Source organism: Aegilops tauschii, chromosome 2, assembly GCF_002575655.3.
Source record: "Aegilops tauschii subsp. strangulata cultivar AL8/78 chromosome 2, Aet v6.0, whole genome shotgun sequence".
Classification (NCBI taxonomy): Eukaryota; Viridiplantae; Streptophyta; class Magnoliopsida; order Poales; family Poaceae; genus Aegilops; species Aegilops tauschii.
In genome coordinates, this window is record NC_053036.3 from 68,651,394 (window position 1) to 68,723,482 (window position 72,089).

Genomic DNA, 72,089 nt, shown 5'->3' on the forward strand with positions numbered 1-72,089 from the left:
GCCTATTCTCTCTTATTTTACAAGGTTTACATGAAGAGGGAGAATGCCGGCAGCTGGAATTCTGGGCTGGAAAAGGAGCAAATACTAGAGACCTATTCTGCACAACTCCAAAAGTCCTGAAACTCCACGGAAGTTATTTTTGGAAATAATAAAAAATACTGGACGAAGAAAATACCAGAGGGGCGCCACACCCTGGCCACGAGGGTGGAGGCGCGCCCTACCCCCCTGGGCGTGCCCCCCTGCCTCGTGGGCCCCCTGGTGGCCCTCCGGTGCCCATCTCCTGCTATATGAAGTCTTTCGTCCGAGAAAAAATCATAAGCAAGCTTACGGGACGAAACTCCGCCGCCACGAGGCGGAACCTTGGCGGAACCAATCTAGGGCTCCGGCAGAGCTGTTCTGCCGGGGAAACTTCCCTCCGGGAGGGGGAAATCATTGCCATCATCATCACCAATGCTCCTATCATCGGGAGAGGGCCTATCTCCATCAACATCTTCACCAGCACCATCTCCTCTAAAACCCTAGTTCATCTCTTGTATCCAATCTTTGTCCCAAAGCCTCAGATTGGTACCTGTGGGTTGCTAGTAGTGTTGATTACTCCTTGTAGTTGATGCTAGTTGGTTTATTCAGTGGAAGATCATATGTTCAGATCCTTTATGCATATTAATACCCCTCTGATTATGAACATGAATATGATTTGTGAGTAGTTACATTTGTTCCTGAGGACATGGGAGAAGTCTTGCTATTAGTAGTCATGTGAATTTGGTATTCGTTCGATATTTTGATGAGATGTATGTTCTCTCTCCTCTAGTGGTGTTATGTGAACGTCGACTACATGACACTTCACCATTGTTTGCGCCTAGAGGAAGGCATTGGGAAGTAATAAGTAGATGATGGGTTGCTAGAGTGACAGAAGCTTAAACCCTAGTTTATGCGTTGCTGCGTAAGGGGCTGATTTGGATCCATATGTTTTATGCTATGGTTAGGTTTACCTTAATACTTCTTTTGTAGTTGTGGATGCATGCAATAGGGGTTAATCATAAGTGGGATGCTTGTCCAAGTAAGGGCAGCACCCAAGCATCGGTCCACCCACATACCAAATTATCAAAGTACCGAACGCGAATCATATGAGCGTGATGAAAACTAGCTTGACGATAATTCCCATGTGTCCTCGGGAGCGCTTTTCTCTATATAAGAGTTTGTCCAGGCTTGTCCTTTGCTACAAAAAGGATTGGGCCATCTTTCTGCACTTTATTTACACTTGTTACTTGTTGCCCGTTACAAATTACCTTATCACAAAACTATCTGTTACCTATAATTTCAGTGCTTGCAGAAAATACCTTGCTGAAAACCGCTTGTCATTTCCTTCTGCTCCTCGTTGGGTTCGACACTCTTACTTATCGAAAGGACTACGATTGATCCCCTATACTTGTGGGTCATCAAGACTCTTTTCTGGCGCTGTTGCCGGGGACTGAAGCGCCTTTGGTAGGTGGAATTTTGTAAGGAAAAATTTATATAGTGTGCTGAAATTTACTGTCACTTATTACTATGGAAAGTAATCCTTTGAGGGGCTTGTTCGGGGTATCTTCACCCCCGACCAGTAGAGCAAATAGTTGCTCCTCAACCTACTGAAAATGTTTACTTTGAAATTCCTTCGGGTATGATAGAGAAACTGCTAGCTACTCCTTTTGCATGAGATGGAACATTGCATCCCGATTTACACCTAATCTATGTGGATGAAGTTCGTGGATTATTTAAGCTTGCAGGTATGCCCGATGATGTTATCAAGAAGAAGGTCTTCCCTTTATCTTTGAAGGGAGATGCATTGACATGGTATAGGCTATGTGATGATATGGGATCATGGGACTACAAGCGATTGAAATTGGAATTTCATCAGAAGTTTTATCCTATGCATCTTGTTCATCGTGATCGTAATTATATATATAATTTTTGGCCTCGCGAAGGAGAAAGCATCGCTCAAGCTTGGGGGAGGCTTAATTCAATGTTATATTCATGCCCCAATCATGAGCTCTCAAGAGAAATGATTATTCAAAAATTTTATGCTCGGCTTTCTGACAACAATCGCTCCATGCTCGATACTTCTTGTACTGGTTCCTTTATGATGAAGACTATTGAATTCAAATGGAATTTATTGGAGAGAATTAAACGCAACTCTGAAGATTGGGATCTCGACGAAGGTAAGGAGTCAGGTATAACACCTAAGTTTGATTGTGTTAAATCTTTTATGGATACCGATGTTTTCCGTAAATTTAGCACTAAATATGGACTTGACTCTGAGATAGTAGCTTTCTTTTGTGAATCTTTTTCTGCTCACGTTGACCTCCCTAAGGAGAAGTGGTTTAAATATCATCCTCCCATAGAAGTAAAAGTAGTTGAACCTATTAAAGTTGAAGAAAAGACTATCACTTATAATGATCCTATTGTTCCTACTGCTTATGTTGAGAAACCACCTTTCCCTGTTAGTATAAAGGATCATGCTAAAGCTTCAACTGTGGTTCGTAAAAGTAATATTAGAACTTATACACCTCCTGAGCAAGTTAAAGTTGAACCTAATATTGCTATTGTTAAAGATCTCTTGGCTGATAATATTGATGGGCATGTTATTTATCTCTATGAGGAAATGCTAGGATTGCTAAACCTGGTGCTAAAGATAAACATAGACCTGTGGTAGGCATGCCTATTATTTCTGTTAAAATAGGAGATCATTGTTATCATGGCTTGTGTGATATGGGTGCTAGTGCTAGTGCAATACCTATTTCCTTATACAAAAATTATGCATGATATTGCACCCGCTGAGTTAGAAGATATCGATGTTACCATTAAGCTTGCCAATAGAGATGCTATTTCACCAATTGGGATTGTTAGAGATGTTGAAGTCTTGTGTGGGAAAGTTAAATATCCTGCTGATTTTCTTGTTCTTAGTTCCCCACAAGATAGTTTTTGTCCCATTATATTTGGTAGACCCTTCTTGAACACTGTTAATGCTAAGATAGACTGTGAAAAGGATGTTGTTACTATTGGTTTGGATGATATGTCTCATAAGTTTAATTTTTCTAAATTTTGTAGACAACCCCATGATGAGGAATTACCTAGTAAGGATGAAATTATTGGTCTTGCTTCTATTGTCGTGCCTCCTAGTGATCCTTTAGAACAATATTTGCTAGACCATGAGAATGATATGTTTATGAATGAAACAAGGGAAATAGATGAAGTATTCTTTAAAAAAGGACCCATTCTGAAACACAACTTGCCTGTTGAAATCCTAGGGGATCCTCCTCCACCCAAGGGTGATCCCGTGTTTGAGCTTAAACCATTGCCTGATACTCTCAAATATGCTTATCTTGATGAAAAGAAGATATATCCTGTTATTATTAGTGCTAACCTTTCAGAGAAGGAGGTGGAGAAATTGTTGAAAACCCTGAAGAAGCACTGTTCTGCTTATTGATATACTCTTGATGATCTTAAGGGCATTAGTCCCACTCTATGTCAACATAAAATAAATTTGGTGGAAGATGCCAAACCAGTTCGTGATCATCAACGACGGCTGAATCCTAAGATGAAGGAAGTGGTAAGAAAAGAAATACTAAAGCTTCTAGAGGCAGGTATAATTTATCCCGTTGCTGATAGTCAGTGGGTAAGTCCTGTCCATTGTGTCCCTAAGAAGGGAGGTATTACTGTCATTCCAAATGATAAAGATGAATTGATTCCGCAATGAATTATTACAGGTTATAGGATGGTAATTGACTTCCGCAAATTAAATATGGCTACTAAAAAGATCATTACCCCTTGCCTTTTATCAATCAAATGCTAGAAAGATTATCCAAACATACACATTTTTGCTTCCTAGATGGTTATTCTGGTTTCTCTCAAATACCTGTGTCAGCCAAAGATCAATCAAAGACTACTTTTACTTGCCCTTTTTGTACTTTTGCTTATAGACGTATGCCTTTTGGTTTATGTAATGCACCTGCTACCTTTCAAAGATGCATGATGGCTATATTCTCTGACTTTTGTGAAAAGATTTGTGAGGTTTTCATGGACGATTTTTCCGTCTATGGATCCTCTTTTGATGATTGCTTAAGAAACCTTGACCGAGTTTTGCAGAGATGTGAAGAAACTAATCTTGTCCTGAATTGGGAAAAGTGCCACTTTATGGTTAATGAAGGTATTGTCTTGGGGCATAAAGTTTCTGAAAGAGGTATTGAGGTTGATAAAGCCAAGGTTGATGCTATTGAAAAGATGCCATGTCCCAAGGACATCAGAGGTATCAGAAGTTTCCTTGGTCATGCCGGTTTTTATAGGAGGTTCATTAAGGACTTCTCAAAAATTTCTCGGCCTTTGACTAATTTATTACAAAAAGATATACCATTTGTCTTTGATGATGATTGTGTTGAAGCATTTGAAATACTTAAGAAAGCATTGATTTCTGCACCTATTGTTCAGCCACCTGATTGGAATTTACCCTTTGAAATTATGTGTGATGCTAGTGATTATGTTGTAGGTGTTGTTCTAGGGCAAAGAGTTGATAAGAAATTAAATGTTATCCAATATGCTAGCAAAACTCTAGACAATGCTCAAAGAAATTATGCTACTACTCAAAAAGAATTTTTAGCAGTCGTATTTGCTTGTGATAAGTTCTGACCTTATAATGTTGATTCTAAAGTAACTATTCACACTGATCATGCTGCTATTAAATATCTTATGGAAAAGAAAGATGCTAAACATAGACTTATTAGATGGGTTCTCCTGCTACAAGAATTTGATTTGCATATTGTTGATAGAAAGGGACCTGAGAACCCCGTTGCAGACAACTTGTCTAGGTTAGAAAATGTTCTTGATGACCCACTACCTATTGATGATAGCTTTCCTGATGAGCAATTAAATGTCATAAATGCTTCTCGTACTCCTCCGTGGTATGCTGATTATGCTAATTATATTGTTGCTAAATTTATACCACCTAGTTTCACATACCAACAAAAGAAAAAGTTCTTCTATGATTTGAGACATTACTTTTGGGATGACCCACATCTTTATAAAGAAGGAGTAGATGGTGTTATTAGACGTTGTGTACCTGAGCATGAACAGGAACAGATCCTACGCAAGTGTCACTCCGAGGCTTATGGAGGACACCACGCTGGAGACAGAGTTGCACATAAGGTATTGCAATCCAGTTTTTATTGGCCTACTCTCTTCAAGGATGCCCGTAAGTTTGTCTTGTCTTGTGATGAATGTCAAAGAATTGGTAACATTAGTAGAAGTCAAGAAATGCCTATGAATTATTCACTTGTTATTGAACCATTTGACGTTTGGGGCTTTGATTATATGGGACCTTTTCCTGCCTCTAATGGTTACACACATATTTTAGTTGCTGTTGATTACGTTACTAAGTGGGTAGAAGCTATTCCAACTAGTAGTGCTGATCATAACACTTCTATTAAAATGCTTAAATAAGTTATTTTCCGAGGTTTCGAGTCCCTAGATATTTAATGACTGATGGTGGTTCACATTTTATTCATGGTGCTTTTCGTAAAATGCTTGCTAAATATGATGTTAATCATAGAATTGCATCTCCTTATCACCCGCAGTCTAGTGGTCAAGTAGAATTGAGTAATAGAGAGCTCAAATTAATTTTGCAAAAGACTGTTAATAGATCTAGAAAGAATTGGTCCAAGAAACTTGATGATGCATTATGGGCATATAGAACTGCATATAAAAATCCTATGGGTATGTCTCCGTATAAAATGGTCTATGGAAAAGCATGTCACTTACCTCTCGAACTAGAACATAAGGCTTATTGGGCTATTAAAGAGCTCAATTATGATTTCAAACTTGCCGGTGAGAAGAGGTTATTTGACATCAGCTCACTTGATGAATGGAGAACCCAAGCTTATGAGAATGCTAAGTTGTTTAAAGAAAAAGTAAAAGATGGCATGACAAAAGGATACAAAAGCGTGAGTTTAATGTAGGTGATTATGTATTGCTATACAACTCTCGTTTAAGATTTTTTTGCAGGAAAACTTCTCTCTAAATGGGAAGGCCCTTACGTCATCGAAGAGGTCTATCGTTCCGGTGCCATAAAAATCAACAACTTCGAAGACACAAATCCGAAGGTGGTGAACGGTCAAAGAATCAAACATTATATCTCAGGTAATCCTATAAATGTTGAAACCAATGTTATTGAAACCGTAACCCCGGAGGAATACATAAGGGACACTTTCCGAAACGTTTCAGACTCTGAAAAGGAATAGGTATGTGGTACGGTAAGTAAACCGACTCCAAAACAGTTATAAAGGCAATATTTCTCCGTTTTGGAATATTTAGAAAAATAGAAAAATAAGAAGCAGTCCGGGAAGGACACAAGGGCTCCACGAGGGTGGAGGGCGCGCCCTACCCTACAGGGCGGGCGCGCCCCCCTACCTCGTGGGCACCTCGTGTGCTCTCCGGACTACGTTTTCTTGCATGATGCGTATTTTGGTCGGTAAAAATTCATTATATAATCTCCCGAAGGTTTTGACTCCCGTATCACGCAATTGTCTTCTGTTCTTGTTTTGAGTTGTTGCTGCTGCAGATTAGAGCAAGATGTCTTCTCAAGAGTCAGTCGGGGAGAGCCGGGTGTCTCATCCGGCATCGGGACCAAGGACAAACAGCGATGCTGACCACTTTGGGCCAGCAACGGAGGAAGAGATGGAGGCTGATTTGATGAGACTAGATGCCATGGAAGAGGATCAAGAAGTCACCTCTCGCCTCCGGGCTGGATTCACGATGGGGGAACTACAGAGCTCAGCTATTCCAAACTCGGTTATCCCTTCCACTGTTAGATTTCTTTCTTATGAAAATATGAAGAAGAGTGTCACATGTTCTCCCGCAGCTATGCAACACCCTTGGGTGCAAGGAGCTTTAGCCGTTACAGGGAAGCTTCGTAAGGAGATAATGGATCTCAAGCAGCAACTCAATAAGCTCGAGGAGGAGAATCGTATCCTGAGGGGCATTATCGCCAAGAATATCACATCACCATCCTCGAAGAAGGAGACATAATCACATGGGTATGGGCACTCCCCTTGGAAACTGCCTATCTTTACCGTTTTTCTTAGTTCGATCCTTTTAGTAGTATCTTGATCTAGTAGAATAAAGTTTTGGTATGATCTAGTGTTGAATTTTGCTTTATGATCCCTTTATGTAATCGAGTCCGTGAGCTATATAATAAATATTAGTGTTGAGTCAAGGGCTTGATTATCTTGCTATGATCTTGAGTAAAAGAAAAAGAATAAAAATAAATAAAGAGATCATACTGATCTTATTGAGAGTAATGACTTCACATAGAAAGAGTATGATGATTAAAAATTGTTGAGAGTTGACAAACATAGCTTTGGTCATCATTGCAATTAATAGGAAGTAATAAAGAAAGAGAGGTTTCACATATAAATATATTATCATGGACATCTTTTATGATTGGGAGCACTCATTAAAATATGACATGCTAAAGAGTTGATGTTGGACAAGGAAGACAACGTAATGGGTTATGTTTTCTTATATCTGAGATAAAGTATATTGTCATGGATCTTCCAACATGTTGAGCTTGCCTTTCCCCCTCATGCTAGCCAAATTCTATGCACCAAGTAGAGATACTACTTGTGCTTCCAAAAACCCTTAAACCAGTTTTGCCATGAGAGTCCACCATATCTACCTATGGATTGAGTAAGATCCTTCAAGTAAGTTGTCATCGGTGCAAGCAATAAAAATTGCTCTCTAAATATGTATGATTGATTGGTGTGGAGGAAATAAGCTTTATACGATCTTGTGATGTGGAAGAAATAAAAGCGACGGACTGCATAATAAAGGTTCATATCACAAGTGGCAATATAAAGTGACGTTCTTTCGCATTAAGATTTTGTGCATCCAACCTTGAAAGCGCATGGCAACCTCTGCTTCCCTCTGTGAAGGGCCTATCTTTTATTATTATCTTCTACCTTATGCAAGAGTCATGGTGATCTAGGTGTCAAAAAAAAGAGTCATGGTGATCTTCACCTTTCCTTTTTACATTTTATCCTTTGGCAAGCACAGGATGTTGGAAAGATCCTGATATATATATCGAATTGGATGTAAGTTAGCATGAGTTATTATTGTTGACATTACCCTTGAGGTAAAAGGTTGGGTGGCGAAGCCATAAGCCCATATCTTTCTCTGTGTCCGGTTAAAACTCCGTAACCACAGTATTGCGTGAGTGTTAGCAATCATGAAAGGCTAAATGATAGTTGAGTATGTGGACTTGCTAGAAAGCTCTGACATAGACTCTTTCTGATGTTATGATAAATTGCAATTGCTTCAATGACTGAGATTATAGTTTGTTAGTTCTCAATAAAGTTTCTGATTCATACTTTGCATTGTGAATAGATTATTACTTGAGCATAAGAAATCATATGACAATATCCATATATGTTGTTGTTATGAGAATAATCATGATGCCCTCATGCCCGTATTTTATTTTATCGACACCTCTACCTCTAAACATGTGGACATATTTATCGTTATCGGCTTTCGCTTGAGGACAAGCGAGGTCTAAGCTTGGGGGAGTTGATACGTCCATTTTGCATCATGCTTTTATATCGATATTTATTGCATTATGGGTTGTTATTACACATTATGTCACAATACTTATGCCTATTCTCTCTTATTTTACAAGGTTTACATAAGGAGGGAGAATGCCGGCAGCTGGAATTCTGGGCTGGAAAAGGAGCAAATATTAGAGACCTATTCTGCACAACTCCAAAAGTCCTGAAACTCCACGAAAGTTATTTTTGGAAATAATAAAAAATATTGAGCGGAAGAAATATGTCAGGGGGGCCCACCTGGCCACGAGGGTGGGGGCGCGCCCTACCCCCCTGGGCGTGCCCCCTGCCTCGTGGGCCCCCTGTTGGCCCTCCGGTGGCCATCTTCTGCTATATGAGGTCTTCCGTCCGAAGAAAAATCATAAGGCGGAACCTTGGCGGAACCAATCTAGGGCCCCAGCAGAGCTGTTCTGCCGGGGACACTTCCCTCCGGGAGGGGGAAATCATCGCCATCGTCATCACCAACGCTCCTCTCATCGGGAGAGGGCAATCTCCATCAACATCTTCACCAGCACCATCTCATCTCAAACCCTAGTTCATCTCTTGTATCCAATTCTTGTCTCTAAGTCCAGGATTGGTACCTGTAGGTTGCTAGTAGTGTTGATTACTTTTTGTAGTTGATGCTAGTTGGTTTATTTGGTGGAAGATCATATGTTTAAATCCTTTATGCATATTAATACTGCTCTGATTATGAACATGAATATGCTTTGTGAGTAGTTACGTTTGTTCCTGAGGACATGGGAGAAGTCTTGCTATTAGTAGTCATGTGAATTTGGCATTCGTTCGATATTTTGATGAGATGTATGTTGCCTATCCTCTAGTGGTGTTATGTGAACGTCGACTACATAACACTTCACCATTATTTGGGCCTAGACGAAGGCATTGGGAAGTAATAAGTAGATGATGGGTTGCTAGAGTGACAGAAGCTTAAACCCTAGTTTATGCGTTGCTTCGTAAGGGGCTGATTTGGATCCATATGTTTCATGCTATGGTTAGGTTTACCTTAATACTTTTGTTGTAGTTGCGGATGCTTGCAATAGAGGTTAATCATAAGTGGGATGCTTGTCCAAGTAAGGACAGCACCCAAGCACCGGTCCACCCACATATCAAATTATCAAAGTACCGAACGTGAATCATATGAACGTGATGAAAACTAGCTTGACGATAATTCCCATGTGTCCTCGGGAGCGCTTTTCTCTATATAAGAGTTTGTCCAGGCTTGTCCTTTGCTACAAAAAGGATTGGGCCACCTTGTTGCACTTTATTTACTTTTGTTACTTGTTGCTCGTTACAAATTATCCTATCACAAAACTATCTGTTACCTATTATTTCAGTGCTTGCAGTGAATACCTTGCTGAAAACCGCTTATCATTTCCTTCTGCTCCTCGTTGGGTTCGACACTCTTACTTATCGAAAGGACTACGATAGATCCCCTATACTTGTGGGTCATCAGATCCGCACCAGAGTGGCATGGTAATCCTATTCTGGAGGTCATGTTACTTGACCATGACGAACCTACGAACTATGAGGAAGCAATGATCAGCCCATATTCCGCGAAATGGCTTGAGGCCATGAAATCTGAGATGGGATCCATATATGATAACAAAGTGTGGACTTTGGTTGACTTGCCCGATGATCGGCAAGCCATCGAGAATAAATGGATCTTCAAGAAGAAGACTGACGCTGACGATAATGTTATTGTCTACAAAGCTCGACTTGTTGCGAAAGGTTTTCGAGAAGTTCAAGGAGTTAACTATGATGAGACTTTCTCACCCGTAGCGATGCTTAAGTCCGTCTGAATCATGTTAGCAATTGCCGCATTTTATGATTATGAAATTTGGCAAATGGATGTAAAGACTGCATTCCTGAATGGATTTCTGGAAGAAGAGTTGTATATGATGCAACCTGAAGGTTTTATCGATCCAAAGGATGCTAACAAAGTGTGCAAGCTCTAGCGATCCATCTATGGACTGGTGCAAGCATCTCGGAGTTGGAATAAACGTTTTGATAGTGTGATCAAAGCATATGGTTTTATACAGACTTTTGGAGAAGCTTGTATTTACAAGAAAGTGAGTGGGAGCTCTGTGGCATTTCTAATATTATATGTGGATGACATATTGTTGATTGGAAATGATATAGAATTTCTGGATAGCATAAAAGGATACTTGAATAAGAGTTTTTCAATGAAAGACCTCGGTGAAGCTGCTTATATATTGGGCATCAAGATTTGTAGAGATAGGTCAAGGCGCTTAATTGGACTTTCACAAAGCACATACCTTGTTAAAGTTTTGAGAAGTTCAAAATGGATCAAGCAAAGAAAGGGTTCTTGCCTGTGTTACAAGGTGTGAAGTTGAGTCAGACTCAATGCCCGACCACTGCAGAAGATAGAGAGAAAATGAAAGATGTTCCCTATGCTTCAGCCATAGGCTCTATCATGTATGCAATGCTGTGTACCAGACCTGATGTGTGCCTTGCTATTAGTTTAGCAGGGAGGTACAAAAGTAACCAAGGAGTGGATCACTAGACAGCGGTCAAGAACATCCTGAAATACCTGAAAAGGGCTAAGGATATGTTTCTTGTTTATGGAGGTGACAAAGAGCTCATCGTAAATGGTTACGTCGATGCAAGCTTTGACACTGATCCGGATGACTCTAAGTCACAAACCGGATACGTGTTTATATTGAACGGTGGAGCTGTCAGTTGGTGCAATTCTAAGCAAAGCGTCGTGGCGGGATCTACGTGTGAAGCGGAGTACATAGCTGCTTCGGAAGCAACAAATGAAGGAGTCTGGATGAAGGAGTTCATATCCGATCTAGGTGTCATACCTAGTGCATCGGGTCCAATGAAAATCTTTTGTGACAATACTGGTGCAATTGCCTTGGCAAAGGAATCCATATTTCACAAAAGAACCAAGCACATCAAAAGACGCTTCAATTCCATCTGCGACCAAGTCAAGGAGGGAGACATAGAGATTTGCAAGATACATACGGATCTGAATGTTGCAGACCCGTTGACTAAGCCTCTCTCACGAGCAAAACATGATCAGCACCAAGACTCCATGGGTGTTAGAATCATTACTGTGTATCTAGATTATTGACTCTAGTGCAAGTGGGAGACTGAAGGAAATATGCCCTAGAGGCAATAATAAAGTTGTTATTTATATGTCCTTATATCATGATAAATGTTTATTATTCATGCTAGAATTGTATTAACCGGAAACTTAGTACATGTGTGAATACATAGACAAACAGAGTGTCACTGGTATGCCTCTACTTGACTAACTCGTTTATCAAAGATGGTTAAGTTTCCTAACCATAGAAATGAGTTGTCATTTGATTAACGGGATCACATCATTAGAGAATGATGTGATTGACTTGACCCATTCCGTTAGCTTAGCACTTGATCGTTTAGTATATTGTTATTGCTTTCTTCATGACTTATACATGTTCCTATGACTATGAGATTATGCAACTCCCGAATACCGGAGGAACACTTTGTGTGCTACCAAACGTCACAACATAACTGGGTGATTATAAAGGTGCTCTCCAGGTGTCTCCGATGGTACTTGTTGAGTTGGCATAGATCAAGATTAGGATTTGTCACTCCGATTGTCCGAGAGGTATCTCTGGGCCCTCTCGGTAATGCACATCACTATAAGCCTTGCAAGCAATGTGACTAATGAGTTAGTTGCGGGATGATGCATTACGGAACGAGTAAAGAGACTTGCCGGTAACAAGATTGAACTAGGTATTAAGATACCGACGATCGAATCTCGGGCAAGTAACATACCAATGACAAAGGGAACAACGTATGTTGTTATGCGGTTTGACCGATAAAGATCTTTGTAGAATATGTAGGAGCCAATATGAGCATCCAAGTTCCGCTATTGGTTATTGACCGGAGACGTGTCTCGGTCATGTCTACATAGTTCTCGAACTCGTAGGGTCCGCACGCTTAACGTTCGGTGACGATCAGTATTATGAGTTTATGTGTTTTGATGTACCGAAGGTAGTTTGGAGTCCCGGATATGATCACGTGCATGACGAGGAGTCTCGAAATGGTCGAGACATAAAGATCGATATATTGGAAGGCTATATTTGGTCATCGGAAAGGTTCCGAATGATATCGGGCAAATACCGGAGTACCGGGGGGTTACCGGAACCCCCCGGGGAGTTAATGGGCCTTAATGGGCCTTAGTGGAAAGGAGGAGGAGGCGGCCAAGGTGGGGCGCACCCCCCCCAAGCCCAATCCGAATTGGGTGGGGGGGACGGCCCCTGATACGTCCATTTTGCATCATGCTTTTATAGTGATATTTATTGCATTATGGGCTGTTATTACACATTATGTCACAATACTTATGCCTGTTCTCTCTTATTTTACAAGGTTTACATGAAGAGGGAGAATGCCGGCAACTGGAATTCTGGGCTGGAAAAGGAGCAAATACTAGAGACCTATTCTGCACAACTCCAAAAGTACTGAAACTCCACGGAAGTTATTTTTGGAAATAATAAAAAATACTGGACGAAGAAAATACCAGAGGGGGGCCACACCCTGGCCACGAGGGTGGGAGGCGCGCCCTACCCCCCTCGGCGCGCCCCCTGCCTCGTGGGCCCCCTAGTGGCCCTCCGGTGCCCATCTCCTGCTATATGAAGTCTTTCGTCCGAGAAAAAGTCATAAGCAAGCTTACGAGACGAAACTCCGCCGCCACGAGGCGGAACCAATCTAGGGCTCCGGCAGAGCTGTTCTGCCGAGGAAACTTCCCTTCGGGAGGGGGAAATCATCGCCATCATCATCACCAACGCTCCTCTCATCAGGAGGGGGCCAATCTCCATCAACATCTTCACCAGCACCATCTCCTCTAAAACCCTAGTTCATCTCTTGTATCCAATCTTTGTCCCAAAGCCTCAGATTGGTACCTGTGGGTTGCTAGTAGTGTTGATTACTCCTTGTAGTTGATGCTAGTTGGTTTATTCGGTGGAAGATCATATGTTCAGATCCTTTATGCATATTAATACCCTCTGATTATGAACATGAATATGATTTGTGAGTAGTTACGTTTGTTCCTGAGGACATGGGAGAAGTCTTGTTATTAGTAGTCATGTGAATTTGGTATTCGTTCGATATTTTGATGAGATGTATGTTACCTCTCCTCTAGTGGTGTTATGTGAACGTCGACTACATGACACTTCACCATTGATTGGGCCTAGAGGAAGGCATTGGGAAGTAATAAGTAGATGATGGGTTGCTAGAGTGACAGAAGCTTAAACCCTAGTTTATGCGTTGCTTCGTAAGGGGCTGATTTGGATCCATATGTTTCATGCTATGGTTAGGTTTACCTTAATACTTCTTCTTAGTTGCGGATGCTTGCAATAGGGGTTAATCATAAGTGGGATGCTTGTCCAAGTAAGGGCAGCACCCACGCACCGGTCCACCCACATACCAAATTATCAAAGTACCGAACGCGAATCATATGAGCGTGATGAAAACTAGCTTGACGATAATTCCCATGTGTCCTCGGGAACGCTTTTATCTATATAAGAGTTTGTCCAGGCTTGTCCTTTGCTACAAAAAGGATTGGGCCATCTTTCTGCACTTTATTTACACTTGTTACTTGTTGCCCGTTACAAATTACCTTATCACAAAACTATCTGTTACCTATAATTTCAGTGCTTGCAGAAAATACCTTGCTGAAAACCGCTTGTCATTTCCTTCTGCTCCTCGTTGGGTTCGACACTCTTACTTATCGAAAGGACTACGATAGATCCCCTATACTTGTGGGTCATCAAGACACTTTTCTGGCGCCATTGCCGGGGAGTGAAGCGCCTTTGGTAGGTGGAATTTGGTAAGGAAAAATTTATATAGTGTGCTGAAATTTACTGTCAGTTGTTACTATGGAAAGTAATCCTTTGAGGGGCTTGTTCGGGGTATCTTCACCCCGACCAGTAGAGCAAATAGTTGCTCCTCAACCTACTGAACCTACTGAAAATGTTTACTTTGAAATTCCTTCGGGTATGATAGAGAAACTGCTAGCTAATCCTTTTGCATGAGATGGAACATTGCATCTCGATTTACACCTAATCTATGTGGATGAAGTTTGTGGTTAAGCTTGCAGGTATGCCCGATGATGTTATCAAGAAGAAGGTCTTCCCTTTATCTTTGAAGGGAGATGCATTGACATGGTATAGGCTATGTGATGATATGGGATCATGGGACTACAAGCGATTGAAATTGGAATTTCATCAGAAGTTTTATCCTATGCATCTTGTTCATCGTGATCGTAATTATATATATAATTTTTGGCCTCGCGAAGGAGAAAGCATCGCTCAAGCTTGGGGGAGGCTTAAGTCAATGTTATATTCATGCCCCAATCATGAGCTCTCAAGAGATATGATTATTCAAAAAATTTGTGCTCGGCTTTCTGACAACAATCGCTCCATGCTCGATACTTCTTGTATTGGTTCCTTTATGATGAAGACTATTGATTTCAAATGGAATTTATTGGAGAGAATTAAACGCAACTCTGAAGATTGGGATCTCGACGAAGGTAAGGAGTCAGGTATAACACCTAAGTTTGATTGTGTTAAATCTTTTATGGATACCGATGTTTTCCGTAAATTTAGCACTAAATATGGACTTGACTCTAATATAGTAGCTTCCTTTTGTGAATCTTTTTCTGCTCATGTTGACCTCCCTAAGGAGAAGTGGTTTAAATATCATCCTCCCATAGAAGTAAAAGTAGTTGAACCTATTAAAGTTGAAGAAAAGACTACCACTTATAATGATCCTATTGTTCCTACTGCTTATGTTGAGAAACCACCTTTCCCTGTTAGTATAAAGGATCATGCTAAAGCTTCAACTGTGGTTCGTAAAAGTAATATTAGAACTTATACACCTCCTGAGCAAGTTAAAGTTGAACCTAATATTGCTATTGTTAAAGATCTCTTGGCTGATAATATTGATGGGCATGTTATTTATCTCTGTGAGGAAATGCTAGAATTGCTAAACCTGGTGCTAAAGATAAACATAGACCTGTGGTAGGCATGCCTGTTATTTCTGTTAAAATAGGAGATCATTGTTATCATGGCTTGTGTGATATGGGTGCTAGTGCTAGTGCAATACCTATTTCCTTATACAAAGAAATTATGCATGATATTGCACCCGCTGAGTTAGAAGATATCGACGTTACCATTAAGCTTTCCAATAGAGATACTATTTCACCAATTGGGATTGTTAGAGATGTTGATGTCTTGTGTGGGAAGTTAAATATCCTGCTGATTTTCTTGTTCTTGGTTCCCCACAAGATAGTTTTTGTCCCATTATATTTGGTAGACCCTTCTTGAACACTGTTAATGCTAAGATAGACTGCGAAAAGGATGTTGTTACTATTGGTTTGGATGATATGTCTCATAAGTTTAATTTTTCTGAATTTCGTAGACAACCCCGTGATGAGGAATTGCCTAGTAAGGATGAAATTATTGGTCTTGCTTCTATTGACGTGCCTCCTAGTGATCCTTTAGAACAATATTTGCTAGACCATGAGAATGATATGTTTATGAATGAAAGAAGGGAAATAGATGAAGTATTCTTTAAACAAGGACCCATTCTGAAACACAACTTGCCTATTGAAATCCTAGGGGATCCTCCTCCACCCAAGGGTGATCCCGTATTTGAGCTTAAACCATTGCCTGATACTCTCAAATATGCTTATCTTGATGAAAAGAAGATATATCCTGTTATTATTAGTGCTAACCTTTCGGAGAAGGAGGAGGAGAAATTGTTGAAAACCCTGAAGAAGCACCGTTCTGCTTATTGATATACTCTTGATGATCTTAAGGGCATTAGTCCCACTCTATGTCAACACAAAATAAATTTGGAGAAAGACGCCAAACCAGTTATTGATCACCAATGAAGGCTAAATCCTAAGATGAAAGAAGTGGTAAGAAAGGAAATATTAAAGCTCCTTGAGGCAGGTATAATTTATCCCGTTGCTGATAGTCAGTGGGTAAGTCCTGTCCATTGTGTCCCTAAGAAGGGAGGTATTACTTTCGTTCCTAATGATAGAGATGAATTGATTCCGCAAAGAATTATTATAGGTTATAGGATGGTAATTGATTTCCGTAAATTAAATAAAGCTACTAAAAAAGATCATTACCCCTTGCCATTCATTGATCAAATGCTAGAAAGATTATCCAAACATACACATTTTTGCTTTCTAGATGGTTACTCTGGTTTCTCTCAAATACCTGTGTCAGCTGATGATCAAGAAAAGACCACTTTTACTTGTCCTTTCGGTACTTTTGCTTATAGACATATGCCTTTTGGTTTATGTAATGCACCTGCTACCTTTCAAAGATGCATGATGGCTATATTCTCTGACTTTTGTGAAAAGATTTGTGAGGTTTTCATGGATGATTTCTCCGTTTATGTATCCTCTTTTAATGATTGCTTGAGCAACCTTGATCGAGTTTTGCAGGGATGTGAAGAAACTAACCTTGTCTTGAATTGGGAGAAGTGCCACTTTATGGTTAATGAAGGCATTGTCTTGGGGCATAAAATTTCTGAAAGAGGTATTGAAGTTGATAAAGCTAAAGTTGATGCTATTGAAAAGATGCCGTGTCCCAAGGACATCAAAGGTATAAGAAGTTTCCTTGGTCATGCCGGTTTTTAGAGGAGGTTCATTAAGGACTTCTCAAAAATTTCTCAGCCTCTGACTAATCTATTACAAAAAGATATACCTTTTGTCTTTGATGATGATTGTGTAGAAGCATTTGAAATACTTAAGAAAGCATTAATCTCTGCACCTATCGTTCAGCCACCTGACTCGAATTTACCCTTCAAAATTATGTGTGATGCTAACGATTATGCTGTAGGTGTTGTTCTAGGGCAAAGAGTTGATAAGAAATTAAATGTTATCCAATATGCTAGTAAAACTCTAGACAGTTCCCAGAGAAATTATGCTACTACTGAAAAAGAATTCTTAGCGGTTGTATTTGCTTGTGATAAGTTCAGACCTTATATTGTTGACTCTAAAGTAACTATTCACACTGATCGTGCTGCTATTAAATATCTTATGGAAAAGAAAGATGTTAAACCTAGACTTATTAGATGGGTTCTCTTGCTACAAGAATTTGATTTGCATATTATTGATAGAAAGGGAGCTGAGAACCCCGTTGCAGACAACTTGTCTAGGTTAGAGAATGTTCTTGATGACCCACTACCTATTGATGATAGCTTTCCTGATGAACAATTAAATGTCGTAAATGCTTCTCGTACTGCTCCATGGTATGTTGATTATGCTAATTACATTGTTGCTAAATATATACCACCTAGTTTCACATACCCGCAAAAGAAAAAGTTTTTCTATGATTTGAGACATTACTTTTGGGATGACCCACATCTTTATAAAGGAGTAGATGGTGTTATTAGACGTTGTGCACCTGAGCATGAATAGGAACAAATCCTACGCAAGTGTCACTCCGAGGCTTATGGAGGGCACCACGCTGGAGATAGAACTGCACACAAGGTATTGCAATCTGGTTTTTATTGGCCTACTCTCTTCAAGGATGCTCGTAAGTTTGTCTTGTCTTGTGATGAATGTCAAAGAATTGGTAATATTAGTAGACGTCAAGAAATGCCTATGAATTATGCACTTGTTATTGAACCATTTGATGTTTGGGGCTTTGATTATATGGGACTGTTTCCTTCCTCTAATGGGTATACTCATATTTTAGTTGTTGTTGATTACGTTACTAAGTGGGTAGAATCTATTCCAACTAGTAGTGCTGATCATAACACCTCTATTAAGATGCTTAAAGAAGTTATTTTTCCGAGGTTTGGAGTCCCTAGATATTTAATGACTGATGGTGGTTCACATTTCATTCATGGTGCCTTTCGTAAAATGCTTGCCAAGTATGATGTTAATCATAGAATTGCGTCTCCCTATCACCCACAGTCTAGTGGTCAAGTAGAATTGAGTAATAGAGAGCTCAAATTAATTTTGCAAAAGACTGTTAATAGATCTAGAAAGAATTGGTCCAAGAAACTTGATGATGCATTATGGGCATATAGAACTGCATATAAAAATCCTATGGGTATGTCTCCGTATAAAATGGTTTATGGAAAAGCATGTCACTTACCTCTCGAACTAGAACCCAAGGCATATTGGGCCGTTAAAGAGCTCAATTATGATTTCAAACTTGCCGGTGAGAAGAGGCTTTTTGACATTAGCTCACTTGATGAATGGAGAACCCAAGCCTATGAGAATGCCAAGTTGTTTAAAGAAAAAGTTAAAAGATGGCATGACAAAAGGATACAAAAGCGTGAGTTTAATGTAGGTGATTATGTTTTGTTGTTCAACTCTCGTTTAAGATTTTTTGCAGGAAAATTTCTCTCTAAATGGGAAAGTCCTTACGTTATCGAGGAGGTCTATCGTTCTAGTGCCATAAAAATCAACAACTTCGAAGGCACAAATCCGAAGGTGGTGAACGGTCAAAGAATCAAACATTATATCTCAGGTAATCCTATAAATGTTGAAACTAATGTTATTGAAACCGTAACACCGGAGGAATACATAAGAGACACTTTCCAGAACGTTTCAGACTCCGAAAAGGAATAGGTATGTGGTACGGTAAGTAAACCGACTCCAAAACAGTTCTAGTGGCAATTTTTCTCCGTTTTGGAATATTTAAGAAAATTGGAAAATAAGAAGCAGTCCGGGAAGGACATGAGGCTTCCACGAGGGTGGGAGGCGCGCCCTACCCCCCTGGGCGCGCCCCCTGCCTCGTGGGCACCACGTGCGCTCTCCGGATTCCGTTTTCTTGTACGATACTTCTTTTGGTCGGTAAAAATTCATTACATAATCTCTCGAAGGTTTTGACCACCATATCACGCGAATATCCTCTGTCTTTGTTTCATGCTGTCTCTGTCGCAGATTAGAGCAAGATGTCATCTCAGGATTCCGACGGAGAGAGCTATGTCTCACACCTCATTGCTGACCCAAAGACCTATGGGGATCTATCTCCTTGTGGTCGAACTACGGATGAGGAGGAGGATGCTCATTTGATGAGGATCAATGATTCAAGTTCGGAGGAGGAGGATGTCCCTCTACCTCAACCTGGGGATATGCACATGAAGTTCAAGAAATCTAGTCTCCCTAAGAGAGCTAAACTATCTAACAATCGATCTATCCCGTCTCGTTTTCGGCAGAAAAGCAAAGGAGATTTATGTGACAAGATCTTGAAGCTGGAGTCGGAGGTCGATGATTTAAAAGAGGAAATTGCTCTTCTCAATTATAATATGAAGAAGTTGAAGGCACAATTATCCCCATCACCACCTCCGAAGAAGGAAACATAATCATATGGGTATGGGCACTCCCCTTGGCAACTGCCAAGCTTGGGGGAGGTGCCCCGGTATCGTATCACCATCACACTCCTATCTTTACCATTTTTCTTAGTTCAATCCTTTTAGTAATATCTTGATCTAGTAGAATAAAGTTTTTGGTATGATTTAGTTTTGAGTTTTGCTTTATGATCCCTCTATGTAATCGAGTCCGTGAGCTATATATAATAAAGATTAGTGTTGAGTCATGGGCTTGATTATTTTGCCATGATCTTGAGGGAATAAAAGAAAATAGAAAGAATAAAAAGAAATAAAGAGATCATATTGATCTTATGGAGAGTAATGACTTCACATAGAAAGAGTATGATGATTAAAAGTTGTTGAGAGTTGACAAACATAGCTTTGGTCATCGTTGCAATTAATAGGAAGTAATAAGGAAAGAGAGGTTTCACATATAAATATACTATCTTGGACATCTTTTATGATTGTGAGCACTCATTAAAGTATGACATGCTAAAGAGTTGATGTTGGACTAGGAAGACAACATAATGGGTTATGTTTTCTTATATCCGAAATAAAGTATATTGTCCTGGATCATCCAACATGTTGAGTTTGCCTTTCTCCCTCATGCTAGCCAAATTCTTTGCACCAAGTAGAGATACTACTTGTGCTTCCAAACACCCTTAAACCCAGTTTTGCCATGAGAGTCCACCATATCTACCTATGGATTGAGTAAGATCCTTCAAGTAAGTTGTCATCGGTGCAAGCAATAAAAATTGCTCTCTAAATATGTATGATTTATTAGTGTGGAGAAAATAAGCTTTATATGATCTTGTGATGTGGAAGAAATAAAAGCGACGGACTGCATAATAAAGGTCCATATCACAAGTGGCAATATAAAGTGACGTTCTTTTGCATTAAGATTTCGTGCATCCAACCATGAAAGCGCATGACAACCTCTGCCTCCCTCTGCGAAGGGCCTATCTTTTACTTTTATCTCTTACCCTTATGCAAGAGTCATGGTTTTTTTTCTTCACCTTTCCTTTTTACATTTTATCCTTTGGCAAGCACATTGTGTTGGAAAGATCCTGATATATATATCCAATTGGATGTAAGTTTGCATGAACTATTATTGTTGACATTACCCTTGAGGTAAAAGGTTGGGAGGCAACACTATAAGCCCCTATCTTTCTCTGTGTCCGATTAAAACTCCATAACCACAAGTATTGCGTGAGTGTTAGCAATTGTGAAAGACTAAATGATAGTTGAGTATGTGGACTTGCTGAAAAGCTCTTACATAGACTCTTTCCGATGTTATGATAAATTGCAATTGCTTCATTGACTGAGATTATAGTTTGCTGGTTCTCAATGAAGTTTCTGATTCATACTTGACATTGTGAATAGATTATTACTTGAGCATAAGAAATCATATGACAATATCCCTATATATTGCTGTTATAAGAATGATCATGATGCCATCATGTCCGTATTTTATTTTATCGACACCTCTACATCTAAACATGTGGACATATTTATCGTTATCGGCTTGCGCTTGAGGACAAGCGAGGTCTAAGCTTGGGGGAGTTGATACGTCCATTTTGCATCATGCTTTTATAGTGATATTTATTGCATTATGGGCTGTTATTACACATTATGTCACAATACTTATGCCTATTCTCTCTTATTTTACAAGGTTTACATGAAGAGGGAGAATGCCGGCAGCTGGAATTCTGGGCTGGAAAAGGAGCAAATACTAGAGACCTATTATGCACAACTCCAAAAGTCCTGAAACTCCACGGAAGTTATTTTTGGAAATAATAAAAAATACTGGACGAAGAAAATACTAGAGGGGGGCCACACCCTGGCCACGAGGGTGGGAGGCGCGTCCCCCTGCCTCGTGGGCCCCCTGGTGGCCCTCCGGTGCCCATCTTCTGCTATATGAAGTCTTTCGTCCGAGAAAAAATCATAAGCAAGCTTACGGGACGAAACTCCGCCGCCACGAGGCGGAACCAATCTAGGGCTCCGACAGAGCTGTTCTGCCGGGGAAACTTCCCTCCGGGAGGGGGAAATCATCGCCATCGTCATCACCAACGCTCCTCTCGTCGGGAGGGGGCCAATCTCCATCAACATCTTCACCAGCACCATCTCCTCTAAAACCCTAGTTCACCTCTTATATCCAATATTTGTCCCAAAGCCTCAGATTGGTACCCGTGGGTTGCTAGTAGTGTTGATTACTCCTTGTAGTTGATGCTAGTTGGTTTATTCGGTGGAAGATCATATGTTCAGATCCTTTATGCATATTAATACCCCTCTGATTATGAACATGAATATGATTTGTGAGTATTTACGTTTGTTCCTGAGGACATGGGAGAAGTCTTGCTATTAGTAGTCATGTGAATTTGGTATTCGTTCGATATTTTGATGAGATGTATGTTATCTCTCCTCTAGTGGTGTTATGTGAACGTCGACTACATGACACTTCACTATTGTTTGGGCCTAGAGGAAGGCATTGAGAAGTAATAAGTAGATGATGGGTTGCTAGAGTGACAGAAGCTTAAACCCTAGTTTATGCGTTGCTTCGTAAGGGGCTGATTTGGATCCATATGTTTCATGCTATGGTTAGGTTTACCTTAATACTTCTTTTGTAGTTGCGGATGCTTGCAATAGGGGTTAATCATAAGTGGGATGCTTGTCCAAGTAAGGGCAGCACCCAAGCACCGGTCCACCCACATACCAAATTATCAAAGTACCGAATGCGAATCATATGAGCGTGATGAAAACTAGCTTGACGATAATTCCCATGTGTCCTCGGGAGCGTTTTCCTTCATATAAGAAATTGTCCAGGCTTGTCCTTTGCTACAAAAAGGATTGGGCCATCTTGCTGCACTTTATTTACACTTGTTACATGTTACCCGTTACAAATTACCTTATCACAAAACTATCTGTTACCGATAATTTCAGTGCTTGCAGAGAATACCTTGCTGAAAACCGCTTATCATTTCCTTCTGCTCCTCGTTGGGTTCGACACTCTTACTTATCGAAAGGACTACGATAGATCCCCTATACTTGTGGGTCATCAGCCCCCCTTTCCTTCCCCTCTCCTTCCCCTTCCTTCCTCTCCTACTCCTACTTGGAAAAGGGGGAATCCTACTCCCGGTGGGAGTAGGACTCCCCTATGGCGCGCCCTAGAGAGGGCCGGCCCTCCCCCTCCTCCACTCCTTTATATACGGGGGAGGGGGGCACCCTATAGACACACAAGTTGATCATTGATCTCTCTTAGCCGTGTGCGGTGCCCCCCTCTACCATAATCCACCTCGGTCATATCGTAGCGGTGCTTAGGCGAAGCCCTTCGTCGGTAACTTCATCATCACCGTCATCACGCCGTCGTGCTGATGAAGCTCTCCCTCGAAGCTCTACTGGATCGTGAGTTCGTGGGACGTCACCGAGCTGAACGTGTGCAGTCCGCGGAGGTGCCGTAACTTCGGTGGTAGGATCGGCCGATCGTGAAGACGTACGACTACATCAACCGCGTTGTCATAACGCTTCCGCTTACGGTCTACGAGGGTACGTAGACAACACTCTCCCCTCTCGTTGCTATGCATCACCATGATCTTGCGTGTGCGTAGGATTTTTTTTGAAATTACTACGTTCCCAACAGATCCAACGATGCGGAGCCGTCCTTGTGATCCAACGGCACGGAGCCTGCACACAGCCAGCCCACCTAGTTCCTTCTAGAAGGCCAGATCTGAGGGCTATTGCTTGGCGCGAGGGTATGATCGGATGGCTGACGTTGGGAGCTAGGGTTAGGCGAAACCCCGCGGGGTTTAGAGGGGTTTTGAGCTATTCAACGGGGTTTCGAAGGCTTTGACTGAGCATAACTAATTTTAAAAAATCAAAAAAATTATGAAACCTTCATCGTTCGTCGTTTTATAAGACAAACTAACGAGGAAAAATACTAAACTTGGTCTATGGTCATTTTCATGAAAAAAAACCTAGCTGGCACGATCGAGGTCAAATGAGCACCATTAATTTTAAAAAAAATCAAAAATATAAAACCTGCTCACAATGTTGTCTTATGTGACATGTTACCAACCAAAAATCATAAACTTGCTCTATGGTCATTTTCATGAGAAAACCTTCACACATATGAGCTATCATGTACATGATTTCATAGAGTTCAAGGAGAGGAGGTGGTGTTGCTTTTGAAAAATTAAAAAAATTAAAAAAAATCACTAAAGCTTTATTTTAAAGTGAATAAGAAGGATCTGAAGTTAGTTTTCCATTTTCATATTTCAAAACGTGTTTTGAATAGTTTTTATATTAAAGCATATGTTTTTAAAAGAAAATGTAAAAATATGAAGATTAATTCAAAAATAATAAACTTGGCATAAAGTTTTATATTAATGTTGTCTTATGTGACATGTTACCAACCAAAAATCATAAACTTGTCCTATGGTCATTTTCATGAGAAAACCTTCACGCATATGAGCTATCACGTACAAGATTTCATAGAGTTCAAATTTCTTTGACCTCCTCTAAATCATGTTAAATTTTGCACACATGATCTCCTACACAAACATTGATAGTTGATAATACATCTTCATTAAAATGTTGTTTTTTACTTTGTTATTGGAATATTTGATAAAAGGGAACCCTTGATAAAATGATGGATTGCAGCATATTTGCAGCATATGTGTGATCATTGCATCACCTGAACTTTCAAAACACTGAAACAAATCATAGCAGATAAATTTAAAAACACAAAAATACCCAACATAGATAGCCACATTTAGATACATTAAAACTGAGCGCCATCCCAGCCCTCTCAGGCCATCAGCATTTCTAATCGTTGGATCGCTACTTTTAGTCATTTTTGGCCGTCAGATCCGTTGTTAGTCCCACCTGCGTATAGGCTAACTCGCGCGTCATGCTGCGCTCGCCTTCTCGGGCCGCTGCTCCGGCGGTTTTTTCGGGCACCTGGGATTAAATTGGGCCTAGAGGGCCTGTTACAGCTTCCGTCCGTGCAACCCAAAAGAACATGACGCTCGCACCCTGGCTTTCGTTCCCAAGATCTGGCTCCTAGCCTTCGCGTGGCGGCGCCTCCGAGGAGATCGATCCCTTCGTCCTCTCTGAAATCTCGACCGACCAAACAGCGCAGCGACCAATCGATCCCCTCGTCCTCTCTTTCTACCGCCGCATCGTGATGCAGTAGCTCAGTTTAGGGTCAGAGAGGTAACGGGCGGAGAGGCCAGACGACCGAGGTGATGCAGGCTGTCGCATCATCCCAATCTGGGACCAACTCCATGTGGTAAAGTTTGTTCGTGCGGTATCCTTTTTCGTGAGTTTGTTCGGGTTTCCGGACTGCAGCCGATGCAGGCCGAGGCCAATCGTCGTTTTGCTGTTCAGTAGTTCGTCGTGCGAAACTGTTCAGCTGTGGTTTGAAGGAATCAATCACTCTTCAGGTTTTGGAGGCATTCATGGCGGATGATGTGCTCCCCTTGCTGGCGGTGATTAATGGATTTATCCCTATATGTTTTACCACTCTTCTGCTGCTTCAGTTCACGCGCGTGTATATATGTTTCCTCACCTAGACCTCTTCGATCACTGCTCTATCTTTATTTTTATCATGTACGATTTCTTCTTCCACCAAAAGATGACATTGTGCTAATCTCCTCCCAATCCCAATTTTGTACAGGGGTATTCATAATGGCTCTGGTTAGTTGGTTAGGTCAGTTCTCGGAGACTGGTTCTCACCTTTTAATGTATTTGTGAATGCTTCAGTTCATAATCTACAATGGCTTCTATACAGGTAATTACATGAATTAGGCCGCCAGACATTCTACTTTCATGTTTTACTTCCTTAGATTACATGTAGTTTCTGAGTGATTCATACATGGTGTTTTTTGCTGCTCTATGCAACATCTTACTTGGAATAATATAGTAAAATGCACAAAAACGTAACACTGCTGTTCTAGAGAGGGCGAACCAACATCTACTGCTTCTATCCACAAAGGAGCAAAGCCCAATAATTTTGTGGATACTTTGGTTTATAAATACACGGTGTGACATGCAAAGGATAATTGTTTAACCCATATTAGTTACAGAAAATAGGAAAGATTGATGTCGTTGTTGGCATTCTTCATCGGAACGGAGGTATAAGGCGAGCATACACAACAAGGGAACAGAAAAGTTGCAGAGTAACACGTGTGTTTAACACGATTTCCCCATTATTCATGTTGAGGTAATCCAGTGAACTTAAATATGATTACCTTCTGTTGGTTGCTATTCTCCTAGGTATCAAAGAAATTGAATGGTGAGTTTCTCTACTGCAGTTTGTTAGCAACTACCATTCTTCAATAATTTCTAAAATAAAATATAAACAATTACCAAGTAATGGATATCCTTTCCATGGTTCACAGTGTGTTAGTCACTTGAACATTGTACCTTTCCTATTTGATTTACTCCTTGAATATTTTTAATGTATCGGATATAAACAACAATGGACTTAGATGTTAATTTTCAATTTTGTTGATTTGATTTTGCATGGAAGATAGCTTATAAAATGTGACGCCTACAATGCATTTTATCTATGATGGGATTGGATGAATGTCGATCTGCTGTTTCATAGGTCACATGTTATTTAGATTTTACATGGGAGATAGCTTATACAATGTGACTCTACAATACGGGTTATCTTTAATGGGATGGGATGAATGTCAATCTGTTGTTTCATTGGTCACAGGTTATTTAGATTTTGCATGGAAGATAGCTTATAAAAATGTGACTCTATGATACGTTTTATATTTGATGGGATGGGATGAATACCAGTCTGTTGTTTCATGGTCACATGTAAGGCATTATTCTACTATGGTAGGTTCTTCTATTTTTACACAAAACTATATGTGTACTTTTTCTTGAAAATAAACTATCCATATACTTGAATGAAAACAAATTCAAAACTTTTGTAGCATACTCGCACATCCATATCTAATACGGATGATATCCATGGGGCCTATAGACTATATAGTACTTCGTCCGTTCTGAAATAACTGTCGCTCAAAAGGATGTATCTAAACGTATTTCAGTACTTGATACATCGTTTGAGCGACAGTTATTTCCGGACGGAGGGAGTACATGATTGATAATGAGTATTGACTGCAAAGAGAGGGCCAACACAATGTGAGATGAATATATAGCTAGACTACAGTGAACGCTTGCTAATATATGTGGTATTATAGCTTAGGTAGTGCAGTTATTATTATTGTCAGAAACCCATTTCCTTTCCTGAATATCCAGGTTGGAGAAGAGATGTTTTGGTATTTTAAAGCTCATCTTCAGGTTCATTACATGTGCCAGACGCATGGTTGCAATAATTTTCATTTCGAACAGCGTTGGTGTTTCTCTGCTCTCGAAGTAGATGATATCTTTCTATAGGGCTATATACTTTAAACGTTGTGATTTGTTTTGTATTGTTCAAATTATGCTATGAGGTTTCATATTTGTGCTATAGATAGCTTCAGGGCATGACCATATTCTCCTATAAGAAAATTTGCACCTGTTAGAAATAGCAATGCCCTTACTGCTCTATATGAGATAAATCCTTCCCACATTTTGAAAGTTGTCATGTAAGAATTGATTCGAATATTAGATTATCTCCTCTCTTTATATGAACATATCTAAACCATGAAAGAATGTACAACTTTTGGTGAACTCTAATCCATTCACAACTTCTCATGTATTTCTACTGTATGTTCATCAATGTAGAAGAGTATGGCAACAAGCGGCAATTCATTCCTACTACCACATTACTTTCACTACAAATCAATTAAATTTCCCAATTTGACAACTTACAAATATAAGAGTTGGTTTATGTAAATTTAGCTTTCGTGTTTTGTATCACCATATGTTATGAAAATGCATACCAATCTACTGCCAAAATAGACGGGCGCGGCAACGCGCGCCATCAATGTTCTAGTGCATATAAAATGCATCCAACCACCAAAAGATAACCCACATCCTGTTCACAAACATAGTTCACCCACATAGTTCAGTAAACAACCTAAAGTACTTAAAACACATCATAACATCAGGGAAGGGGGGGAGACAGGACTTTGGCTAGGGCAGCATGCTGCCCCATGATCTTGTAGTCCTCGTCGTGGATGGCCACATCTTCTGCATGAGCTAGAAGGTGAACGAAGCGGCCGGGCTTTGGCTTGGTGGTGCAGTAGGGGCAGCGCCAAGTTTTGGTCTTGCTCTTGTAGTAGTAATCCACGCCCTTGATCCTGATCTTCTCCTCTTCCTTCTCGTTGAAGGAGGCGAAGTTGCCGCGGTCCACATCCACATCTTCCCCAGAGACATACTGCACACACGAATAAATTACATTAGTACATTATAGATTCATGGGAATACACCATGCCAAACGAACTAAATTAACAATCTAAATTTCAAGTAGGCTTACCTCATACTCTTCGTCATCACCATACGCTGGATCGACGGGTCGTCGAAAGTATAGTCTATCTTCCTCCTCTTCCCCCTACCATCATCCTCCTGAATATACAATTACATCCATCACTAGTAAATACATAAGCCAATTAAAAATTTAGATATGCACAGATGATACATTGATCATAGGGCTAATATACTATGATCCTATTTGCATTTTCCATTGTCATGCACACACATTGAACAAAAGAACTAATATAACTACATATTGAAATTTCGATATGCACACTTGATCATAGGGCTAATATACTATGATCCTATTTGCATTTTCCATTGTCATACACACACATTGAACAACAGAGCTAATATAAATACATATTGTGGACATATTGTGAACAACAGAGCTAATATAACTTGAAGCAAATAACTTGAGTAGCATTAAAAAAACCCAATCTATGAGCACTAAAAACAAATCTAATAAGCATCATAGCATTAAAAACCCCAATCTGTTCACAACATCTAGCATTTTTGCAACGAATTAAACCCCAATCATTGCACCTAAAATCATAGTTCACAACATCTAGCTAGCATTTTTGCAACCAATTTATCCAACAAACCCTAGTCCAAAAACCCCCATCCCCCAACCCATACAAAAAACCCCGGCCCATCCGTCAAACCAACTACTCTAACCATCTGAACTACTATATGAATCACAATCGAACTAACTCTACAAGCTAAGCAAGTTGAAATGGGTGCCCAGTGCAAATACCTGCTCCTCCACGGCAGGCGGCGCAACGGGGGCATCGGGATGGACTGCGCCGCTTGACGCCGTCACCTTCTGCAGCGATAAGGCGGAGCCCGCCACATCCGCAGCGGTTGCGAGTTTCCCCGCACCGCCGTGGACGCCGTCGACATCCGCAGTCACCGTGCCCTGACCCTGCAGCTCCACCACATCTCCGGCCGCTGCGCCGGCGTCGCCACGAGCGTCGGCCATCTGACAGATGGAGGCGATGAAGGTGAGGAAGAGGATGCGGTGGGGGAGAGCGAGACGATGCGGTGGAGGCAGTGGAGGAGAGCGAGACGACAACGGCGTGCAGAGGAAGACGATGCGGCAGCGAGTGGATTTGGGGGAAAATGATAGGGGCGATGGAGGTGGTTGCCCTCTTTATATGATGGGACGCTTCGGGCATGTCCATGGACACGTGCTACCCCACGACCGCGGTCTTGCATGCGCCCACGTATACGTGGCCCCACTCGTCAGCTAACGGTCAAAGGCATTCACCCGACAGCAACATACGTTATAACCAGTTATGAGGGTTTCAGGCAAGGGAGTGGGGAAACGTGAGCGAAAGTTAACAGAATAGGGATGAATGAGTAGAACTAAGGAACCAGGGGCACAGAAATAAAAACCCCTTTTATTAAACATCCAGCTGATGCTCTTTACAAAATGATCACATTCATACAGCTATGGAGGCCAAGACCGCCGGAAGCCACTGTGATTGAGACTCTGTGTGACAAGCTTCGGGAACTCGCAAGACTCTGTGTGATCGAGCAGCAACACCCAGAATGGATAACCAAGTCCGGAAGTCTCGTCCTCAATGGCTACTGTTATTTTCTGAGCATTTGCATTCCGGCCGCCGTGCTGATGGCCCTATGGGGTTGTATCGTACTTATTTTTATTTCCATTCTAGAACTTTGTTTGTACTGTACGCTAAGGGCTTTACTATGGAGTAGTTCGCTAAAGCCGGGTAAGCGCCTTCTTTCTAAAAAAAGTTGTTTAGGGCACGTCGAAATGTGATAAATACTAATTTTTAAGGAATTTTTTAGATGGGGTGTACACCGTTCTTTTTTTCTTGGTTGTACCTTATTTCTTTAGCTGAGGCGTACCAGGGTTTTTGTTTATAAAAAACACAAAAAACAGTGTGTGTTGTTGTTAGTGTAATAATTTGTCTCCTTGTGTTTTAGAAATTACTGTCATAAATAATAAGGACTAATGTGTTTGCTAGTGTATACAGAGATTATAGGTCCCTGGAGTCATGTGGAGTTTGGACCAAACTCCGAAGATAATCTTCATGTGGATAGGGAAAATACATGGTATTTTCTTTCATAGTTCATTTTATTTTTCTCGAGTCATAGGACCATCGTACTATTCAGAGGGGTATAGTGTTCAAAATTTATGTTTCTCTGATGCTAAGCCAAAACCTATGTGATTTTTGAGAGATCTCTTTGTGTTCCGAAACAATACTTGCCAGCAAGAGACGTGGTTCTTCTTCGCTGCGAGAGATTTTTTTTTTTTTTTGAGAATGACTACCCAAATAGTTACACAAAGGTGTTACATTCAGATAGCATAAGGCTGCGAGAGATTTGATTCTGACCGAGAAGTCAGCTTACTTATCTCTCCAGTAAAGTTGTCGGGTGCTTTTGAAATCTGACTGTTGGCAACGTGTCGCTTGGGCATTGGCTAGCTATCATAACCAAAATGGCCTTTTCCCCTTGGGAAGACCACAACTATAAATAGACACCCCTTCTAAGTGAATCATTGGTTGCTCTGTGTGATTATGACATGTTGTCTGAGCACCCCTCTTCAAAAGATTTGAGTTTAAAATCCAGCGAGAGAAAAACCCCAGAGCCGAAAAAATAGATAGTGGTTTAGCATCATTAGAATCTAAAAAAAATCTTCCATTCACCCGCCTCTAGTAGACATAATTCTTGGTATCAGAGCAAGTTACTCCTTGTCTCTGCTTATTAAGATCTAACAACCTTGGGTTTAAGTATATCTTCATTGAACTACAAGTTGAATTTGAAGATCCCTATATTCGATGGGACAAACTACCCTTTCTAGAAGGAAAGGATGAAAATTCGTCTCAAGGCTATCAATGAAAATTGTGTTTGGGTTAGGAAAGTAATAAATTGGGGTTGTATAATTCTTTGTTTGGATAGGGATTAGCCTACGTCACACGTGACGTTCTCCTGCTTTCCTCGCTCGATCGCCATTGAGAACCTTCCAAGCTCCTGCCAAGATTCCTCCACCTCTGTTGTGTCCCCTCAACGATTCCATGCACGGCCGCCGATGGTGCTTCCACTGGTCCTCGAGGTCATCATACCCTACATAGAATCTGCCCGGAGCTGCATGCTCCCCACCTTTCATCTGGCCAACACGGCTGCACGTGCAGCCGTCGGTAGGGCGTTTCACCTGATCGCGGATGTCGTTATCCCCACACAGATCTAGCCGGGATGTTGTACATCGATACCGCGATAGTACTCCGTCGTCATGGTGTCGTGTGTACCCATTGCATTCGACGGTGGCCATTCCGGGGACAGACAACGAGCGGCGGGATGTCACGCTCCAGTTTCTTGAGGGAAACCGAAATCACTAATTAAGGAGCACTCGTTGCAAAGAACACTCCACCTTCCCAGGTCGTGACAAGTGGCGCACATGCAGCACGCCACTTATCGCAACTTGGGAGGTTTCTTTTTTTTCGTAGATCCGTTTATTCAAAACATTTTATCTCTTAAACCGTGCGTCCAAATCTCGAAGCGTTTTCACCGTTGGATTCCTCGCGTCGAGATCTTCAAAACTAGATCCCATGTTGATAAGTTTTGACAAACTTTTTTTTCACGAGAAAACCGGACGAAAAAACCGAACCGGGAGCACGGGTTTTTCCCTTTCCGAAAGAGGCACGCCCGTGCCTCTCACGAAATGACAACTGTGCCTCTCGTGGAAGCAAACCCGTGACTCTCGTGGAAGAAAAAAAACAAAAAACGCGTTTTCTTTTTCGTTTCCAAGAGGCACGGCCGTGACTCTCGCGAAAGCACAACCGTGACTCTCGCGGAAGCAAAACCGTGACTCTCACGAAAGAAAAAAAAAAAAACGTGTATTTTTCCCTTTCCGAGAGGCACGGCCGTGACTCTCGCGAAAGCACAACAGTGCATCTCGCGGAAGCAAAACCGTGACTCTCGCGAAAGAAAAAAAAAACAGAAAACACGTATTTTTTTCCCTTTCTGAGAGGCACGGCCGTGACTCCCGCGAAAGCACAACCGTGCCTTTCGCGGAAGCAAAACCGTGACTCTCACGAAAAAAAAAAACAGAAAACACGTTTTGTTTTTCCCTTTCCGAGAGGCATGGCTGTGACTCTCGCGAAAGCACAACCGTGCCTCTCGCGGAAGCATAACCGTGACACTCGCGAAAAAAAAAACAGAAAACGCATTTTTTTTTCCGTTTCCGAAAGGCACGGCCGTGACTCTCGCTAAAAGCACAACCGCGCCTCTCGCGAAAGAAAAATCGTGACTCTCGCGAAAGAAAGAAAAAAGGAAACACGTTTTTTCGCGTAAATTTTTTTGATCAAAAAACTAAGGAAGACCGGGGGAAAACCAAAACGTGGAAAAAACCCAGAAAAAACCGTTTAAAAAGCCAAAAACGCGTGCGGAAAAATAAAAAAAAATCCGGAGGGAGCTTTCAGAGCGCGACACGTGGCGAATGGCTGAGAGCGCGCCAAGTGGCGCTGATCGCTGCGAGACTTCCGAAGGAGCGCTCGTTAACTAGTTGCTCTCACAACAAACAACCCCTGTATATCTTTTTAACAAAGGCCTTTAGTAGCCCGTGAGAACGTGAGATTCTCGTTGTTAGCAGCCCGTTAGGCCCAACCTTTCTTTTTTTGAGAACTGCCCGTTAGGCCCAATCGTGAGGCAACTCCGAGCTCGACTAGACTCCGGCCCGCACCCGTTACGCCTCATGCCGGACCCACATCAGCGGGACCCACATGCATAGAGACGCGGACCGACCAAACCCGCACGCTGCTTGTTCTATAGCTCGGCCGCTCGGGAGGTCAAGCCGCCCGCCCGTAAACCCTATCTTCTCCTGTTCCCCTTCGTCCCCGGCCGGCGACGACGCCGCGCGCGCCGCGAACCCAGCCCCTCCTCCGGTACGCCCCCCCTCCCCGCCCCTCCGTCAACCCCCCACGCCGATTGCCGTGTTCCTCTGCTGAATTCGTCGGCGGTTTTTACTCGGGGGCGTGCTCTGTTCGTCTAGGGTTTGGTGCGGGCGCGCGGATCTGCGGCCGCGCCTCCGCCCTCTCGCGGTTTTGATTTCCTCTGGAGAATCTCGGCGTTCTAGGGTTTGTGGGCGCGGTTGCGGCAGGACGGCGGGGATCTCTCGCGCCTTGAACGCCCCCTTGGGGGTTGAAAGCTTAGGCTACTTTTCTCGGGGAAATCTCAACCTAAAATTTTTTCGTGCTTTTACCGGCCTGAAGTAGGCCAGCGATTTTGGAGTGTGCTTGTTCGTCGTGTAAATTTGTTCGTGGTTTTGTTGGCTATTTTGTTTGCTGTATCTGAATTCAGATATTCCTGTCAGTCTTCTTTCTAGTAGTAATAACTGTGCTCTTCTGGGCGATAGGTTGCAGTAAGCAAGGAAGGATGAGTAGGCGCTGGAGCCGGACCATTTACGTTGGGAACCTCCCAGGGGATATCAGGGAGCGGGAGGTGGAGGATCTCTTCTACAAGGTTGGTATTCCCACTTCCATTACTATATGTCTTAAATTTATATATCGAAGGTGATGAAACAATGACAGGTGTATTTAGTATATTTTTCCTGGAACATACGAATATATTGTTTAGTTTTGCTGTAATAGTACTTCAGTTAATTCCCGTCTTTTAATTTGAGTGGTATAAGATAGCATTATGGCTGTGCCACTCACTTTTAAGAAAATAAGGCGCAGTTACTAATTTGATCTGTTGATTGGAGTTCTATACTTGGATTCTGTGTGAAGATCTGATGTTAAAAATATTTCTTGCAGTATGGACGGATAGTTGAAATTGACTTGAAGGTCCCCCCAAGGCCTCCTGGCTTTGCTTTTGTTGAGGTAACTTGTTGAATATGTTTTATATTTGCTTCTCGGTTGATTACTGTTAGATTTGTTGGAGGTCACGAAAGCTACTTTCTGTGTGTAGTTTGAAGATCCCCGTGATGCTGAAGATGCGATTCATGGCCGAGATGGCTACAACTTTGATGGGAATCGGCTTAGGGTAGGTGCAATGTTTTCTTTGTAGCTTGCTCTTCTCAGTTCACATTTCTAATCCCTACTATTCACAGGTTGAACTTGCACATGGCGGGAGGGCCAACTCTTCATCCCTTCCGAACAGCTATGGTGGTGGGGGACGCCGTGGTGGTGTCTCTAGGCATACGGAGTATCGTGGTACGCAAAATATATGTCTACACAGAATATTGATTGCTCAAATTCTTTGTCTATAAACTGAACTCGTGTGCCTGCCATTTGACAGTTCTGGTTACTGGACTACCTTCTTCTGCATCATGGCAAGATCTGAAGGTCTGTAGAAAGAGTACAATACCATATATTCTGTCAACTTTTCTGTTTTTCGCCTTATCATGTTTTCACTCTTCACTCTCTGAAGCTTCATAAATGTTTTTAACAGGACCATATGAGAAAGGCTGGTGATGTTTGTTTCTCTGAGGTGTACCGTGAGGGTGGTGGTGAGTTAGTTTGGGTCCCTGCTGCAGTTCTCTTCTTCAATCATATTCACCAGAGATTGTCAAAAGTTGCTTATGCATTATTAGAGAAATCACTTCACTTACTTTATTTCCTGATTTATATTTAATTGTAGTTCTGGTATTAAATTATTTTTTTGTAAATGCTGATATACTGATGTCTTTATCCAGATCACATTACAAAGATTTAAAATGTATTCATTACACTGGATACTCTAGCATTTTAGGCTCATGCTGTGCACTATGCCTTTAATATGCCCAGCATGCACATTGACGAGCTTAGTACAAAAGAGGACTCATTGTTAGAACATTTAATCTAGCCTTTTTGTGTTGTCAATTGCACTGACAATTTTTTCTACACTGTTTCTATTAAATTAATAAGCTGTTGTAACAATGGTTCTTTCTGTAAAGTCATGTATGCTATGTTGCTGCTACTTTTTTTGACCTACATCATTGTTTGCTATAGGTACTATTGGAATTGTTGATTATACAAACTATGATGATATGAAGTATGCTGTAAGTTCTGCTTCTCCTTTTCGGTGTCACTTCTGGTGCCTTGCTAATTTTCATTACATGGAATGCTTATTTTTCGTCACACCTGTATAATCTAGTTGAACATATGGTTTTTGAGCTGTCATCACTTTTTCATAAAGGTGGAGAAATAATTTTCTGGAATTAACCTTTTGCAGATAAGGAAGCTTGATGATACTGAATTTAAAAATGCCTTCTCTCGAGCGCCTATAAGGGTACACCGAGACGTCTATTTGTAGTTCAGTTTTGGGCATTGACTTGTTTTGAAATTAACAAATGCACCACCTTGTTGTTTTCTGAAGGTAAAGGAGTATGCTGGAAAAAGCAGCCGCTCCTATTCACGCAGCCGTAGCAGAAGCCGAAGTGGCAGCTACAGCAGGAGTCCAAGGTCAGTCTTTGATTAATTCTGTTGGTCCTGTATAATGTAACTGACCACTGACCAAATTTGGATATGCTTTCAGTCCAAAGAAAAAACCATCACGTCGTTCAGCGTCAAGATCTCGGTCGAGATCAGTTTCTTCCCATTCAAGGTCACCGTCAAAGGAACGCTCTCCATCAAGGTAACTGAGCTCCTATGGCCTGTGTACCTCCTCCTGCCCCAAGAAAAAGAAAAAGAAAGATGGAACAAGTAGACATCACTGCAATTATTTTTATAATCAAATGTTGCTTGATATGTTGGCACATCTATAACAAAAGAAGTATGTTCTGGTTGAAACTTGACAATAATAGTCTGGAAAATCCTAAATATTGTTTCTCATTGATGCAATCTTTATCAACAAAAGATGCATCAATCCATCTGACATCCTAAATGTCCATGTTGCCAGGTGGCAATACACCATAACCCTCATGCATTGGCATAGTAGGTTTATGTATGATATTCTAGTTAAACCTGCTGATTTTTCCTAATGTTAAATGGAAAACTAGTGGCATTATTATTATCTATCTGGTTGCTTGGAAACTGTCACTAGTTTTATCACACTCTGGTGTCACATGTTTCTTGTCTAACTGAACTGGCTAGTGTCTGGTGTTTCTTAAAGCCTCGAATCATTTCTTCCTTAGATGAGGGATTGTGCGGCGATCTAGGGATTGCGTATTAGGAAATTGAGGATGGGGATTTGGTCAGTTTGCACCAGCTCCATTGGTTGACCGAGGTATGGTAATAAACTGGGAGCTGAACTGGAAGCTAAAAATCATCTATTGTTTTTTCTTACCTAATGGACTGTAACTGATTACATCAGAGCTTGGGCATAGAGGATTGTTTTGGAACTCTGGAAGTAGAGCATTAAGGATTTGACGGTTTGGACTATGACGGCACAATGGCATTTGCTCAGATTTGAGTACATGAGGACTGGCTCCTTCACAGGCTTCAAATTGGAGGGCTGTTCTAGTGTATATGCTCACGTAACATTGACACAAAACGCTTTCAGTACTGCATGTTTTTTGACATAAGGAACTGATTGATTTTAATTTCCATGAGCCCTTTTTACTTGCATTTGGCGATTGGAATGCTGGGGAGGATGGAGGTTCTTGGAAGCAAGCTATTAAAGCTCCATTCTGGATATTGATTTCTCTTGTTTTCTGGAACTTTTTGCAGATCACCAGCAAAATCCCAATCCCCTGTCGCTGCATCTGTAAGTATTCTCAATCATGCTTTTGCAATATATCTGTTTATGAAACTTACCTTTGTTGTTTTTGCTCAGCCCGTCGTCAATGGTGAAGCAGCAAGCCCCAAGAGGGACCCAAGCAAGAGCCCATCACGTTCCCGGTCTCCTGATGTAATATAACTCTTATACTTGTGTTGACTTATTGTTGATTGGTATGTGTTCATTGCTCTTATACTAAGAGTATCCAATTGCATTTTCAGGCCAAATCAGAGTAAAACTGATGCGAGGTTAGGGGCGGTGAGAGGCGGAGCCATGGGCTTCAAATTCTTCATATTTTGTCTTCGCCGACTTCTGCATCCGCTGTTATAGTACTATCTGTGTTCGGTTATTCTAGGTTCCTTGATGTTTCTGTAAAACTTGTTTGGATGGATTTTTGAGATTTATGTACTCTCTTCATTGTCAGCATTTTTACTTGGATTATTATCTATGGTCGTTGGCTCGGAAGATATTTGAATACAGTAACATTGCCGTTTGTAATGCTGGAAATATAACCTGGATTTGAGGTATTGGTTCAGTTTTCGCGACACTGTTTAGATATATCTGTTTGACATCACTTGCACGCACACAGGACTCAGGATTTTACAAAGAGATACAACAGGCTCGGCGCCTTAATGACGCGGTCATTTCTTGGACTTGGGCTGCTTGACTATCATGACGGAGCAGTGCGCGTGATGGGCGCAGTAGTCGCTCACGCTCCCGAGAAATGCCCTGCAAGAAGCGTCCATGTTCAGATAAAACCCACGGCCATTAGCCAGCAGCTTGCGGAACAGATCATCAATTACCTCTTGATGGCGCCGTAGCCATGGCTGCCGACGACGAGCAGATCGGCGTGGTGCTTGTCGACGGCGTCGCAGAGCACGTACCTCGCCTCTCCTTCCATCACCTCTATCAGACCATGCACCTGCGATTTATTTGGCATGTTACAGAAATGTCTCTGTGATCGAGCAATGCGGCGAGCAGGGGTCGTGGCTGTTACCGAGTTGGCGACGCATAGGCGGCGCGCCCTGTCGACGACGTCCTCGGCCCTCTTGCGCAGGTCCACGTCCACGACCCTCACCACGTCCCCGGCGGCGGCTGGAAATTCCGAAGCAGAGTAAGCTCCAGTTCACCACGAGTATTCCGAACCGAATCAAAGCTGGAAATTAATGATGGGGTTGGCGACCGGCACCGGGGCTGCCGAAGGTGACGACGGAGGACGCGGGGGGCTTGGCGTGGACGACGACGAGCTCGGCAGCCACGCCGGCCGTCGCCACGTGACGCACGGCCCACTCCAGCGCGCGGTAGCTGTGGTCGCTGTCGTCCACGGCGACCAGCACCACCGTCTTCCTCCTACCGCTGCCCTCGGCCTCCTTCACCATCGCAGGTGCAGCCTTGGCCTCCGCCATTGCCAGAAGACAGTGCAAGGAACGAAACTGATGTAAGAGGTTCTTGGTCGGCAGGTCTGCTATGTATGAGCTGATGAGCAGCGCGATCGAGGGGCGTATATATTGGGCACGCCGGCAGAGCGAGAGAGAAGGGCCAAAACCGGAGGGGGTGGAGGCAGCGCGGTTGCGGCGGGCCAAGGGCGGATGATGATGGATCGGATGGATACTGGTGGCGGCACGGCAGGGTGCCGGACCGGACCCCGGTTTTGGCTGTTGGTTTTAGCTCCAGCATTGCAACTAACGTCCTGCGGCTGCTGGATAGCGACCCGCTATAGTACAGCAACAGCCCAGCCACTCAGCCAACCAGTGCGTGCTGACCGTGACCGTTATAGTTTTTCAGTTTCTGCTCCCGAAGACTGTGATTAGCCACAACCGTAGTAAGATAATTGCTGGTCAGCACACACACGCTTTACTTTTAAGTTGTACACGGAAGAAGATTACATAGTCTCGTATAGCGCGGAAGTGCTCTTTTGATCCCGAGCTCACATGCTGCCGCCTTTTTTTTTCCAGTAACACCGCTTCCGATTTTATAGCAGCGGTCAGTAATAACACGGTTGCAGAAACGAAGGTTACAAGCAGCTTCTCAATGTTAATAGCTGCACAGTACCTTTCTTGTCCAGATGTTTCTCTTGTTTAAAGTTGTTTCAGCTATATATTACTCCTCCGTTTCTAAATATAGGTCTTTCTAGAGATTTCAATAAGTGACTACATACGGAGCAAAATGAGTGAATCTGCATTCTAAAATTTGTCTATATACATCCGTATGTGATAGTCCATTTGAAATCTCTAAAATGACGTATATTTAGGAACGGAGGGAGTAGATGCAAAACTTATTGCCTATGCATGGGTCAGCATGCATTAGCACGGCAAACATGCAGGCGTACATGCCAAACATAAAAATCTTAGAAACTACTAATCCTACAAAATTTCTACAGAATTCATGTGATTTTTAAAAGCGGAGGAAGACACCCTCCTGGCCTTACAAGGACACTGTTAAGGTCGGGCAAAAACTCGCAAAGGTAACGCAACTTCAAGTTGTACCTACAAAGACTGATACAAGTAGCGGTCAACATATATGGGAAATATGGACGTGGCAATTACGTCCAGGATTCATGTATAAGAAGCACATTTCATAAAGGCATCACATTGTCTCCCATAAACCATGAGACGTATTGTGGCCTCCATGGATTGGCAGATAAACTGTAGAGAGATCCATTAATGCATATACTTTAACTCCACGCATACTGTGTTTCAATGCCCATGTTTTCATCGTAAGTTGCCTTATCTTTCTTACATATACTCTTTTTCATTATTCCTTAAGGATACATCTAACTCAAGGTTTTTCAATGGATAAGATACGCTAGAGAAGTGCAAATGACCAGGTTAGTCCAAGACAAGCAGACTTAGTATATAATCTCAGTGAAGTCAAATTACAGGGTCTTAATGACTGAAAGCATCTTATAGATATATCAGGACCAAACCAAAGCAAAAGCAAAAACTGCAGACGGAAAAAGAAAAGTCATTAGAGAGCTATACCAAAGCTGTAGCTCTATGGTTTAGCTGCGATAACTGAAGGTCCAACAGTTGTAAAAGACTCCATATAATCGTCGGTAACAACTGTCAGCCTCCACCCTGGAGTCATGCTTCCACTCTTGGTCTGCCAATGCGTGAAAAACATGGAACATAGGGAAGATATGGAGGAAATGTGTCGTACGAGTGATATTTTAGACTGCAGATAACACAAACTTTACCACGGTCCATGTCATAGGACAGTAGCACATCCTCGCACCTCCAAACAAAGAATATCAAATTGCACTCAGGATGGATTGCGATCAAAGCATAGTCCCTTTGGAACAAGAGATCAGCATAGTCCCGTTGTAACATGTGATCCTTCTCCCCAAAAAGCTCCCCAAAAAGTTGTGAAGTGCTGATGTTGTACTTAAAGATCCATTCATTACCATTATAGTCCTCAAGAATCCAGACTGATAATTTGGAGCTATCATTGTCTCTCATATTTATAAAATACAATCGCCCTTGAGATTGACCAATAAAAGCTAGAGGACCTAAACAAATGTTTCCAACACACATGGTTTCAAGCAAAGAAATGGTCCTCCATGTCTTGCCTTCCGTGTCAACTGCTAGTATCTTAAACTCACATGTGAGCAAGTGCATCATTCCATTGAAAAAGACACCTCTCATCTCAACTATCTGAATCTCATTGTCGCCCCAACCATTTTCCTTGTAACTCCAGGCTCCTGTCTCTGATGAGTAGATATTAACACCTGAGATATATCCATAGTCCTCATCACCCTCTAGGATCTGGAACACATGGAAGTGGGGTGACATGGCTCCATCGAAACCCAAACGGTACGCCAATGCATCGCTTTTATGGCCAGCATCAGGCAGGACTACCCATTCCTCAGTGGCAGGATTACATACCACATAATCAGCTTCGTCTATTGGGGAGTCCTTCCAGCAGAGGCAGAAAATAAGGCCATTGCAGCAGTCCTTTGGCAAAATCTGCCTGTATCCCGTCAAGAAGGGCAACGAGGAATCAGGGAATAGCTGCTCTTGGTCCCTCGAAATACCATCAAAAGTGGGAAATCCTATCAAACCATCCTCATTGTTGTATCTGTGCTTGGGGTAGAAGAAGCCGGAGATGGTCTGGGGCAGCTTTTTGCGGTGCTGGGAGATGAGGAGGTACCAGAGCCGGGAGACACACTTGAATCGGCACACTGACTTGACGGGCAGCAGGGACAGAATCTCGATGATAAGGTCATCTGTCAGGTCAGCAGCGGAGGTTGTCCCGTTCTTGGAGCAGTTCATCTGTGTGCAAGCCATTCTGACAAGTAGAGATGGAACACTAAAATAGTCAGATCAAATATCAGTGCATGACAGAATGAAAGGAAGAGCACGGAGGAAGAACAGGCATACCAGTCTACTGAAGCAAGGAGCGGCAACGATGGAAGTGGCTATCAATGGCGGTTCTGCGGCTGACGGCTGGGAACAGTAGTTACAGTGGCTCAGATAGTTGAATTAAATGCCAAACAACAAAGAATAAATCAAAATAGTACAAGCTACTGATAGCGGCGTGCAACAAGTTCGCTAATACTATTTGAAACTTACTGGTTGCAAACAATGCCTGAGGACAAAACGTCAAGACTTAAAGACACTTTGTGAAAGCTAAAATGTAAAGTTCGTTTTCACCGGTTCCTTCGTTCTCACCAACGACTGTCTGGAGGATGGAGCGCCAGACACGGTGGGCTGCAAGTCGGACACCTGAGCCTGACGGACGTGCCTGAGTGAAGCTACGTCTCTTTCATCAGTTATCCTTTCCAAAATAAATACTCCCTCCGTCCCAAAATTCTTGTCTTAGATTTGTCTAAATACGGATGTATCTAGTTACGTTTTAGTGTTAGATACATCCGTATCTAGACAAATCTAAGACAAGAATTTTGGGATGGAGGGAGTACTAGCTAGGGTTTCCAATTTTGCTCGCAATGTATCCATAAATGAGACATTTGTTCAAGGAGGAACCCTTCCGGGAATGCAATTACGAATAAATGGCCTATTTCCAAATTAGCGACATCTCAGTGTGGCAACCAAACACGAATCGTTGAGGCTCAAGCAAATCGCTCCAGCGCAGCAACCAAACTAGCCCAACATGCGTTAACATTGTGACATCTTTGTTCTACAACTGCTCCATTAAGTACAAGTTCAAAAACGAAGTCCAGCCAACTAATAACTATTAATATGGATCGGAGGGAGTACTGAAATTTCTTTCGGATAGGTGTATACGGTGTTAGAATTTTACAGGCTCCTTTTACACCTTTTTTTTTTGGTTTTTGACGAGAATCCTTTCAGAATTTTTATTGAGTCACTTGACTTGCATTTCTGTGAATGTGACTATACATCTGTAACCTCCACACAGAACCTAAATAGTTTTAGCTACGAATAAATGAGACTACCCATAGCAGTTAACCTAAATAGTTTTGATGTCGTACCTAGTAATTCAGACGCCGCTGCTCAACCTCCTGTTGTCCTGTCCTGCCGGCGAGCTTCCGGGCCGCCGCCGTTTCGCCCCGGTTCGCCGCCGCTGCCCGCCAAATCCGGGATCGACAGGATCTCAAGCCATGCTGCCGCATAGCCAATCCATGGACCGATTTAGGGATCAGGTCTCCAGATTTGAGAGTGGGCTGGAGGATTTGGGGATTAGGGTTCTTGTTCGGCCTGTGTGTGTGAAGGCTTTTTTTTCAGGGGAGTGTGAACTGTGAAGGCCGTTCGTGATTTTGTGGGGAGTGCGTCACGCAAGGAGAAGACGCTCTACAGGCTTCGGCCCAAATTAGACCGGCCCGCAGAAAACTCGGCCCTAAAATCTTGTCACTGACATAATAAAGCTTAGCGAGATTGTCTAAAAAAAACTGTAGTAAATGTTGTGAAATCACTGGTCAAGGATACTCTTTGCAAAGGCCATCCTCACATCTTTTTGTGATGACAAATGGTGTATTACATGTACAACACTTGTCACAACCTAGGATTTTTTTGTATATTTGTTTTTCCTAAACTTTTTATCTATTAAATTGTACGCCCAAATCATGAACCGTTATTATCATCGCGTTTCTCGCATTGACAACTGCAAAACTAGATCTCATGTTAATAGGTTCAAACAAACTTTTTTCTCGAAAAAGGCAGAAAATAAAAAAAAATCAGAAACTAATTTTTTTGGAAAAATGGAAATAAAAAATCGGAAAGAAAAAATATATTGAAAAACACAAAAAGCAAAAGGATGGATTTTTTTTGTTGAGAAAACCTATGAAATATCAAATAAAATCTGAAACCCCAAAAAAATGCCTGGAGACAAAAAAATTGTGCTCCCACGTATGCGCCAAAGCGCGACACGTGGTGGCGGTTGGCCGCGCCACACGGTTCGCGCATGCATGCCCGCTGTGAGCTCCTCGGGGGGGGGGGGGGGGGGGGGGGGGGTACCGCTGGTTAGTTGACCCCATTCTTAAGAGCTCTTATTTAGCACCCGCAAGCTTGGCTAAGAGCAAGAGTAGGTCGGCGGCACAGTTTGCCCGTGAGCGATTTAAAAAAATTATCTTCAGTCTTTTACGTTGTTTCTCACCCCCCGGAAAAATGGTTGTTATTTTTTAGGACCTACATATTTGAAAACCTATTTATCTTAATAATATTCTTTAGAAAATTGTTCGGTATGTTTTCATAGAAAAGATTGTTGTATATTAAAAGAAGTTCATCGTATATTAAAAAAAGTTCAGTAGGAATAAATGAATATGGCATGTAGGACCACATAGTAAGTGAGAGAAGTGAGTGATCCTGGTTTAATTTCGACCACACATACAATTTCTTTTTTGAGGGGTAAACCAAACATACAACTTCCAGGTGTAAAATAGACTTTACTCAACCCACTTCATTACATGTGATCTTTAAAAACGGAGGCATACACGCTCCTGGCCTCACAAAGACACCATTAAGGTCAGGCAAAAACTCGCAAAGGTAACACAACTTCAAGTTGTCCCTACCAAGATAGGTATAAGTAGCGGTCAATGTATATGGGAAATATGGACATGGCAATTCCGTCCAGGATTCAGGATTCATGTATAAGAAGCACATTTCATAAAGGCATCACACTGTCTCCCATAAACCACGAATCACATTGTGGCCTCCATGGGTTGCGGATAAATTGTGGAGAGATCCATTAACGCATATATACTTTAACTCGACGCATACCGTGCTACAATGTCAGTATATTCCATTGTAAGTTGGAATATCTCTATTAGCATGAGAAAGCAACGATTTGTTCTTACATATGTATATTATTTTTTCATTATTCCTTGAGGATACATCCAACCCGAGGTTTTTCAATGGATAAGATATGCTGGAGAAGGAGAGATGAGCAGCCAAGAAACCAATGACTAGCACATATAATCAGGCTAGTCCAAAACAAGCAGACTTGGTGAATAATCAAAGTCAAGTCAACTTACAGGATCTAATGACTGAAAGTATTTAATAGATATATCAGGACTAAATCAAAGAAAAAGCAAAACCTGCAGAGGGAAAAAAAAGAGGAGTCATTGGAGAGCTATAGCAAAGCTGTAGCCCTATGGTTTAGTTGTGATAACTGAAGGTCCAACACTTGTAAAAGATTCCATATAATTGTCGGTAACAACTGTCAGCCTCCACCCTGGAGTCAGGCTTCCACTCTTGTCTGCCAATGCGTGAGAAAGATGGAACATAGGGAAGATATGGAGGAAATGTGTGATACGAGTGCTCTTTTAGACTGCAGATAACACGAGCTTTACCACGGTCCATGTCATATGACAGTAACACATCCTCGCACCTCCAAACAAAGAATATCAAATTGCACTCAGGATGGATTGCGATCAAAGCATAGTCCCTTTGCAACAAGAGATCAGCATAGTCCTGTTGTAACGTGACATCCTTCTCCCCAAAAAGCTCCCCGAAAAGTTGTGAAGTGCTGATGTTGTACTTAAAGATCCATTCATTACCATTATAGTCCTCAAGAATCCAGACTGATAATTTGGAGCTATCATTGTCTCTCATATTTATATAATACAGTCGCCCTTGAGATTGACCAATAAAAGCAAGATGACCTAAATAAATGTTTTCATCACACATAGTTTCCAGCAAAGAAATGGTCCTCCATGTCTTACCCTCAGTGTCAACTGCTAGTATCTTAAACTCACGTGTGAGCAAGTGCATCATTCCATTGAAAAAGACGCCTCTCATCTCAACTATCTGAATCTCATTGTCGCCCCAACCATTTTCCTTGTAACTCCAGGCTCCTGTCTCTGATGAGTAGATATTAACACCTGAGATATATCCATAGTCCTCATCATCCTCTAGGATCTAGAACACATGGAAGTGGAGTGACATGGCTCCATCGAAACCCAAACGGTATGCTATTGCATCACTTTTATGGCCAGCATCAGGCAGGACTACCCATTCCTCGGTGGCAGGATTGCATACCACATAATCGGCTTCGTCTATTGGGGAGTCCTTCCAGCAGAGGCAGAAAATAAGGCCATTGCAGCAGTCCTTTGGCAAAATATGCCTGTATCCCGTCAAGAAGGGCAACGAGGAATCAGGGAATAGCTGCTCTTGATCCCTTGAAATACCATCAAAAGTGGGAAATGTTATCACATCATACTCATCATTGAGTCTGTGCTTGGGGTAGAAGAAGCCGGAGATGGTCTGGGGAAGCCTTTTGCGGTGTTCAGGGTGGGAGATGAGGCTGTACCAGAGCCGGGAGACACACTTGAATCGGCACACTGACTTGACTGGCAGCAGGGACAGAATCTCGATGATAAGGTCATCTGTAAGGTCAGCAACGGAGGTTGCCCCGTTCTTGGAGCGGTTCATCTGTGTGCAAGCCAATCTGACAAGTTGAGAATGAAAACAAAAATAACCAGATCAAACATCAGTGCAGGACAGAATGAAAGGACGGAAGAAAGAGCACGGAGGCAGAACAGGCATACCAGTCTACTGAAGCAGGGAGCGGCCACAATGGAAGTGGCTATCAACGGCGGTTCTGCGGCTGATGGCTGGGAACAATAGTTACAGTGGCTCAGATAGTTGAATTAAATGCCAATCAACAAAGAATAAATCAAAATAGTACAAGCTATTGATAGCGGCGTGTAACAAGTTCGCTAATACTATTTGAAACTTACTGGTTGCAAACAATGTCTGAGGACAAAACGTCAAGACTTAAATACACTTTGTGAAAGCTAAAATGTAAAGTTCGTTTTCACCGGTTCCTTCGTTCTCACCAACGACTGTCTGGAGGATGGAGCGCCAGACACGGTGGGCTGCAAGTCGGACGCCTGAGCCTGACGGATGTGCCTGAGTGAAGCTACGTCTCTTTGATCAGTTATCCTTTCGAAAATAAATACTAGCTAGGGTTTCCAATTTTGCTCCCAATGTGTCCATAAATGAGACATTTGTTCAAGGAGGAACCCTTCCGGGAATGCAATTACGAATAAATGGCCTATTTCCAAATTAGCGACATCTCAGTGTGGCAACCAAACACGAATCGTAGAGTCTCAAGCAAATCACTCCAGCACAGCAACCGAACCAGGCCAACATGCCCTAACATTGTGACATCTTTGTTCTACAACCGCTCCATAAAGTACAAGTTCAAAAACGAAGTACAGCCAACTAACTATTAATATGGCCCCGCAAAAAAAATCCCTCTGTAAAAAAAATATAAGAGCGTATAGATCACTACTGAAATTTCTTTACGGAGGGAGTATCTATTAATATGGATGGGAGGGAGTACTGAAATTTCTTTCGGATAGGTGTATACCGTGTTAGAATTTTACAGGCTCCTTTTACAACTTTTTTTTTCGACGAGAGTCCTTTTAGAATTTTTATTACCGACACACTTGACTTGCATTTCTGTGACAGTGACTATACATCTGTAACTTCCACATAGATCCTAAGGCTAGAGGAAACCTACTGCAAACAAGAAATGAGACCACCCGTAGCACACTAAATAGTTTTGATGTCGTACCTAGTAAGTCAGACGCCGCTGCTCTTTTCCTGTCCTGCCGGCGAGCTTCCAGACGGCCGCCGCTTCGTCGCCGCTGCCCGCCACATCCGGGATCGACAGGATCTCAAGCCATGCTTCCGCATAGTCGATCCATGGTCCGATTTAGGGATCAGGTCCCAAGATCTGAGAGTGGGCTGGAGGATTTGGGGATTAGGGTTCTTGTTCGTCCTGTGTGAAGAGAAGGAAGAGCCAGGCCCAGCACACTAAATGAACTTTTTTTTAGGATCTGCGGGGGAGGTTATATGCTGATATACTCCAGTGATGTGCATATATGGGCCAGGCCCAGCGCGAAGGAAGAGCAAAACGCTCCGGCTTTGGATGGGGAAAATTGTATAGTAGCAAAAATGCCGTGTGCTGCAATGAAAGAAATATGTATATATTATGCATTCTAATCCTATAATACACAAACCAAATGAAGCATCTGGTTAGTATATTACTAGTATATATACATTTGAAATTGTAGCGGTTCAACACCAATCGTCTAGTATGTTAGTATTATTAAAAACATGTAATGTTTGGTTTTATCCTCGATAAGAAGTACTCATTGGATGTACAAATTAAATATCCTAAGAAAATTATTTAGAAGTAGCATATGAGATTTTCCTTATAGGAAAGACAGAGCACACAATAAACTTGAAAGTGCTTAATAGCATTACATATGTTAGAATTAATCCAAGTCCATCATATAATCAAATACTCCTCCTTTAATTAAGACGAGGGATCATCATGCATGTGCAGTGTAGGGCTGCGTTGTCGGTCTCACTCGATGCAGGTTCACTGATTTAATCAGGTTTTTGCCCACATATGTCCTCTTTTAATTATAAGGAGGGGTCATCTCATCGATTTAAATAGCTCTTCATCGAGTCTTCGCCCACATACGTCCTCCTCTAATCAAGGAGGGATCATCATGCATGCAACCAGTGTAAGGCTGAGTTGCTGGTCTCTCTCGATGCAACCAGCGTAAGACCAAGAGTGGGAGTCATTATCACCAATAATGTGGGTTGTGGAGGAAGGTGCAACAACACTGAAATTAGAGCTAGAAGTACTAACAAATTCTTCACAGGTGATATCAATATCAGGTGGCCTTAGTGGCCTTGATTATATCCATTTCTGACTAACCTCGGCAATGAATTCACCTAATTTTGCGGGATTTGGATTAGTTTTTAGACAATCAATTTTCATTGACTTGTTAATTTTTTTAGATGACGTTGACTTTTTTGTTTGAGAAAATGTTGACTTGTTAAATAGGAAAGCCTATTCGAACAGTGCCTGGCCCAGTAAACTCAGATTCCGGCCCACTCAGTTTCTAGGCGCAAGGCCTGTTAAAGCGCCCCGAATCGATACGCTCGCCGCGACCGTTAGATCGTCCGAAAATCTGACGGCCAGCAGTAGCGCACGTCCCTCCTCTGTCCCGCTGTCGCTGACACCCAGACCCCACGCGTCATCCCCATCCTCCCCTCCGACTCCAGACCGAATCACCTCCGCCGCGTCCGATCCTAACATCTCCGCGATTCTTTCCCAAAGAAACATCTCCGCGACTCGGCAGGATTAAGGACCCTCGGGTAAGATTGCTCCCCTATAAATACAGATCCAGGGAGTTCATCATCGAGCCAGGGAGCACTCGCCGGAGCTCACCATCGCTGCCGCACCTCCAGTCGAGCACCGCGACGCTCGTCCGCCTCTTAATCGAGACAAGAGATCAACAGAGCGCCGACCCAAGCAAACCCTCGCGCGCTCCGATCTACAACCACAGCATCATGTCGTGGGAGCGACAGTCGCCGACCCTTTCGCCCCATGACCAAGGCCAAGGCCAAGACCAAGACAGTGCTAGCGACGGCAGCGAATCGCCCGCGGCATGCGACCGGTGCCGCGATCCGGGCCACGGAACCGAGGATTGCCCCAGCCTACCCTGCCACAACTGCGGGGGAACCCGTCACACGCGAAGCACTTGCTTCAGCCGGAGCCCTGTCTTCCGCAGAGGAGCAAGGTGCCCGACGTGCGGTGGCTTTGGGCACGGGGTACCCGACTGCCCGTCCAAAGGCAAGTTCCAGATCCCTATGTGCTTGGTGTGCAACGAGGAGCATCGCCCCAGAGACTGCCCCTTTCGTCCGGTCCAGTACTCGGGGTGGATGGGCTATGGAAAATGCACGCAGTGTGGTGATCCCGCTCATGTTTTTCGCGACTGTCCTAATAAGTACTGATTTCTTGGTGTCTTGATAGTATTGTAGTTCGTGAGTTTCTTGAGTACTTTTCAGGACTATATTAGCTAGTGGATTGCCCATTTTGTGGATGTATAAGCTTGAATCTTTAGGTCTTGTCGAGGCACTCCAATGCTGTGTTATGGGAAACACATTGTCAAATGTTGATATCTTATTAATGTAACTGTAAGGAACAAACACCTAGTATGTTATGGGAAACATATTGTGTTCACGTGTGAAGCATTGCATATGTGATATACATTTTATGTGCTGGTGAGCCAACAGAGCATAGTTTGACGATAGTTGTTTTGCTTTTACATTGTGTTTACGTGTGAAGCGTTACATGCAATTTGTTTTGCTTTTAGTGAAACAAAAAATTGCTTCATTTTTGTATGACATGAAGCACGTTTCAATTCAATTGTTATTCAGACATTACCGAAGTTTGCTTCGATCTGGTTTGCTTTAATTTAATATAAAATGTGTTTCCGTAATATTTACAAACTTCATTCCTTCATACGGTAAACATGCTTCGGCACTACAATCCATGCTTCATACGTAATTTATAGTCGCATTTTTCTGGAAACATTGTCATTTTGTTTTGGACGTGGCTACCTGGCGCCCGAGCGCCCGCTCGCGGGATCGAGCGCTCTCCCCAAAAGGAAGGCGGGCTGTCACTTTCCCAAAAAACCAAACCGGTTTCTCACACACCATCCCACGTCCACGTGATTCCGAAACCAACTGACATTCCAAAAGAAAACTACTTGACGTATTCACGCTACTCAGGAAATCACCTACGATCTTGTCCCGCGTGCATTTATTTGGGTTTCAAAAAACTTCAAAAGCTATAACTTTTGATTCGTGCATCGGAATTCAGATCCGTTTTCACCGTTGGGTTTCTCACGACGAGTACTTCAAAACTAGAGCCCATATGGGTACATTTTGACAAACTTTTTTCGCGGGCAACTTTGGGTTGTATTGAGGCAACTATAGTGTTGTAAGAAAGCAACTTCTTTTTTTCCTAGTATGACTGCCTATCAACGAAAAATCCTTATACACATATGCATATAGCAATTGTTCTAGCAAACTCTAAGAAACCGCCCCCTCTCGTAGAAATCCACACAATTGTTACAGCAAGATCCAAAGCAATTATTCCTTGTAAAAACTCAAAGCAGTTATCCTAGCAAACCCAAGCAATTGTATTACCAAAAGACAGTGCAAAACCAAGTAAATGTATTACCAAATCACAATGCAAAACTGTTTTAGCAAAACCGGCAACTATCCTACAAAACCAAGCAACTGTACTATCCAATCCAAGCAACTGCATTACTAAAAAACAACTATGAAAAAATTGTCCTAGCAAAACCAAGCAATTGTCCCTAGCATTACTACTTAGATTGTTTACTTTAGACAGAAAAAACGTATGACGAACTTAAATAGCCTTTGTGGACAACAATCTAATGCCCCTCCCCATGCAACTTATCTATTCTAGAAAAAATCCAAAACTACTCAATTACAAAGAAAACACAAAATGAAAAATTGTTCTAGCAAAAAAATCCAAGCAACTGTCTAGCAAAACAAAGCAACTGCATTACAAAAAAAACATGAAAAAGGCCTGTTCAAAATGAATCCGAGCAACTGCCCCAAAAAATCATGAGAACTTAACAATGCTAATTAATTGCCTAACAATGATGCTCTATTGCATGTCATTGCTAATTAGTTGGCAATGGTACTAGGAGAAGTTGTTTGTCGGTGTAGCTCATGTTGCCTATAATTTGTAACATAGTGTTAGCATACTCGATAGTGGGGTAGACACCTTATATGTGAATTTAGTGAATATGATAGTCATGGGAGGCAACTTATAAGGACTTCTTGTTGATAGGCAATCATAGTAGGCAAACTAAGAAGAAGTTGTTTTTCTATAGAACTAAAGTTGCCTCTGCAGCACCCAAAGTTGCTTAAAAAGAGTTCGTCGAAACATACTCCTATGGGATCTAGTTCTGAAGAACTCGTCGCAAGTAACCCAACGGTGAAAATGAATCTAAATTCTGATACTCGAATCAAAAGTTATGGTCTTTAAAAATGTCTAAAACCAAAATAAAAGCACGCTATTTTTCCTTTCTTGACTTGTGCAAAGTAGGGAGTGTACGTTTCAAGGGACGAGGACCAGATAGTTTCTATTTTCGTAGTGTAATAATGACACACGGGATGCTAATTTCCTTTTACGGCAGGTCTGCTTCCCCGTGCTGTGTGAATTTTTTGTCGTGTAGCGCATGCCCTCGGTTAATCCAATTAGTGCAGCTGCACTAATAAGTATTTGGTTTTTGTTTTCTACTCTGAAGCACACATTGTATTTTGAAGCACAATTTGATTGTGGTTGAAGAATGAAAATGTAAGTGTAAGGAACAAGCGCATACCATGCTATAGAAAACACATTGTGTGCACTTTACGTGTCAGTGAGCCAACGCAAGCAATCTTAAATAAAAGGAAGCACATAGGCAAAATGAATACATCATTGCATCTATGACAATGAAAGCCGGACATTCCCACATGTGACGCCCCCGATTTGACCGTACACTAATCATGCACGCAAATGTGTACGATCAAGATCAGGGACTCACGGGAAGATATCACAACACAACTCTAAAACATAAATAAGTCATACAAGCATCATAATACAAGTCAGGGGCCTCGAGGGCTCGAATACAAGTGCTCGATCACAGACGAGTCAGCGGAAGCAACAATATCTGAGTACAGACATAAGTTAAACAAGTTTGCCTTAAGAAGGCTAGCACGAACTGGGATACAGATCGAACGAGGCGCAGGCCTCCTGCCTGGGATCCTCCTAACTACTCCCGGTCGTCGTCAGCGGGCTGCACGTAGTAGTAGGCACCTCCAGTGTCGTAGGTGTCGTCGTCGACAGTGGCGTCTGGCTCCTGGACTCCAACATCTGGTTGCGACAACCAGATAGAAAGGAAAGGGGGAAAAGAGGGAGAGAAGCAACCGTGAGTACTCATCCAAAGTACTCGCAAGCAAGGAGCTACACTACATATGCATGGGTATATGTGTAAAGGGGCATATCAGTGGACTGAACTGCAGAATGCCAGAATAAAAGGGGGATAGCTAGTCCTGTCGAAGACTACGCTTCTGGTCATCTCCATCTTGCAGCCTGAAGAAGAGAGTAGATTGAAGTCCTCCAAGTAGCATCGCATAGCATAATCCTATCCGGCGATCCCCTCCTCGTCGCCCTGTTAGAGAGCGATCACCGGGTTGTATCTGGCACTTGGAAGGGTGTATTTTATTCAGTATCCAGTTCTAGTTGTCATAAGGTCAAGGTACAACTCCGGGTCGTCCTTTTACCGAGGGACACGGCTATTCGAATAGATAAACTTCCCTGCAGGGGTGCACCACATAACCCAACACGCTCGATCCCATTTGGTCGGACACACTTTTCTGGGTCATGCCCGGCCTCGTAAGATCAACGCGTCGCAGCCCTACCTAAGCACAACAGAGCGGTCAGCACGCGGGTCTAATCCTATGCGCGCAGGGGTCTGGGCCCATCGCCCTATGCACACCTGCACGTTGCGAACGCGGCCGCGAGCAGACCTAGCAACCCACACGATCACGGCGGTTACGTCAACACGGTCCAACACGGCGCGCGCCACTCAGTCGCTGACGTCAAGAAGGCTTCGGCTGATACCACGACGCCGGGATACCCATAACTACTCCCGCGTAGATGGTTAGTGCGTATAGACCAAATGGCCAGACTCAGATCAAATACCAAGATCTCGTTAAGCGTGTTAAGTATCCGCGAACGCCGATCAGGGCCAGGCCCACCTCTCTCCTAGGTGGTCTCAACCTGCCCTGTCGCTCCGCCACAAAGTAACAGTCGGGGGCCGTCAGGAACCCAGGCCCACCTCTACCGGGGTGGAGCCACCTGTCCTTTCAGCCCCCTCATCAGAATCACTTGCGGGTACTCCTCGAGCTGACCCGACTTTAGTCACCACATGTGTCATGTATATAATGTATATAGTATGTACCCGTGATCACCTCCCGAAGTGATCACGGCCCAGTAATATAGCATGGCAGACGGACAAGAATGTAGGGCCACTGATGAAATACTAGCATCCTATACTAGGCAAGTAGGATTGCAGGTAAGGGTAACAACAGTAGGAGCAAGGACAGGCTATGCATCAGAATAGGATTAACGGAAAGCAGTAACATTACTACACTACTCTAATGCAAGCAGTATAGAGAAGAGTAGGCGATATCTGGTGATCAAGGGGGGGGCTTGCCTGGAAGGTCAGCCGAGAAGGAGGGGTCGTCAACACCGTAGTCGTACTGGGTAGCGGCAGCGTCGGCCTCGTAGTCTACCGGAGAGAAGAGGGGGGGAAGAAACAGTAAATACAATGCAAACATAAGCATGACGATGCGTGACATGACAATGAACAGTGCGAGGTGTGTCCTAACGCGACAGTAGGTGGTACCGGCGAAGGGGGGGAACATCCGGGAAAGTATTCCCGATGTTTTGCGTTTTCGGACAGATGGACCGGAGGGGGAAAGTTGCGAGTTAGATAGGTTAGGGAGGTGTGGTGGACGAATGGACTGCGTATCCGGATTCGTCTCGTCGTTCTGAGCAACTTTCATGTTGAAAATATTTTAATCCGAGTTACGGATTAAAAGATATGATTTTCTAAAGATTTTATTAATTTCTGGAATTTAATTAATTATTTAACTTAATTCGAAAATGAATTTATGACATCAGCATGATGTCATGCTGATGTCAGCAGTCAACAGGGGTTGACTGGGTCAACCTGACAGGTGGGTCCCACCTGTCAGGGGCTGTTACCTAATTAACTACTGTTTAGTTAAATTAATTATCTAATTAGATTAATTTAAATAGGATTAATTAACTTAATTAATTTAGTTAATTAATTAATTTATTTTTATTATTTGTTTTATTTATATATTTATTAATTAATTTATTATTTTTTTTATTATTATATTATTATTATATTTATTTTTTAAATCATTTATTATTATTATTATTTATTTTTTTAATTAAACATGGGCGTGGGGCCCCGCTGGCAGTGGCCCATCTGGCCACTGGAGCGGGCTATCTGGGCTGCAGGAGCGGGGCGCTCGGGTGCGGGCGTGCGTGCTCGAGGCCACCAGGGGCGGGGAGCACTCGGACGCCCAGGAGGGCGTGCGCCGGCGGCCATGGCGCGGCCGGCCGAAGCCGCGAGGACTGGGGCGGAGGCGGACTCGACGAGCGACAGCCGATGCGGGCGCGGCTGCAGTGGCGCGCGGTGGTGCGCGGTCAGGACGCGGGCACGGTGATAACGAGGTCGTCGCGAGCTTCGGGCGCGAGCTGGACGGCGCAAATCGACGATGGAAACGATTGGGGAAAAAGGGGGGCGGACGCGGCTCACATCGGAGTCGTAGGGAGGTGGCAGCGAGCTCGAGGGGGGCTCGGGGTGGCGATGGTCGACGACGGGACGACGACGGCGCGGTGACGAGCGACGGGCGCGGCGTCTGCAGGCGTCGGTCGACGAGGGAGAGGCGACGGGGCGCGAGGGAGGAGCTGCGAGGCGTCCGGTGGCGGCGGCGTCGGGGTCCGGCCACGGCGGTTGGCGTCGAGGTCGAGGCAGCGGCGGTCGGCCCCGACCTGACCCAAGCAGGGGGCGGCGCCGCGAGGAACGACGTCGGGGTGGCGGGGCGCGGTTCGATCTGGACGGCGGAGTGCGATGGCGGACCGGGGCGGCGGCGAGGAGGCCAGGAGGGGCGGCGAGGCGGGCGACGGGTGGCGTCGGGGGCGCCCGCTCCCGATCCAGAACGGGGGAGGGAGAGGGGGATCGAGGGGGAGCGAGAGGGGGAGTGGGTGGAGGTGTCGGTGAGTGGGGGGGTGGATAAGGTGTCGGTGGGGGGGTGGGTGGCCGGCCGGCTGGGCCTGGGGTCGGCCCAGTTGGGCCAGGGTCCAGTGGGGGGAGGGGGGTTCCTCCTTTCTGTTTTTGTTTTCTTGTTCTGTTTTCTCTGTTGCATTTTCTTTTCTTTTTATTTATTTTCTTTTCTGTTTTACATCATTTTAAAACAGTTAGGCATTTTCTAAAAAAATGTTTTCTCCACAATAATTATCAGTGCAATATCTGGCATCCACCGAACATTTTTTTTAAATTTTTGAAAACATTTATTATTGACATTAATTTGAATTTAAATTTTGAAACGGTTTCGAATCATCGCGAGGTTAACAACAGTAACCGTGGTGACGTGGCATCATTAGCGTGGGATTACTGTAGCTTAATTATCCGGGCGTCACACCACAGAAATTTAGGATGTGTTTGGTTTGAGGGCTACCCTTTCAGGGACAGGGATAACCCTTCGGTGGATGCCGCCCGTTTGGATGTGAGGCGAGGAAGGATAGGGTCAACCAGATGCTCAGAATATTCCTCAAAAACAGGGATGCGGTGACCCGCGAAAAACGAGCGGGTGGCGGCAACCACCCCGCGCGCGCGTCGCTGTGGTCACGCGCGAAACATTTTTCTCGGCTAGATTGGCTCCCTCTTACCCCGCGAAACCCGGGGGATTTGATTTTTTGCCACCATTTTCTTTGGACTTTGATAATTTGCCACCCTTTACTTTGTAATTGATCTGATGACATTCTTTTGTTTGGACTTTGCTATTTTGCCCTCTGTCAGGTGGTCCTGCAACAAATGTCCAACATATCCCTCTCCCTCGATTGACCGACCATGAACTGGAACGTCTCCAGTCGCTCGCCCTCGTTCCCCTTCGCCCGCAATGTCACGCCCGAGAGGGAATCGACGGCGGAATCGAGCTAGAACACACAGATCTCACGCACAGGAGGGGAAAGTAGCAGCTAGGGTTTGTATTACTGTAAGATATATGATTGTATCAGAGAGAATTCTCGAATAATGGCATGCCGCTGATACGTCTCCAACGTATCTATAATTTATGAAGTATTCATGCTATTATATTATCCATCTAGGATGTTTTATATGCATTTATATGCTATTTTATATGATTTTTGGGACTAACCTATTAACCTAGAGCCCAATGCCAGTTTCTGTTTTTTCCTTGTTTTTGAGTTTTATAGAAAAGGAATACCAAACGGAGTCCAATTGACATGCCAATTTTCGATGATTTTTTCTGGACCAAAAGAAGCCCCCAGAGTAAAAGAGTTGGGCCAGGAGAGTCCCGGGCTGCCCACGAGGGTGGGGGCGCGCCCACCCCCCTGGGCATGGGCCCCTGCCTCGTGGACAACCCAAAGACCCCCCTGACATGAGACCTACGCCAAAAAATCCTATAAATACTGAAACCTCCAGAAAATAACCTAGATCAGGAGTTCCGCCGCCGCAAGCCTCTGTAGCCACCAAAAACCAATCAGGACCCTGTTCCGGCACCCTGCCGGAGGGGGGATCCCTCACCGATGGCCATCTTCATCATCCCGGCGCTCTCCATGACGAGGAGGGAGTAGTTCACCCTCGGGGCTGAGGGTATGTACCAGTAGCTATGTGTTTGATCTCTCTCTCTCTCTCTCTCTCTTGTGTTCTTGATTATGCACGATCTTGATGTATCGCGAGCTTTGCTATTATAGTTGGATCTTATGATGTTTCTCCCCCTCTACTCTCTTGTAATGGATTGAGTTTTCCCTTTGAAGTTATCTTATCGGATTGAGTCTTTAAGGATTTGAGAACACTTGATGTATGTCTTGCATGTGCTTATCTGTGGTGACAATGGGATATCACGTGATCTACTTGATGTATGTTTTGGTGATCAACTTGCGGGTTCCGTGACCTCGTGAACTTATGCATAGGGGTTGGCACATGTTTTCGTCTTGACTCTCTGGTAGAAACTTTGGGGCACTCTTTGAAGTACTTTGTGTTGGTTGAGTAGATGAATCTGAGATTGTGTGATGCATATCATATAATCATACCCACGGATACTTGAGGTGACATTGGAGTATCTAGGTGACATTAGGGTTTTGATTGATTTGTGTCTTAAGGTGTTATTCTAGTACGAACTCTATGATAGATCGAACGGAAAGAATAGCTTCGTGTTATTTTACTACGAACTCTTGAATAGATCGATCCGAAAGAATAACTTTGAGGAGGTTTCGTACCCTACAATAATCTCTTCGTTTGTTCTCTGCTATTAGTGACTTTGGAGTGACTCTTTGTTGCATGTTGAGGGATAGTTATATGATCCAATTATGTTATTATTGTTGAGAGAACTTGCACTAGTGAAAGTATGAACCCTAGGCCTTGTTTCAACGCATTGCAATACCGTTTGTGCTCACTTTTATCATTAGTTACCTTGTTGTTTTTATATTTTCAGATTACAAAAACCTATATCTACATCCATATTGCACTTGTATCACCATCTCTTCGCCGAACTAGTGCACCTACACAATTTACCTTGTATTGGCTGTGTTGGGGACACAAGAGACTCTTTGTTATTTGGTTGCAGGGTTGCTTGAGAGAGACCATCTTCATCCTACGCCTCCCACGGATTGATAAACCTTAGGTCATCCACTTGAGGGAAATTTGCTACTGTCCTACAAACCTCTGCACTTGGAGGCCCAACAACGTCTACAAGAAGAAGGTTGCGTAGTAGACATCAAGCTCTTTTCTGGCGCCGTTGCCGGGGAGGTGAGTGCTTGAAGGTATATCTTTAGACCTTGCAATCGAATCTTTCTGTTTCTTGTTTTATCACTTGTTTAGTTTATAAAAGAAAACTACAAAAAAATGGAATTGAGGGTACCTCATATGCTTCATCTTTTTAATATTTTTCATGAGAATAAGGATTTCGATAATTGTGCTCAATTGCTAGAAGAAGAATGCATTAGAATGTTTGGCACTAAATCTCTAAATGATGAGCATGATTGCAATGTTGTTAGTATGAATTCTTTGAATACCCATGATGCTAATTATATGCAAAGCCACAAGCTTGGGGATGCTATGTTTGATGAAGATGATATGTTTAGTCCCCCAAGTTTTGATGAGCAAATTTATTATGATAAAAGCATGCCTCCTATTTATGATGATTATTGTGATGACACGTATGCTATAAAGAATAAAGATAACCATGAAACTTGTCATCATGATTTTAATTTTCAATTGGATTATGCTTCACATGATAGTTATTTTGTTGAGTTTGCTCCCACTATTCCTAATGAGAAGAAATTTGCTTATGTGGAGAGTAGTAAAATTTCTATGAAAGTAGATCATGAAAGGAATGCTTTAGGTGCTGGTTATATGGTTGGATTCATTCATGATGCTACTGAAAATTATTATGAGGGAGGAACATATGCTTGTAGGAATTGCAATAATATCAAGTTTCCTCTCTATGTGTTAAAAGTTTTGAAGTTATGCTTGTTTTGCCTTCCTATGCTAGTTGATTATTGTTCCCATAAGTTGTTTGCTCACAAAATCCCTATGCATGGGAAGTGGGTTAGACTTAAATGTGCTAGTCATATTCTTCATGATGCTCTCTTTATGTTTCAATTCTTATCTTTTATGTGAGCATCGTTGAAATCATCATGCCTAGCTAGGGGCGTTAAACAATAGCGCTTGTTGGGAGGCAACCCAATTTTATTTTTATTTCTTGCTTTTTGGTTCTGTTTAGTAATAAATATTTGATCTAGCCTCTTGGTAGATGTGGTTTTATGTTTTAATTAGTGTTTGTGCCAAGTAAAACCTATAGGATCTTCTTGGATGATAGTTATTTGATCTTGCTGGAAAAAATCAGAAACTTTCTGCTCACGAAAACAATTGTTAAAAATCACCAGAGCGTGATAAAATACTGATTCCAATTGCAGTATATCAATAAAAAAATTATCTAGGTCTTCCTATTTTGGTAGAATTTTTGGAGTTCCAGAAGTATACATTTGATACAGATTACTACACACTGTTCTGTTTTTGACAGATTCTGTTTTCTATGTGTTGTTTGCTTATTTTGATGAATCTATGAGTAGTATCGGAGGGTATGAACCATAGAGAAGTTGGAATACAGTAGATATTACACCAATATGAATTTATAATGAGTTCACAACGGTACCTAAGTGGTGATTTATTTTCTTATACTAACGGAGCTTACGAGTTTTCTGTTGAGTTTTGTGTTGTGAAGTTTTCAAGTTTTGGGTAAAGATTCGATGGACTATGGAATAAGGAGTGGCAAGAGCCTAAGCTTGGGGATGCCCAAGGCACCCCAAGGTAATATTCAAGGACAACCAAGAGCCTAAGCTTGGGGATGCCCCGGATGGCATCCCCTCTTTCGTCTTCGTTCATCGGTAACTTTACTTGGAGCTATATTTTTATTCACCACATGATATGTGTTTTGCTTGGAGCGTCATTTGATTTTATTAGTATTTGATTTATGTTATTTAGAATAATGTTTTGCATCTCTATTTTCAATAAAAATGTCAAGGATAGCCTTTTCCATGCTTATTTTACAAGTCTACATGTTGCTGTTTGAAAAACAGAAAGTTTACCGCTGTTGCAAAAATTCCCTAGAAAATTCAGAATGTGATAAAATGTTGAAACCTTTTGCATAATAAGCTCTGATAAATTTACTACAGTGGTAATTTTCTTTCATAATTTTTGGAGCTAGGGAAGTATGGATCTTGCTGCATTCTTTACAGACTGTACTGTTATGGCAGATTGCTGTTATGTTTGCATTGTTTGCATATGTTTGCTTGTTTAGTGATTATATTTGAGGATAGGAGTATTAAATATGCAGAGGCATTTAGTAGGCAATGTTGAATAATAATTTTAGTGATTTGCTACAGTAGAGTATGATGAGGTTTTTGCATTGGTTTATACTAACTTATCTCACGAGTTCTTGTTGAGTTTGGTGTGGATGAAGCTTTCGAGATTTAGGAAACCGTGATATGAGAGGAATTAAGGAGACACAAAAGCTCAAGCTTGGGGATGCCCAAGGCACCCCAAGATAATATTTCAAGAAGTCTCAAGCATCTAAGCTTGGGGATGCCCCGGTAGGCATCCCACCTTATTTCTTCAACAATTATCGGTTAGTATCGGTTGAGCCTAGGTTTTTGCTTCTTCACATGATGAGTGCTATCCTTGAAATGTCGTTTTATTTTATTTTGCTCGCTGTTGGAATAATATCCCAAGATCTGAAATTCTTAAATGAGAGAGAGTCTTCACAAAGCTGCATAATTATTTAACTATTCATTGATCTTCACTTATATCTTTTTGGAGTAGTTTGTCATTTACTCGTGTGCTTCACTTATATCCTATGAGTAAATGGTTGAATGATTTGAATGTCATAAATCTGAAATTATATATGTTTCATATGCCTTTCCCATGGGGAGTAATGACTTCACATATAAGAAGTAGAGGTGGTAAATTTATTGAAGGTTAGCAAACTTTGTATTGGTCACTTGAACAATTCATCAAAGAATATTGAAGGAAGTGAGATTTCACATATAAATATACTATCTTGGACATCTTCTATGATTGTGAGCCCCATTAATTATTTCCAAACCTGAGAAAATTAGTTGAAGTTGGACAAGGAAGATAACATAATGAGTTATGCTTGGGTATATTTGTATAGAAGTTATATTGTTATGGATCCTCTAACATGTGGTGCTTGCTATTTAGAATCCTTTGCTAGCCAAATATCTGTACTAAGCGGGAATACTGCTTGTGCATCCAAATTCCTTGAACCAAGTTCCTTCCATGAGTGTCCACCATATCTACCTATATGCGGTATTTATCTGCCGTTCCAAGTAAATTTGCATGTGCCAAACTCTAAACCTTCAAATAATAATCTGTTTGTATGCCCGAATCGCTCATGTAGCGACTAGGGGCTGTCAGTATGTTCCATGCTAGGTGTGTTATTCTCACGATGAGTGGACTTCGCTCATCATTCACGAGAAAATGACTGGTAACTGGGATGCCCAGTCCTATGATCAAAAGATCAAAAACAAAATCACAAATTATTTAAACAAAACTCCCCCAAGAATGTTGATAGTTGGACGGCACCCGTTGTTTCGGACAAGCCGTGGAGTGTGAATGTTGGTGGAGGGGGGTAAAAACTTTACCTTTCTGCGTGGGAACCTCCTATAATGTATGTAGTATGGAAGATATTGGGAACTCTTGGTCGTTATGTTGACAATGAAAGCATACCTCTCAAAATTATTTCATCTCTGTTTTAGCTTCGAGCTCTGGCACCTCTGCAAATCCCTGCTTCCCTCTGCGAAGGGTCTATCTTTTACTTTTATGCAAGAGTCAGTAGTATTCCTTCTCATTCCTGTTGGAAATATGCCCTAGAGGCAATAATAAAATGGTTATTATTGTATTTCCATGTTCATGATAATTGTCTATTGTTCATGCTATAATTGTATTAACTGGAAACCGTAATACATGTGTGAATACATAGACCACAACATGTCCCTAGTAAGCCTCTAGTTGACTAGCTCGTTGATCAATAGATGGTTATGGTCTCCTGACCATGGACATTGGATATCATTGATAACAGGATCACATCATTAGGAGAATGATGTGATGGACAAGACCCAATCCTAAGCATAGCACAAGATCGTGTAGTTCGTTTGCTAGAGCTTTTCTAATGTCAAGTATCATTTCCTTAGATCATGAGATTGTGCAACTCCCAGATACCGTAGGAATGCTTTGGGTGTACCAAATGTCACAACGTAACTGGGTGGCTATAAAGGTGCACTACAGGTATCTCCGAAAGTGTCTGTTGGGTTGGCACGAATCGAGACTGGGATTTGTCACTCCGTATGACGGAGAGGTATCTCTGGGCCCACTCGGTAATGCATCATCATAATGAGCTCAATGTGACTAAGGAGTTAGCCACGGGATCATGCGTTACGGTACGAGTAAAGTGACTTGCCGGTAACGAGATTGAACAAGGTATTGGGATATCGACGATCGAATCTCGGGCAAGTAACGTACCGATTGACAAAGGGAATTGTATACGGGATTGATTGAATCCTCAACATCGTGGTTCATCCGATGAGATCATCGTGGAACATGTGGGAGCCAACATGGGTATCCAGATCCCGCTGTTGGTTATTGACCGGAGAGTCGTCTCGGTCATGTCTGCATGTCTCCCGAACCCGTAGGGTCTACACACTTAAGGTTCGGTGACGCTAGGGTTGTAGAGATATTAGTATGCGGAAATCCGAAAGTCGTTCGGAGTCCCGGATGAGATCCCGGACGTCACGAGGAGTTCCGGAATGGTCCAGAGGTAAAGATTTATATATGGGAAGTCCTATTTTGGCCACCGGAAAATGTTCGGGATTTTTCGGTATTATACCGGGAAGGTTCTAGAAGGTTCCAAAGTGGGGCCCACCTGCATGGGGGGACCCACATGAACGTGGGTAGTGGGGGCAAGGCCCCACACCCCTGGTCAAGGTGCACCAAGATCCCACCTTAGAAGGAATAAGATCATATCCCGAAGGGATAAGATCAAGATCCCTAAAAAAGGGGGATAACGATCGGTGGGGAAGGGAAATGATGGGATTTCTTTCACCCACCTTTGCCAACGCCCCAATGGACTTGGAGGGCAAGAAACCAGCCCCCTCCACCCCTATATATAGTGGGGAGTCGCATGGGAGCAGCACCCAAGCCCTGGCGCCTCCCTCCCTCCCGTGACACCTCTTCCTCCCCGCTTGCGCTTGGCGAAGCCCTGCCGGGATCCCGCTACTTCCACCACCACGCCGTCGTGCTGCTGGATCTCCATCAACTTCTCCTCCCCCCTTGCTAGATCAAGAAGGAGGAGACGTCCCCGCTCCGTACGTGTGTTGAACGCGGAGGTGCCGTCCGTTCGGCGCTAGGATCATCGGTGATTTGGATCACGACGAGTACGACTCCATCAACCCCGTTCTCTTGAACGCTTCCGCTCGCGATCTACAAGGGTATGTAGATGCACTCCTCCCCTCTCGTTGCTAGCATCTCCTAGATTGATCTTGGTGACACGTAGGAAAATTTTGAATTTCTGCTACGTTCCCCAACAATTCCAACCTACTTTTTAGTTGGCAAGCATCATGTGGTGGAGAAAGATCTAAGCATATATGGCCATTCAAATATATTTGATCATGAATTATTATTGTTGACAATTATCTATATGATAAATAAGTTGGGAGGCGAAACATAAGCCCCTATCTTTCTCTGTGTTCGATGGATGCTATTTTTTCTAAAAATATGCTTTGAGTGGTAGCAATCATGGAAGACTATATGATAGTTGAGTATGTGGGATTTGCTAAATCAAAGCTCTTACATAGACCCTTCCTGAAAATAAGATGAATTGCAATTGTTTGATGATTGAGAACTGTTTGTTAGTTTTCAAGAAAGTTTATGATCTATACTTTAACATGTGAATAGCTTGTTACTTGATCATGAGAAGCTTTATGATATGAGCTACTGTTATGACATATAATGATGCTAGAAAAGGTGATTGAAATTATCATTGATCAAACTTGTGCACCTGCTAGCATTCACACTTCATAAATTATTTCTTTTATCATTTACCTACTCGAGGACGAGCAGAAATTAAGCTTGGGGGTGCTGATACGTCTCCAACGTATCTATAATTTATGAAGTATTCATGCTATTATATTATCCATCTAGGATGTTTTATATGCATTTATATGCTATTTTATATGATTTTTGGGACTAACCTATTAACCTAGAGCCCAGTGCCAGTTTCTGTTTTTTTCCTTGTTTTTGAGTTTTACAGAAAAGGAATACCAAACGGAGTCCAATTGACGTGCCAATTTTTGATGATTTTTTCTGGACCAAAAGAAGCCCCCGGAGTAAAAGAGTTGGGCCAGGAGAGTCCCGGGCTGCCCACGAGGGTGGGGGGCGCGCCCACCCCCCTGGGCGTGGGCCCCTGCCTCGTGGACAACCCAGAGACCCCCTGACGTGAGACCTACGCCAAAAAATCCTATAAATACTGAAACCTCCATAAAATAACCTAGATCGGGAGTTCCGCTGCCGCAAGCCTCTGTAGCCACCAAAAACCAATCGGGACCCTGTTCCGGCACCCTGCCGGAGGGGGATCCCTCACCGGTGGCCATCTTCATCATCCCGGCTCTCTTCATGACGAAGAGGGAGTAGTTCACCCTCGGGGCTGAGGGTATGTACCAGTAGCTATGTGTTTGATCTCTCTCTCTCGTGTTCTTGATTTGGCACGATCTTGATGTATCGCGAGCTTTGCTATTATAGTTGGATCTTATGATGTTTCTCCCCCTCTACTCTCTTGTAATGGATTGAGTTTTCCCTTTGAAGTTATCTTATCGGATTGAGTCTTTAAGGATTTGAGAACACTTGATGTATGTCTTGCATGTGCTTATCTGTGGTGACAATGGGATATCACGTGATCTACTTGATGTATGTTTTGGTGATCAACTTGTGGGTTCCGTGACCTCGTGAACTTATTCATAGGGGTTGGCACATGTTTTCGTCTTGACTCTCCGGTAGAAACTTTGGGGCACTCTTTGAAGTACTTTGTGTTGGTTGAGTAGATGAATCTGAGATTGTGTGATGCATATCGTATAATCATACCCACGGATACTTGAGGTGACATTGGAGTATCTAGGTGACATTAGGGTTTTGATTGATTTGTGTCTTAAGGTGTTATTCTAGTACGAACTCTATGATAGATCGAACGGAAAGAATAGCTTCGTGTTATTTTACTACGAACTCTTGAATAGATCAATCCGAAAGAATAACTTTGAGGTGGTTTCGTACCTACAATAATCTCTTCGTTTGTTCTCTGCTATTAGTGACTTTGGAGTGACTCTTTGTTGCATGTTGAGGGATAGTTATATGATCCAATTATGTTATTATTGTTGAGAGAACTTGCACTAGTGAAAGTATGAACCCTAGGCCTTGTTTCAACGCATTGCAATACCGTTTGTGCTCACTTTTATCATTAGTTACCTTGCTGTTTTTATATTTTCAGATTACAAAAACCTATATCTACATCCATATTGCACTTGTATCACCATCTCTTCGCCGAACTAGTGCACCTATACAATTTAACATTGTATTGGGTGTGTTGGGGACACAAGAGACTCTTTGTTATTTGGTTGCAAGGTTGCTTGAGAGAGACCATCTTCATCCTACGCCTCCCATAGATTGATAAACCTTAGGTCATCCACTTGAGGGAAATTTGCTACTGTCCTACAAACCTCTGCACTTGGAGGCCCAACAACGTCTACAAGAAGAAGGTTGCGTAGTAGACATCAACCGCTTACAGACGGGGGCTGCTAGCTTTATAGCTCAGCCGGCAATGGGTGTCAGCTACAGTAACCGAAAAGAAAAGCTACAGTTACAACGAAACGGTACAGTGATACGGCCAGCCTCGCGAGCCGTTTTGGATCGATGACGATGACTGAGATCGTAGCCGTTCGTTAACTGAAGATGTAGAACACTTGTAACTGAAAGTGCAGGCCTGACAATACCCCCGGCTGAGAACGAACTTGTCCTCAAGGAGGTTAGTGGTCGAACCAGCGATCAATAGTGGCCTTGAAGAATGCGGGAAAGGTTTTCTTCATGAAGGCCGCATCTTCCCAAGAAGCTTCATCAGGTGGTAAGTTTTCCCACTGAACTAGCCATTGCACCACAGGCAAGTTGTTGCGCGGTACTTGACGGGTTTCCAGGACCATCACCGGTTTTGTCTGGATCAGGCCATCTGGTCGCACAAGTGGTAAATCAGCACAAGGGACTGCCTTGGGGCCAACATGTTTCTTCAACTGGCTGACGTGGAAGATCGGATGGATATTTGTGATGTCCGGCAGTAGGAGCTTGTAGGCTACGCGCCCCACTTTGTCCATAACACGGAAAGGGCCATGGTACTTGCTCTGTAACTTGATATGTGTGCGCAAACCGAAAGCATTTAGCCGGTATGGTTGCATTTTAAGGTAGACCATGTCACCCACTTCTAGTGTCCGTTCAGTGCGCTTGCGATCAACATACTTCTTCATACGTGCTTGAGCAGCAGATAGGTTGCTTTTCAAGTGTTGGAGCAGAGCATCTCTGTCAGTAAAGAATTGCAGGGCATCAACTGTCAAACTGTCAGGCAGGATATTTTCACAGATGTTGGGAGGTGGAAAACCATAAGCAGCCTCAAACGGTGTCTGATACGTCTCCAACGTATCTATAATGTTTGATTGTTCCATGCTATATTATATTCTGTTTTGGATGTTTAGTGGGCTTTATTATACACTTTTATATTATTTTTGGGACTAACCTGTTAACCGGAGGCCCAACCCAAATTGTTATGTTTTTGCCTATTTCAGTGTTTCGCAGAAAGAGAATATCAAACGGAGTCCAAACGGAATGAAACCTTCGAGAACGTGATTTTCGGAACAAACGTGATCCAGAGGACTTGGAGTCTACGTCAAGCAATCAAGCTGGAGAGCACGAGGCAGAGGGCGCGCCTACCACCCCCCCAGGCACGCCCTCCACCCTCGTGGGGCCCACGTTGCTCCACCGACGTACTTCTTCATCCTATATATACCTACGTACCCCCAAACCATCAGAGGCATCCACGAAAACCTAATTCTACCACCGCAACCTTCTGTACCCGTGAGATCCCATCTTGGGGCCTTTTCCGGCGTCCTACCGGAGGGGGCATTGATCATGGAGGGCTTCTACATCAACACCATAGCCTCTCCGATGATGTGTGAGTAGTTTACCTCAGACCTTTGGGTCCATAGTTATTAGCTAGATGGCTTCTTCTCTCTCTTTGGATCTCAATACAAAGTTCTCCACGATTCTCGTGGAGATCTATTCGATGTAATCTTCTTTTGCGGTGTGTTTGTCGGGACCGATGAATTGTGGGTTTATGATCAAGTTTATCTATGAACAATATTTGAATCTTCTCTGAATTCTTTTATGTATGATTGGTTATCTTTGCAAGTCTCTTCGAATTATCAGTTTGGTTTGGCCTACTTGATACGTCTCCGTCGTATCTACTTTTCGAAACACTTTTGCCCTTGTTTTGGACTCCAATTTGCATGATTTGAATGGAACTAACCCGGACTGACGTTGTTTTCAACATTGCCATGGTGTTATTTATGTGCAGAAACAAAAGTTCTCGGAATGACTTGAAACTCCACGGAGATTATTTTTGGAAAATATAAAAATATTGGCGAAAGAATCAACGTCAGGGGGCCCACACCCTGGGCACAAGGGTGGGGGCGCGCCCTACCCCCCTGGGCGCGCCCCCTGCCTCGTGGCCCCCTGGAGCTCCACCGACCTCAACTCCAACTCCATATATTCGTGTTCGGGGAGAAAAAAAATCAGAGAGAAAGATTCATCGCGTTTTACGATATGGAGCCGCCGCCAAGCCCTAAAATCTCTCGGGAGGGCTGGTCTGGAGTCCGTTCGGGGCTCCGGAGAGGGGAATATGTCGCCATCGTCATCATCAACCATCCTCCATCACCAATTTCATGATGCTCACCACCGTGCGTGAGTAATTCCATCGTAGGCTTGCCGGACGGTGATGGGTTGGATGAGATTTATCATGTAATCGAGTTAGTTTTGTTAGGGTTTGATCCCTAGTATCCACTATGTTCTGAGATTGATGTTGCTATGACTTTGCTATGCTTAATGCTTGTTGATAACCCACAAGTATAGGGGATCACAACAGTTTTTGAGGGTAGAGTATTCAACCCAAATTTATTGATTCGACACAAGGGGAGCCAAAGAATATTCTCAAGTATTAGCAGTTGAGTTGTCAATTCAACCACACCTGGATAACTTAGTATCTGCAGCAAAGTATTTAGTAGCAAAGTAGTATGGAAGTAACGGTAACGGTAGCAAAAGTAATATTTTTGGGTTTTGTAGTAATTGTAACAGTAGCAACGGAAAAGTAAATAAGCAGAGAACAATATATGAAAAGCTCCTAGGCATTGGATCGGTGATGGAGAATTATGCCGGATTCGATTCATCATGTAACAATCATAACATAGGGTGACACAGAACTAGCTCCAATTCATCAATGTAATGTAGGCATGTATTCCGAATATAGTCATACGTGCTTATGGAAAAGAACTTGCATGACATCTTTTGTCCTACCCTCCCGTGGCAGCGGGGTCCTAATGGAAACTAAGGGATATTAAGGCCTCCTTTTAATAGAGTACCGGACCAAAGCATTAACACATAGTGAATACATGAACTCCTCAAACTACGGTCATCACCGGGAGTGGTCCCGATTATTGTCACTTCGGGGTTGCCGGAGCATAACACATAGTAGGTGACTATAGACTTGCAAGATAGGATCAAGAACACACATATATTCATGAAAACATAATAGGTTCAGATATGAAATCATGGCACTCGGGCCCTAGTGACAAGCATTAAGCATAGCAAAGTCATAGCAACATCAATCTCAGAACATAGTGGATACTAGGGATCAAACCCTAACAAAACTAACTCGATAACATGATAAATCTCATCCAACCCATCACCGTCCAGCAAGCCTACGATGGAATTACTCACGCACGGCGTTGAGCATCATGAAATTGGTGATGGAGGATGGTTGATGATGACGACGGCGACGGATTCCCCTCTCCGGAGCCCCGAACGGACTCCAGATTAGCCCTCCCGAGAGAGATTAGGGCTTGGCGGCGGCTCCGTATCGTAAAACACGATGAATCTTTCTCTCTGAATTTATTCTCCCCGAACACGAATATATGGAGTTGGAGTTGAGGTCGGTGGAGCTCCAGGGGGCCCACGAGGCAGGGGGGCGCGCCCCCACCCTCATGGCAAGGGTGTGGGCCCCCTGGCCTTGATTCTTTCGCCAGTATTTTTTATTATTTCCAAAAATAATCTCCGTGGAGTTTCAGGTCATTCCGAGAACTTTTGTTTCTGCACATAAATAACACCATGGAAATTCTGCTGAAACCAGCGTCAGTTCAGGTTAGTTCCATTCAAATCATGCAAGTTAGAGTCCAAAACAAGGGCAAAAGTGTTTGGAAAAGTAGATATGACGAAGAACTAATCATATTTACAAAAACAAGAGAGGTCGAGTTCATACCAGCTTCTCTCATCTCAATCAATTCATCATATATTGTCATAATTGCCTTTCACTTGCACGACCGAATGATGTGAAAAATAATAATAGTGCACGTGCATTGGACTAAGCTGGAATCTGCGAGCATTCAATAAACAGGAGAAGACAAGGCAATATGGGCTCTTGGTTAAATCAACAATAATGCATAAAAGAGCCACTTCAACAATTTAATCATGGTCTTCTCCTATCGACCCCCAAAGAGAAGAAATGAAATAAAAACTATTTACACGGGAAAGCTCCCAACAAGCAAAAGAAGAACAGGAAATCTTTTTGGGTTTTCTTTTAATTATTACTACTACAGCAAGAAGGTAAACTAGCTAAAAGCTACAACTAATTTTTTTGTTTTTCTTAAGGTTTATCAAACACACAAGAAGAAGGCATAAAAAGGAAAATAAACTAGCATGGATATTACAGTGAAAGAGTATGAGCACCGACAACTAGCAATGAGTGTGTGAACATGAATGTAATGTCAGTGAGAAATACGTACTCCCCCAAGCTTAGGCTTTTGGCCTAAGTTGGTTTATTGCCACGGATGGCCTGGCGGATATCCATAGTTGTAGTTGGGGTCGTACTGTGATGCAACAGTCATTGCATCGTGGGCTGCAGCTTGGAGGTGAGCAATCTCAGCCCTCCTCTTATACTCTTCCGCCTCCTCTCTGGTTATAAAATATCTCCCTTTTGCCTGAAAGTCAAAGAAAGTAGAAGCAGGGAGAGCGACGTGATAGGTGGGTCGTGTGTCAAAGATTAGTCGGTACTGGAGGAACTGATCGTTCTTCTCAACAAAATGATGACGAACCATAGCCTCATAATCAAATAATCAGGAGGCAACTCAATATCATCCTCACGTATGGTTACACCAAGAAAATTAGCTATACGGGTTGCATAAATTCCACCAAAGAAATCTCCCTTAAATCTATGATGCAACCTACGTGCAACAATGGCTCCCAAATTATAATGTTTATCTCCTAACACAGCACTCCTGAGAATACTGAGGTCAGGGACACACATGTGACATGCTTCATCCTTACCATTTATGCACCTACCTATTAAGAGAGAGCAAAATAATGTAAAGCAGGAAAATGAATGCTCCCTATGGTAGCTTGTGCTATGTCTCTAGATTCCCCCACAGTTATACTAGCAAGAAATTCTCTAAATTCAGATTTGCGAGGTTCACTAGTACTACCCCATTGTGGAAGTTTGCAAGCAGTGTAAAATCCTCTAAGTAGTATAAGAATTTTCATAAAGATCAAAGAGGACAGTTTGAGAATTGCGTGAAGATGAAAATTCAAACCTCCTCACAAAGGAACTAGTGAGATAGTGGTACTGACGGCACTTTTCTGCCTCGAAGCTCACAAGATCAGCGTTACGCAAATATGCGTTAAATTCTTCCTTAATTCCTGCTTGATCCATGAAGTCCTCTGAAGGCCATTCACAAGGCCGCACTGGAGCGTCCCTTGGTGGTTCATCATCAGCATCACGCATGCAAGCCTGGGTCCTTGCTTCCTTGAAGGACCACCTTGGTACATTTTCCTAAACATATTTCTTCCTCTGAAAAATTTCTGAAATTTTTAGTAACTTCAAATAAAAGTGAACCAAGCTCAACAAAATTGATAGCAACTACTCCTACAAGTGCCTAGAGACTATATCATGCATTAGAACTACTTGGAACCATAAAAATTTGACATGCAAGCTCAAGAACATGGTCACCTAGGAAGCACAAATTTGCAATGAATAAAGCACTAGAACAAAAACTAATTGGACCAATGGAAGAGTCACATACCAAGGAACAATCCCCCAAAGCAGCTTTGTGAGAGGTGCTTTGAGCAAGGAGATCGAAAATCGCAGCAAAATGAGCTAGAACTCGTGCTTGAGCTGGATGGTAATTTTTTTGGGAGGAAGAAGAAGTGTGTGGGTGCAGGAATAAGTGGAGGGGAGCCACCGTAGGCCCACGAGGCAGGGGGCGCGCCCAGGGGCAGGCGCGCCCTTGACCCTCGTGGCCTGGTGCTTGCTCCCCCTGCTGTGTTCTCAGTGCCAGAAATTCTCAAATATTCCAGAAAAAAATCATATTAAATTGGCAGGGCATTTGGAGAACTTTTATTTTCGGGGTATTTTTATATTGCATGGATAATTCAGAAAACTGACAGAAAATACTATTTTTTCTTTATTTCAACTAAACAACAGAAAGTAAAAGAAGGGTACAGAAGGTTGTGCTTTCTAACTTCATCCATCTCATGCTCATCAAAAGGAATCCACTAACAAGGTTGATCAAGTCTTCTTAACAAACTCATTTCGAGTAACATGGAACCGGAGAAATTTCAAATAACACTACGTTACCTCAACGGGGATATGCACATCCCCAATAATAAGAATATCATATTTCTTCTTGACAGTAGGAAGAGGAAATTCAAAACCTCCAAAAATAATCGATGGAATTTTTCCAATAGAATTGATATTGTGGACTTGAGGTTGTTTCCTCGGAAAGTGTATCATATGCTCATTACCATTAACATGAAAAGTGACATTGCCTTTGTTGCAATCAATAACAGCCCCTGCAGTATTCAAAAAGGGTCTTCCAAGAATAATAGACATACTATCGTCCTCGGGAATATCAAGAATAACAAAGTCCGTTAAAATAGTAACATTTGCAACCACAACAGACACATCCTCACAAATACCGACAGGTATAGCA

General features: G+C 42.6%; 2 protein-coding genes, 1 long non-coding RNA gene and 1 other non-coding gene across 8 annotated transcripts; 2 read left to right on the top strand and 2 right to left on the bottom strand.

Annotated features, from left to right (window-relative positions):
* Positions 1 to 24,982: 24,982 nt before the first annotated feature.
* LOC141041535 (uncharacterized) lies at positions 24,983 to 26,202 on the top strand. Its single transcript, XR_012201793.1, has 3 exons — positions 24,983 to 25,269; positions 25,424 to 25,770; positions 26,066 to 26,202. It is a non-coding gene; the product is annotated as an uncharacterized lncRNA (long non-coding RNA).
* A 6,981-nt stretch (positions 26,203 to 33,183) lies between these two features.
* On the top strand, positions 33,184 to 37,606 carry LOC109768134 (serine/arginine-rich-splicing factor SR34). Of its 3 annotated transcripts, XR_002234034.3 has the most exons (15): positions 33,184 to 33,325; positions 33,796 to 33,902; positions 34,196 to 34,261; positions 34,350 to 34,424; positions 34,492 to 34,594; positions 34,680 to 34,726; positions 34,833 to 34,890; positions 35,372 to 35,421; positions 35,595 to 35,651; positions 35,739 to 35,824; positions 35,898 to 35,996; positions 36,496 to 36,587; positions 36,675 to 37,067; positions 37,137 to 37,211; positions 37,301 to 37,606. XR_002234034.3 is itself a non-coding variant. In XM_020326863.4 (14 exons), exons 2-14 carry the CDS (start codon positions 33,816 to 33,818, stop codon positions 37,313 to 37,315), a joined length of 855 nt encoding a protein of 284 aa, XP_020182452.1. In that variant the 5' UTR covers positions 33,185 to 33,325; positions 33,796 to 33,815; the 3' UTR covers positions 37,316 to 37,606. The 3 variants fall into 3 exon arrangements, 2 of the variants coding, with proteins under 2 accessions (XP_020182452.1, XP_040257548.1); XM_020326863.4 differs by lacking the exon at positions 36,496 to 36,587 and having other exon boundaries at positions 33,185 to 33,325; positions 37,031 to 37,067; XM_040401614.2 differs by lacking the exons at positions 37,137 to 37,211; positions 37,301 to 37,606 and having other exon boundaries at positions 33,190 to 33,325; positions 36,496 to 36,778.
* LOC109768135 (universal stress protein PHOS34) lies at positions 37,549 to 42,809 on the bottom strand. Of its 3 annotated transcripts, XM_020326865.4 has the most exons (6): positions 42,529 to 42,800; positions 41,459 to 41,524; positions 38,269 to 41,366; positions 38,077 to 38,174; positions 37,883 to 38,001; positions 37,549 to 37,808 (listed from the first exon to the last, which is right to left on the bottom strand). In XM_020326865.4, exons 3-6 carry the CDS (start codon positions 38,483 to 38,485, stop codon positions 37,721 to 37,723), a joined length of 522 nt encoding a protein of 173 aa, XP_020182454.1. In that variant the 5' UTR covers positions 38,486 to 41,366; positions 41,459 to 41,524; positions 42,529 to 42,800; the 3' UTR covers positions 37,549 to 37,720. The 3 variants fall into 3 exon arrangements, with proteins under 3 accessions (XP_020182454.1, XP_073364101.1, XP_020182455.1); XM_073508000.1 differs by lacking the exons at positions 41,459 to 41,524; positions 42,529 to 42,800 and having other exon boundaries at positions 37,883 to 38,174; positions 38,269 to 38,622; XM_020326866.4 differs by lacking the exons at positions 37,549 to 37,808; positions 37,883 to 38,001; positions 38,077 to 38,174 and having other exon boundaries at positions 39,908 to 41,366; positions 42,529 to 42,809.
* A 1,637-nt stretch (positions 42,810 to 44,446) lies between these two features.
* Positions 44,447 to 47,340, bottom strand: LOC109768138 (F-box protein At5g07610). Its single transcript, XR_012201794.1, has 3 exons — positions 47,076 to 47,340; positions 46,042 to 46,107; positions 44,447 to 45,941 (listed from the first exon to the last, which is right to left on the bottom strand). It is a non-coding gene; the product is annotated as an F-box protein At5g07610 (transcript).
* Positions 47,341 to 72,089: the final 24,749 nt, after the last annotated feature.

Bases quoted from the DNA above. Each gene is read 5' to 3' on its own strand.
- LOC109768134 (XM_020326863.4), top strand. From the start codon at position 33,816: ATGAGTAGGCGCTGGAGCCGGACCATTTACGTTGGGAACCTCCCAGGG. The intron at 34,425-34,491 runs GTAGGTGCAATG...TACTATTCACAG, and splicing joins TTGATGGGAATCGGCTTAGG to GTTGAACTTGCACATGGCGG. The intron at 34,727-34,832 runs GTCTGTAGAAAG...TGTTTTTAACAG, and splicing joins CATCATGGCAAGATCTGAAG to GACCATATGAGAAAGGCTGG.
- LOC109768135 (XM_020326866.4), bottom strand. From the start codon at position 41,365: ATGGCTTGCACACAGATGAACTGCTCCAAGAACGGGACAACCTCCGCT.